The sequence below is a fragment of the Diadema antillarum genome, unplaced genomic scaffold (assembly GCF_040938485.1).
Source record: "Diadema antillarum isolate AM-2024a unplaced genomic scaffold, OU_Dant_1.0 seq00000244_RagTag, whole genome shotgun sequence".
Classification (NCBI taxonomy): Eukaryota; Metazoa; Echinodermata; class Echinoidea; order Diadematoida; family Diadematidae; genus Diadema; species Diadema antillarum.
The window spans coordinates 115,538-187,626 of record NW_027271288.1 but is presented as its reverse complement, the minus strand read 5'-3'; the positions used below and the strand labels follow the sequence as shown (position 1 = coordinate 187,626).

The 72,089-nt window shown below is 37.5% G+C and overlaps 5 protein-coding genes across 6 annotated transcripts in view; 2 read left to right on the top strand and 3 right to left on the bottom strand.

Annotated features, from left to right (window-relative positions):
• LOC139729501 (monocarboxylate transporter 13-like) overlaps positions 1-2,774 on the top strand; it is a 12,679-nt gene extending 9,905 nt beyond the window's left edge. The window contains exons 6-7 of the mRNA XM_071640427.1: positions 1,175-1,318; positions 2,494-2,774. Of these exons, the coding sequence (XP_071496528.1) occupies positions 1,175-1,318; positions 2,494-2,774 (425 nt within the window). The remainder of the gene's footprint in view (positions 1-1,174; positions 1,319-2,493) is intronic.
• Positions 2,775-13,127: 10,353 nt separating this feature from the next.
• On the bottom strand, positions 13,128-28,998 carry LOC139729541 (ADP-ribosylation factor 1-like). The gene is made up of 5 exons (XM_071640469.1): positions 28,877-28,998; positions 26,102-26,382; positions 22,406-22,516; positions 19,207-19,331; positions 13,128-16,593 (listed from the first exon to the last, which is right to left on the bottom strand). The coding sequence occupies exons 2-5, from the start codon at positions 26,247-26,249 to the stop codon at positions 16,432-16,434; spliced, it is 546 nt and encodes a 181-aa protein (XP_071496570.1). The 5' UTR covers positions 26,250-26,382; positions 28,877-28,998; the 3' UTR covers positions 13,128-16,431.
• A 3,275-nt stretch (positions 28,999-32,273) lies between these two features.
• LOC139729518 (uncharacterized) lies at positions 32,274-38,940 on the top strand. The gene is made up of 5 exons (XM_071640443.1): positions 32,274-32,642; positions 33,508-33,627; positions 34,592-34,739; positions 37,672-37,787; positions 38,204-38,940. The coding sequence occupies exons 1-5, from the start codon at positions 32,640-32,642 to the stop codon at positions 38,585-38,587; spliced, it is 771 nt and encodes a 256-aa protein (XP_071496544.1). The 5' UTR covers positions 32,274-32,639; the 3' UTR covers positions 38,588-38,940.
• Positions 38,941-41,988: 3,048 nt separating this feature from the next.
• On the bottom strand, positions 41,989-46,621 carry LOC139729500 (putative nuclease HARBI1). The gene is made up of 4 exons (XM_071640426.1): positions 46,256-46,621; positions 44,062-44,472; positions 43,439-43,575; positions 41,989-42,763 (listed from the first exon to the last, which is right to left on the bottom strand). The coding sequence occupies exons 1-4, from the start codon at positions 46,619-46,621 to the stop codon at positions 42,478-42,480; spliced, it is 1,200 nt and encodes a 399-aa protein (XP_071496527.1). The 3' UTR covers positions 41,989-42,477.
• An 8,108-nt stretch (positions 46,622-54,729) lies between these two features.
• Positions 54,730-70,494, bottom strand: LOC139729516 (formimidoyltransferase-cyclodeaminase-like). Of its 2 annotated transcripts, none has more exons than XM_071640442.1 (10): positions 70,426-70,494; positions 68,293-68,387; positions 66,222-66,405; positions 65,415-65,543; positions 64,328-64,416; positions 62,032-62,226; positions 61,531-61,668; positions 58,039-58,170; positions 56,863-56,924; positions 54,730-54,994 (listed from the first exon to the last, which is right to left on the bottom strand). In XM_071640442.1, exons 2-10 carry the CDS (start codon positions 68,362-68,364, stop codon positions 54,976-54,978), a joined length of 1,020 nt encoding a protein of 339 aa, XP_071496543.1. In that variant the 5' UTR covers positions 68,365-68,387; positions 70,426-70,494; the 3' UTR covers positions 54,730-54,975. The 2 variants fall into 2 exon arrangements, with proteins under 2 accessions (XP_071496543.1, XP_071496542.1); XM_071640441.1 differs by lacking the exon at positions 70,426-70,494 and adding an exon at positions 70,219-70,398.
• Between the last annotated feature and the right edge of the window lie 1,595 nt (positions 70,495-72,089).

Sequence of the window (72,089 nt, the reverse complement as noted above, 5' to 3'; positions counted from 1 at the left end):
TTGCACGAGTTGGTAGTTGTTTTCTGAGCCAGTTCATTATTCCGAAGGTTCGTTAATCCGAAAATGAAATAAGGTTCGTTATTCCGAAGGTTCGTTATATCGAGGGTTCGTTAATCCGAAAATGAAATAAGGTTTCCAATCCCTAAAGTTCACTACTACGCACCGTCTTTAGATTTTCGGATTAACAAATCTTATTCAATTTCAAATTAACGAACCTTCAGAATAACGAACATTCAGAATAACGTCGTGAATGTTGGGATAATAATTGATTATAACGAACCCTTTTTCATTTTCGGATTAACGTACCTCTTGGTAAAGGGAACTTGTGTGTTTCGAAATAACGAACCTTCGGAGTACCGAGCCTTAGTTCATTTTCGGATGTTAACGAACCTTGATCATCACCCGGTAGTTGTACCCTAATGTCGATGTCTGTGGGAGTATCGTGTATAATTTATGGTCTATACGCCTAGTGGACATGGCCAATAACTTCTACATGTAGACAAAGAACGGTTTGGGTTCGAATCCTGCCCGGCGCGTTCCTCCTTCTGGGCAAGATGTTTTACCTATAGTGTCCCTCTTGACCAAGATGTATAAATTGGTACCTGGCGATGCTGGGGTGATAATAATGGCAGGGCCCTCTGGGTAGAGCAGTGTTAACACTGAAGAGGCCTCCGGAGTCGATAGTTAACATCATGATCATTATTATAACCATGGCCCCTTCCTCAAGAAGGGTCCATGTATAATATTATCAGATGTGGCAAACGTGGGAGGGATGGGGGTGGGGAGGTAGCTTAGATTGTAGATGTTCCTGCCAGTCATCTTCCTTGGCGTTGTCCGGTCTAAACATCCATGTCCTGGACCAAAGGGAGGTACCATTTAATCCTCTCAATTCTATTGCCTGAAAATCTCGTTCAGCTGTTACACAATAGTCTGACTCTCGGGTATAACGTTATGATGAGAGTGAGCAGCTTGAACGACAGGGTACAGAAAATGCGGAAAAAAAAGTATAGAGACTAATGATTTTACATACAACTAGATAATTAGCTCATATTATTCACATTATAGTCAGCATCCAGTTATTGACCACGGTGATTATATAGTGCTCCCTCCGTTCATGTTGTCTCGCTTATGTTTTTTATCTATTTTATCATCATTATTTTCTTCTTTTTTTCAGCTGTGGGATTTCTCAGGGCCTTGTTCCTCTCTCTTGCCATGGGTATGGCTGTTGAACTCTTTGGAAGAGACTTTGCGGCGGAAGCTTACAACGGAGTCTTCTGTACATGGGGCATTGCAAGCATTTTGGCAGCAATAATCCCAGGTATGTGACTATATACGGCAAGTCAGTTGAGAGAAAACAAAAAGGTAGATAAAGCAGAACAAAGTGGTCCAATTAAAAAGGTGGGTCCCATCTTTTATCGCGATCTCTTTGTTTCTGTAGTTGTCACTGCCGTTCAAAAACCAATTTTCATCAAATAAACTTTGGATTCAAATTCATGGATTCAAATTCATGGATTTCTTCCGTCGAGACGTTTTCATTGCAACTGATTGACAAATTGCCCTACATCGACGTAAATAAGCACTGAATTGATCAGTGTTTTAGTAGTAGCCATGATAAAAAATCATGGGCGTATACTCGAGCAGGATTCGAACCTATGACTTCCTGATCACCGGACAGGCGTCATCTCCACTAGACCATCGAACTTTCGCCCGACAGCAAATGTTGGTTCTAATCCTTACAGCATGAACAAACGGGTATACGCCCATGGTTTTTTATCATGGCTACTACTAAAACACTGATCAATTCAGTGCTTATTTACGTCGATGTAGGGCAATTTGTCGAATCAGTTGCAATGAAAACATCTCGACGGAAGAATTTCATGAATTTGAATAATTAAGCAGTACCCGCTGCATGCTATAAGGATTAGAACCAACACTTGCTTTAGGGCGAAAGCTCGGTGGTCTAGTGGAGATGACGCCTGTCCGGTGATCAGGAGGTCGTAGGTTCGAATCCTGCTCGAGTATACGCCCATGATTTTTTATCATGGCTTCTACTAAAAAACTGATCATAGTGCTTATTTACGTTGATGTAGGGCAATTTGTCAATCAGTTGCAACTCTGGATCCCTTTTAAAATTGTACGCTCTTTGAAATGCCATATAAGTGGTTTTTAAGTACACCTGTATCTTGCAAAAAGCTAAAACCTGAATCTTTATCTCAACCAAAACTATACCACCCCTTTAAAGGATAACTTACAAGTACAGTGAACTCCCGTCATAACGAAGTCCTCTGGACCGGCCATTTTCTTTCTTTATATCGAAATTTCGTTATAACCGAACCCAAAAAAAAAATACATAGAGAGGAAAATGTTGCGGCCGTAATTTTTACTTCGTTGTAACCGAAGTTTCGTTATAACCGTGTTCGGAGACTGTTCGCTATAACGAGAACGCACTGTACAGCAAACGGAAAACAAATTCCTCTTTATACTCTGTTCTAGGGATCACGTACGACACCACTGGCTCCTATAGAGTATCTGTGCTCACCTGTGCCATCTTCTGGGGCTGCTCTGCGGTCTTCTACGGCATTACGTTCCTCGTTCATCGGCGGAGCACTAGACGGGTTGATGGAAGAGGGTCACTAAACAACGAGGACGTAGAGACGAAGTCGCTGACCAAACAAGACCTCCGTACCACCGCGAACACGGTTGGCGTTGACGATGAAAACGACGCGTCGACTAAGGAAGTGTTACTAGTGACAGATTGGCTGACAACTGTTTGAGAATGTTGAAAGTTTGACATACTAGGACGCCGACAAAAATAAATGTTCACAAAAACTAGACAAAATCCAAACACGTGCCAAACATGCCAAATAATGCTTCAAACAATCTCAATTCTTTGCTTCTGAATATCGTTTAGATGTAGAGGTTATGTTTTCGTTACCATTGGTTTGTGTGTTCGTTCGTTCGTTCGTTCGTTCGTTAGTTATATTTTGTTAGTTTGTCCGTGTGCGAAATACCTCAAAAAGTAGTAAACGAATTGGGATGAAACTTGCAGGAAAATTTGAGAATGACACAAGTAACAAGGAAAAGTAGAAATTACGCGGTGCGTAACATATGTCCCCGCCGGAAGTAGCATTTTGTAACAAAATGTGCAATATAGGTAAAAAATCAAGGTCAAAGGTCAAAGAAGTCAAAGGTCAAAATTCTGTGTAGAAGTTTTGAAGCCCTCACCTAGTGCCATCACATAAAGCAAATGGAATCGAAATTGGGTTAGAAATGGCGAAGGAGTAGCATTTTGTAGCCAATGTACAATATAGGTCAAAAATCAAGGTCAAAGGTCAAAGAAGACAAAGGTCAAAATTCTGTGTAGAAGTTTTGAAGCCCTCACCTAGTGCTATCACATAAAGCAAACGGAATCGAAATCGGGTTAGAAATGGCGCAGGAGTAGCATTCTGTAGCAAAATGCACAATATAGGTCAAAAATCAAGGTCAAAGGTCAAAGAAGTCAAAGGTCAAAATTCTGTGTAGAAGTTTTGAAGCCCTCAACTAGTGCCATCATATAAAGCAAACGGAATCGAAATCGGGTTAAAAATGGCGAAGGAGTAGCATTTCGTAGCAAAATGTACAATATAGGTCAAAAATCAAGGTCAAAGGTCGAAGAAGTCAAAGGTCAAAATTCTGTGTAGAAGTTTTGAAGCCCTCACCTAGTGCCATCACATAAAGCAAACGGAATCGAAATCGGGTTAGAAATGGCGAAGGAGTAGCATTTTGTAGCAAAATGTACAATATAGGTCAAAAAATCAAGGTCAAAGGTCAAAGAAGTCAAAGGTCAAAATTCTGTGTAGAAGTTTTGAAGCCCTCACCTAGTGCCATCACATAAAGCAAACGGAATCGAAATCGGGTTAGAAATGGCGAAGGAGTAGCATTTTGTAGCAAAATGTACAATATAGGTCAAAGGTCAAGGTCAAAGGTCACGACTGAAATTCTGTGTAGAAGTTTCAAAGCTCCCATGTAGTGCTATCATATAAAGCAAACAGAATCAAAATTGGCTCATAAATGACAGAGAAGTAGCAAATTGAAGATTTTGATCACACACGGACGCACACACGGACACACGGACACACGGACGGACAGACGGACGGACGGACACACGGACACACACACGTACGGAGCCCGTTTCATAGTCCCCTGCTCGAACTCGTTCGGCGGGGACAACAAACGATTAACTTTTGGTATTGATCCGAGAATTTTGGGGGAATTTATGAAGGATTTTTGATATTTTGGCAGGTAGGGTCAATGAACTTGGGAGTTCAGGCTGCGCGTACTGTATTTGAGGGTTGCCTGCGAGCACTCAAGTGCGTGCGTACGTGCCATAGTAGAGCGTCTTTGGTACGTGCTCTAGTTTCTGCCGGGGTGAGGCGCGCCGTGCAGCTGAGGGTTTATGACGTAACAAAGGCTTCTATATTGGGAAATCAGGCAACTTTCAGCACACAATGCTATAAGTATTGTCCGTATGGGTGGAAATCACTGATATCTCTATGGAAGAACAAGATCAGTGGTGAAAATGATTTGCGTGCTTGGCGGAGGTCTGCGCTCTCAGAGTGCTTCTCTAGTTTCATCATAGAATTAAGCAAAAAGGTCGGTGGTGAATTCAGTGATAATCTACATTCATGAAAGTGTTTAGAATGTGTTACTATGGGTACGATATTGCAAATCTACTTCTTTATGGTAACACCTCTAAGTAGAAGTGTGTCGGTAGTACGGGAACCCTACGAGTTTTACGTACAGTATCAACAGTGAATGCGGACAGTATTCCCCGATTTTCTCATCAACATGCAAATGACACTTTGGCGATAGATATGGGCCATACAAATACACATATTGTTAAGAACGCCAAATATAGTTCAAGATGGCCGTAGAACATGATAGAAAGTTAAAAAAAAAAAAATTCTGCCATAGATGACGGTCTTATCAAAAAGATCTATGTGCTTGTGTATGATTACCATGGTTACGTGACGTGCTGCGTGTTACGAGAAAGTTGAGGTATACTTGACCATGGCTCATCTCAATATTTCTCTCTTGGATCAAGAGTTTTCATTGCTTCTCTATATTAGTTACAGTAACAGCTGTAACTCCTCGCACATGCAACTATAGCTTAATAATATTGATTATAAAAAAAGAGGGTACTCCTGAGCAACCAATGTTAGTCTATATAAAATACGATCGAATTCGGAATTTTACGTATTTTCATAATTATTTTAAGTCAACTACGGACATGCTCTATTATCGTCAGTAGTGCTTGCTGTATACTGTATTCGAGGGTCTCGTGGTTTGAATCCTATGTGATGTTTACATGTGAATGACAGCGAGATGAACCTCAGGTGAAGGTCTTTGGCAAGATTATTCTATTCATCCATTCTTGACAGTGACGGGCACTCATGATTACCTTAGTAATGACTAATATCCTTCCTTTGAAATATGAATAAGGGATTTCCACTGTCAAGAAAGATAGATGCATATAGAGAGTATATATATATTTTGTATATGTACATATGTGTGTGTGTGTGTGTGTGTGTGTGTGAGAGAGAGAGAGAGAGAGAGAGAGAGAGAGAGAATGGAAGAAGGTTGCTAAAATGGAACATAACACGTGTCTTGAGATTTCTATTGATTTTATACAAGTGAGGTGACGGGTAGGGAGTAATGGCAGTGTGAATCTACTTCGTTCTGCCGTATTCCTATAACTTTATTATCATTATCGCAATAAAGGTAGTAGTGATAGATACATACTTTTATACATATTATCAGGTCTAAAAAGTTATGCGCATCAATTAAGGTATAAAATGCAGTGTTTCTATACATGTATAACGCATACACATTGAAATTGTAATGAGAAAGAGAGTCTCTAAAAAAAAAGTTTTGTAATTCCTATTTGCAATAAATGGGGATGTTCTTCGTGCAATTTGCAGTGGAACAATTGTGTTGAAATAAAGCAATTCACGTTTGATTACTAACAATATGCTCTCATGTAGATTACTATTCATCCAGCCGACGTGTAATTGGACTCCAAAATTCTTATGAATCACAAAAACTGGAATTGAAATTAACGTTGTGCGACGTTTTGCCGATTATCAATCAGCTTCTTCTAGGGTCCTTCCACTGGACTTGCTGAAAAAAAATGGATTTGAAAACGAGTGGAGAAATCCAGCCTCCATAGTCAATAGTCAAGGGGGGGGGGGGGGATTCCGTTTCAACCTGCTAAGTGTTGTGTGGTCATTTCGTGGAGTACTAAAATGACTTAATTTCGTTACGTAATGGCCATTTCGTCAACGAAGTGGTCATTTTGTTACGAAACGGCCATTTCGTCGACGAAATGACTGCATTTCGTAAGAAAAAGACTATACGATACTTGCATGGGACATAATGGGACCTGGCGATACAAGATATACCGAACCGTCTTTCACGCACTCGTGGGCGCATCAGTGCGTGAAATTCTTGCATTCCTGCTTCCCTCATGTATTAGGGTCATCCTCCCACTGGAAGGATGCCAGAAGAAGCTGATTTGGCGAAACGTCGCACGACGTAACTTTCCTTTCCAGTTTTGTGATTAGCATAAGAACTTTGGAGAATACGCTGTCAGTTCAAGCAGCGTTACATGTTTTGTTTGTTCTATAATTTGACTGGAGTAAAAAGATTACTGAATCATAAATCGATGTGAGGTTATGTGAGCGTGTGTTGCTGTGTGAAGAATTGGTATTTTTTCATCAGAGTCTTGGCTGCTGAATTCATATCAAAATCCATGTTGGATGAAATTGAAGAAAATAAAAGTAACGTCGAACAGTTAACATAGTTATTCTCGTCAAGAGAGTCGGGTCAAGAGCGAAATGGTTTGAGGAAGGAAAATATTCATTTGAACAGTTGTTGAAAACTACCGAGAGCAAAGTGGTGTTAAGAAGAATAACTGAAAGTAAGGAATCGGCATACAGATACAAAGACGATATCAAAACATTAGATGATTTCATGGAAAAATATTTTTGGGATTATGATGTGCGTTAGATAAAAATCCTTCTTTATGTAATTTTTTTGTATCAGTTGAAGAAAGAATTTTTTTTTGTAAAGGAAAAGAAATTAAAAAGATGAATGTTACAGAGTAAATGTGATAAATCTCCGGGGAATAATGGATTTCAATACGAAGTGAAGTTTTATAGCACTTTTTGATCAATTTGGGGGATATTTTTAGTGAAGACATCAAACCAGGCATACGATGGGGGGAGGGGTATAGTATCCATATCCAAAAAGCATGCATAGCAATTACATTGATATAGAGCAGGGTGGTAAAATTGGCATGTCGATTAAAGATTGTATAATTATGCGCTTTAGGCTCTTTTACAGAGTGGATTTGACGCGATATACATACTTCTACTAATAATAATCATCATCATTCACATAATAACATTTAGAATAATAACAATATTAATAATAATAATAATAGTAATTATGATAACAACAGTAATAACAATAATAATAATAATAATAATAATAATGATAATAATAATGATAATAATAATAATAACAATTATTATTATTATTATTATTATTATTATTATTATTATTATTATTATTATTATTATTATTATTATTTTGAAAAAGCATTTGATTCTGCATGGTGCGAGTTTCTTCACTTTGTCTCCCTCTACAAATTAAATTTGTTAAGATCGCAACTGCTGATCTGTAACAATTAACTAACATGTCGGAAAAGAGGAACCAATGGGACTCGAACTTGTCATCTACTGCTTTCCCGTCAGCGACACTCGCAACTGTGAAGTGAAGAAACTTGCGTGCACCTGAACCTTCACCCCTCTGAATAATTTCTTTCTGCATTTGATTCTGTCGTGCGCATGTCTTTTTGTTCAAAACATTAGCATTATTTGACTTCGGTAGTTCATTTTCGATCTTGGATTAAAAGTTTTGCTTATGAATGTAACTATAACTCCAACTGTGTTATGAATGGGGGTGGGGGGAGATGGGACTCAATATAACAGGATATTTTGATATCAATCAGTCTGGGTGTGAGGCAGGGTGGCACGTATACTTCTCCATATTTGTTTTTGTTTACCATTAAAACTTTATAAGGGGTTTTCGGAAAAGAAACAAACATTAATGGTGTTCGCAGTGTCGGCAAAATGAGGTGAAACACACCTTGTCAGCATTGTTATATTTTTCTGTTTGTAAGAGATCAGCATGTAATTGGTAGGTTGCAATACATTTTGGATGAATTTGGGTGAAATTTGAATTTGATTTTTTCTTTTTTTTTTTCTTCTTTTTTTGATGATCTTGCTTACAAATCAGCATTATAGGGATTTATTTTTCTTTGGATATTAAGGTTACAGTGAAAGAGATTTTGAATCAGAAAGATATTGAGTATAGGACAAAAAAAAAGAAAGAGTAAGGGTGGTTTGTTAAGAAAGATCTTAACACTTTAATGGGGGAAATTCATTTCATTAAATAAAAGCATTTGCTTTATCAAAATTAATAGGGCTCATCACACGAGCTTGACACCGAATAAAACAGGTCCATGAGATAGACACAATAAGTATAAAAGACTCACAAGCACGACCACTGTCGACACTCGGCAGATCAGGTCCACGAGCTCGACGTTAGGCAAATAAGGCCCATAAGTGCAACACTTTCTAGGCAAATAAGACTCACACGATGAACGGCGCCATTTTAGATACCAACGACAAGTATCTGTACAGGGTGTTGCAACAGTGGCATATATGAGGTTGAAAATAATGATGGGACGAGCAGTTAGTTTCGTCATGCTAATGGGAGCAAAAATGTATTGTTACCAATTACCAATTTGTTTTCTGATGACATTTTCCTCTTCATGGACCTCAAATGAAGTCGAAAGGCTTAAAGTTTTGATATTCGATGACACCAGACACGCTGCCTTTAGGTTTGGGAAATGACAGCTTCGGATGATCAAACCTTCCACCTCCTCAAAAATAATAATCATTATTTCTCCCTTATTCTACTATTGGGGCACACTGTACCCATACTAATTCATTGGTTCATAGCTGGCGCTGTTCATCCTTTGGAGCTCGTGGGGCTTTTGTTTCTGATGTCGATCTCGTTGGCCTAATTTGCCTATAGTGTCGAGATCGTGGGCGCCTACTGTCTAGCTCGTGGGTCTTTTTCACTTGATGTCGAGCTCCTAGGCCATGTCTATTTATTCTAGTGTCTAGCTCCGGGGTTGTAAACCTCGTGGATATCGAGCCAGTGACGTGCGTACCCAATTTATTCACATCGCATCACTTTTGTCCCTGAATAGGTATTCTTTTTCAGAAATGGAAAAAAAAAAATCTTTGAATTTCTGTGCAATGGAAAAGATTGCCTAAAGAGAAGCATCATCTCATATCAAGATTTTGAGTTTGGAAGTTCTAAATTACTGACACATTTTCAGGTACTTGCGAAGAGTCAACGTTCTATGTGGTTGATCTTCTTTTACACTACATACATGGAGAAAAAGATAGTGGCTGGAAATTGTACTTTGATTTCTATTTTCAAACAAAACAGTACGGAGTAGACTGATTTTTGTACGTGACTGGATGTGTGTATGGATTCACCAGTTATGACACGTAAAACACCATCTTTTTATTTAGAAATTGGTAAGGCTTGGTGAGATATTGAGAACTACAAACATTTTGAAAACGATGCTGTTAATCCAATAAGAATAAAAACAATAAAAGTAACATTCAAATTAAACCTGCATGATGTCCACTAAAAAGTTCATTGCTTGTACTGCGTTTTGAATTGAATGTTAAAAGCGCCCATCACATGTGGATCACACAATAATGCAAATAATTAGGGATGAAGATCGCAAAGCCGTATGATGATCATTATTGTAATACCGATGTCAAATGAAATTTATAAACACAACAAATTGCAATTTGTGATGATCTTAATGAAAACAAACTTTAAATTAGAGATAAAGAAAGCCATGTGATGGCATGACGAAATGAGGATTTTATATCAAAGTTTACGTGACGTGTTAAGAAAAAGAAAAAAAAATATGGCTGTTCAAATGAACAAATGCTGCTTATGATGATGGAATTTAAGATAAAAAGTAAAGAATCATTCAATGATTAGCTGGACATAATCACTCTTCCTTAATTGTTTGTGAGAATACGTGCATTACGAAATTGAATGCTCAATTGTAAAATTCGCTTGCTCAAAAACGAAGTTGAAAGTGATTTCAAGTGCTTATTGAGTCCATCGCGCGAATTTGAAAGTACATACTTCGAAATCCATGCCCAAACACGAAATTGAATGCTTATATCTGACTTGAATTTGTAACCACTAATCTGGGTGCCCAAAAATGAATCCGAAGGCATTGAACGTGAAATCGTTTGACCACAGTCAGTGCACCGCTTCAAACATACGAATTTGAAAGCACATTATATGAAATCGAATGACAGTTTTACGAAATTGGCCGGGAAAACCTGTATTATTATCATAATAATAATAATTATTATTATTATTATTATTATCATCATCATTACTATTATTATTATTATCTCTTAAGAGACAACCTCTGTTGTTTTTGCAGAAAACCTTAAAATCATCTGCATCTCTTCTTACATTGTGATAAGGTAAAATCGTTACGGGAATATGTAATTCACCATGCATTTTGGAATGAATATAAAATATCATTTTATATCCATGCATTTTGGAATGAATATAAAATTATCATGAATATAAAATTATCATTATTATGGATTAAGACTCAGGCCTATGGATTGGAGAGACGCCGTTGGTGGAATTCTGGGTGGTTCAAATAGACAGAAATGCTTTTAACAGTTTAATCAGTTCATGATATGTACAATTTTAAGATCTATAGGACAGAAAAAACAAATTGCCCACTAAAGAAAAGGCAAGAAAATTAGTGTTGATTTGAATGATACTAATAGATGAGGAAAAAGTCCAGCGATTACGACCGGAAAGTTGCATTACATTATTTTTACGGAAAAAAAAGAAAAAGAAGAAATTCTAAGTAATCTGTTGAATGAAACAATTTAAGCCTGCATAGTTACTAAGTAAGTGGAATCACAGTCAGTGATGTTCCTGGCAACCTACGGAAATATCTGCCGTAAACGGTGTGGGAAAAGTTACAGTACAACTAATATATTGCTTTTTCTCATTTTCTTGTACATGGTACAGGCGACTCCCGTTACAACGAAGTCCTAGGCACCGTCAATTTTCTTTCGTTACTTTAAACTTTTATTATATCCGAACAAATAGCGTACAAAGATGCATATAACGATAATTATGGGTCCTGAATTTTACTTCCTTATTGATGTATCCGTTATCTCGTTAACCGTGTTTGTCATAACGAAGTTGTTGTAGTTTTTATTTTGTATTCCTCTAAACTCCCCCCCCCCCCCTCTCTCTCTCTCTCTCTCTCTCTGTCTCAAGTAGCGTGATTTCAATTCTTTTTGTCTAATTGTCGGAATTATTTCTGTAGGATTTTATAAGAAAGAAGCACAAAGTACATGTACTTGTAAGGAGATTGAAAAATTCATTAAACTAAGCAGGGGCGGATCCAGGAATTCTGTAAAGGAGGGGGGGGGGGCGCAACTAATACTTCTTGGGCAACTTCCGGGTTTCATTTCATTTTTTTCTTTTTATTTCTTTTGTTTTTAACGATAAATAAGGGGGGGGCGTGCACCTCCTGCGCCCCCCTCTGGATCCGCCACAGCTAAGTGAACGTCGGACTGCCCGAGGAAGAGGTACATCAAAGCACTATCCCACACCTTTAATACATGTACCATACAAACGACAAACAATAAGTTACACCCGAGTGTTACCTTTACCGTGAAAAATCTTCCTTTATTGTCACTCCGATTACCTGGACGCATTGTACATTTTGTCTTTCTTTCTTCTTTTTTTTTTTCAAATGTCTGCCTTACACCATGCAGTACACTGAAGAATATGACGCGTCTGCAGTTGGCTCAGTTTTTAGGTAAATTCCCCAAAAGAAGTAAACCTATTTTTTTTTTTTTTATAGAATTACTGCCAACTAAAAAACAAAAACAAAAACAAATGAAAAAAAGAAAGAAAAGCACTCTAAGGTTAAGAACGCAGACCTCCGTCAAGCAGCTAATTCCAACCCATACACCAAAAATTAATACATGTTTCTTATGTCATTATCAACTTTTCCTGCAAGTTTCATCCACATCCCTCCACAACTTTGTGAGTTATTTTGCTCACAGACAAACGAACACACAAACTAACGCTGATGACAACATTTAACCTCCTTCATTGGCGGATGTACATAGAAAACCACCCTCCAGTCTTGTGGAGAATATCTCGTACACTCCATCATCCTATTCTACAACACTAGCTCCATGATCCTCCTACTATGTCTTTTCTTTTTTTCTTTTTTTTTCAGAATAACGACTTGTTACATGTACAATGTATATTGGTCTGCTTCGTATTACAGGGGAATGTGGCATTGCGCTTCATTTCACTTTCGATAAATTCCACGATCCATAAATCGCATCACAGTGAATGCAGAGGTCGCGAAGTTTTTGTCTGTTTATTTGTTTTGTTTTGTTAGTTTTTGTTTTGTTTTTCAGTGTGAGGGGATTGCGGGCCAATGGGCGGGGGTGTCAGGGGTCAATCGTAGCCGTGTTCCGCTTCCATAGGAACGATCTCCTGGACAAATCATGAGTATTTTTATGATTTGCTTTTTTCGATTTACCCCTTTTTACTTTTTGATTTGACAATCTACAAATTCAAAAATGGCAGTGGTCTATTTTTTTTTTTTTTTAATGAGTGATTACAGTTATGTACCAAAGTGAAACGTTTCTTTATCGTACATTTAAAGTGCTGCCTTTGGCTGCTGATTGGCAATGATTCCTCAAACCAGGAGTCATGAGCGTCATACATAAAAACTGAACATAGCTTGACCGAGAACAGCATGACAACGCCATTCTTGATGTCTTTTACATGATTATGTTTATTGTTGAAAAGAACTGTGACCTTAACAAGACTGGGGACCAAATTGGACATTATTACTGTTCTTTTTTTTTGGGGGGGGGGTGGATGGGGTGGATAAAGACCTTCGTTACTTCAAACAAGCCTAGTCTCACGTAAATTAAAATTTCGATACTCATTACTGACAACACAAGCATCTGAGGCAAAACTAGTGCAATTGTATTTACACTATTCAATTGCTGAGGGAATTTTTTATCAAAAAGAAATGCATACAACAATGAATGACCGACAACCATAACAAACAAAAGCAAAACTTCGTAGCCCACATTGTGTAAACTATACCTCTGGAAATTTTGCGGTTGCTTACTTCCGGAAACATGCACATCATATGCATACAGGCTTTTCATTGTTACGAAGCCAAGGGTAACAGCAGCACGTTACATCAGATACAGTAACACTAAACACTAAACACACACACCACACCCTCACAAGCACAAAGTACATGTACTTTGTACCTCTCGCACAAACACTCTCTCAGTCTTATCCCCAATCCTATCACCATGTTTTTCCTCGCAGTATTAATTCAGAACTGGACTCAAATGATGTGATGATTGTGAAATGATTGTAATTTGAAGCCAAACCTTAACGTGGTGAAACAAAGGATGACTTTTCTTTGTTCTCTTGTGTGTTCTTTTCTTTTTCATTCTCAAATAAGGGGGTCGAATACTGCAGTTGAGCTTAGTAAAAGAAAATCCACTTCATAATGATTGGTGTATTATACCTGTATCATCTACATTTTATTAATTTCTATATTCATGAAAATTTTAATATTGTATGCCCTATTTAATTAATGTACTAACCCTTCTGAAACATGTACACCGTATATATTTAAAAAAAAAATGAATTGTTGCTGTAACATTTTTCAACACATTTCTATGCATATTTCAGCAATCACTAACAACATGTGGTATCTGAAATTTTTACATATTTGAGGGGTATCTACAGAGAGGAGTTCTTATGCAACCTGAAGACATTGTTTACGTTTTGAAAAAGAAAATTCCTTTCATTCTCCAACAGTACACGCATATTATGAAAACGTGCAACTCTATCACACAAGATTGTTCCAAGTACATCTAAGCATTGTATCTTATAACATAATGCCTGGAATGGTCAATAAACACAATCACATAATCATACAAAAGATAAAGCTGTGTAAACTTACATATTACCATCCCATGTCTTAATCTGATATCTGGTTACTTAAATAGAGAGAAATATAACTACGTAAGTGTTAAGTTCATCCTGTAGGACATGTGAATTGCTCGTTCTTGTACTACATTGTTCAAGACACATTTTACAAGTAGTCTAGTTCCACAAAGCACATTCAGAGTTATGCTTGCATGTACATGTAAATGTACATGTACATGTACAAGTACATATACAGTGTACACATGCATACAGGCACACACCTAAACCTAGTACATACACATACATTTGTAGATCACACAAATAATGGGGGAAAAATGATATAGAATAATTAACAAGCTAAGAAAGATAGAAACATCACCAAAAATATTGGATATTCTCATTTTTCTAATTCTACATATGAATGTTATGTGTGCTATTATAACTACATTGTATAGTTCTATAACTGATAAAACAAATTGTGAAAACAATGAAAATTATACCTGTATGCAATTTCTATACATATAATTATAACAGAGCACATTTCCACGTCTAGTGGATATTTCCTGATTAATGTTCAAGCTGGGGGAAAAGAAAGGATGAGTAGTTCAAAGCAAACAACAGATTGTAGACTGATAACAATCAGAAACCTACCAACTAGTGTAGATATCCCCCCCCCCCCCCTCTCTCTCTCTCTCTTGTGATTTACCATGGGTTACCGCATAAAGCCCATTCACACTAGCCACAAATTATCATGATTTCAAGTCCAGTGTTCCAACACCTATAAGCGATTACCAGTGTGGAGACAAAAATATCAATCTATTTAACAAGAAATTACACCTACATATAACTACATCATCCTACAAAGTCATTAATTTTTATGTGAAATTAAATCCTACGGGGCACTGCCAAAATTTCAAAGGATTTAACTTGATCCTTACCGGTAAGATCAACTTAGAATTATGTTTAGTTCTATTCATGTTTTCAGAATCCCCTTCAACTTATCATAATTTACACACTAATTCCTTCATCTCTTATTTTATTTGTATGTTAATGACTGCATGTAAATGTCTCCACAGTTTTCATTGTCATTGGAAGCAAGACTATCACTGGAGACACACACAGCGTACCATAATTTCAAGTTGATCTTAACTTTTAAGATTGACTTAAACTCTTTGTGAAATACCACCCAGAAATTTTCTAAGTGCAACCTAAGATATTTTACAAGAGATAACAGTCGCACACATATACCCCTCCCCCCACCAAAAAAAAACAAACAAACAAACAAAAACAAAATACAAAAGAAAAAAAATACAAAGAGTACATAGACATCAATTAAATATAATGGTTGCCCCTTAATTCACCTCATGGTTTCTGTCTCATGTACAATTGTATGTATGAATGCAACCATACAAACAAGCATCATGTGTGTATGTACACATGTATGTATATATCATATCACTGAGAATTATCAGACATTTTTGGCGAATATTCCCTAGAAAACTAGAAACTTCATTGGCTAGGAAAGTCCAAACAGAAGATATCTTTACACATCACAGCAGCACAGGCATTAAGTTCATCATGAAATGATATCTTGATGCAAGTTATCAACAACCCCTTCTCAGAGAGCTATTAAATCTTCATTTTTATAATATGGTTTGGCCGATTTTCCACAGGATAGAAAAACTGAATAGATACAGACTTCAGCAGAGCATGACCTTAGTACTCCCAGGGGGACATATTTAATCTTTTTGTTCTCATCAGCAATTGCCCTAAATATACATGTACCATCTTTACAAGTAAACATCAGACAAAATCTGTGTCTTGAGCAAGAAAGCAGTCCAGTCAAATGTGTCTAACAGACCAGTACAGCCTACTGCATACTGGGTTCTTTATCACAGTGCTGCTGACACATCTGGATACTGTACATGGACATGTACAAATGACGGGAAAGAGACTTGGAAAGCAGGGTAGGACAAAGTATTTTGCACATAATATTATGTGGGGACACATACAACTCGTAGATTTTTCAGTAACTGGCAGGGGAAGGGGGAGTGGGTGGGGGCATTCCATCGCCTTGACATAGACATATTGGGAAGGGGGCAGTGAGATCTGGTACGAGGAAAAAAAAATAAAAAAATTCTGCTCCGAGACCTGCAAGTAACGGTCGATGGGAGGGTTTAACTATGACATTGGACTACTGTAGCTGGAAAGTCTTGTTTGGACACGAGTGTGGGAGAATGTGGTGGGCGGGGATTAAGAAGAAGATTTGAGCGAATTTGACAGCCAATCAAGACCTTCGTAGAGGCCATCTCCAGATGTGGCACAGGTGTTCTGGACGTACCACTTTCTGTCCCGCATGCTGTGCAAGTCCAGTCTCTCTGTGATTTCACCTACGCCCAGGGCATTAGGTAGATCCTGAAAAGGCAATCAAAGCAACAAGGCACAACACTATGACTCATGCCATTACTGTACATTTTATTACATTTCTCTCTTTCTGGAGAGAGCAATTACCACATATCATTAGGGAGCTTTAGACTTGCAACGTGGACATTTACGACAATTGCACTGGCCATTCTCCTCTTTCCTTGCATCGTGATGCAAAGTAGCTTTCGATTACATGAGGATGCAACCCTGTAAAAAGTAAAATGGTGGCCCCATATGATCACTCAATCAAGCAGCTCTCTGCATTGTGAACTGAGCAGATGTAAAAATGGCCCCAAACTCGTATTGAAAACTCAGACTGCACAAGCTATAAAAAGATTGATTTTGATAAGTGATTTTGCGCATGTGCAGAACTTTTTTTTTTCCTCTGAACGTCCACGTCGCAGAAATCCAAAGAATGTGACACTGATTACAGCTTCTTGGCCTTAATGCCCTTGATGTTGGACCTCTAATTCAGTTTTCTGGGGATTTAGTTTGATAGCTGCCCTTTAATATTCTACCCTTCTCCAAAACTGACCACAAACATTCTGCCAAATTTCTTCATGAGGTTAGTGTGCCAACAGAATGAACCAAATCTAAGTAGGACAAACAGATTAAAAGAAGCGTTACTAAAATTCATCGTTTACTCTGTAAAAGGCAACTCCCTCACAAGCATATTTAAGGAAAGAAAAAGTCAGTACATTAACATAAATACGTGGGGAGCATACCCATGACAATTTCAGAAATCTCTTGCATTCTATTGTAAACTTTTTGCAAACCCCAACAATTAGATGTGGGGGCCTACTCCAGTAAAGTTACACATTATGTGACGGTTTCTACTCTACGGGGTCTCTGAAACCAGTAAATGATAAAAAAAAGATCTAGTTTCTAGTTATGTTGGTGAGGCAAGCATTATAGTTTTGTAAAAAAGAAATGGCTTATTTCAGGTGCTGAAATGGGTCTTGACACAAACCAACGCCCTGTTGCTACAGTAGAAACCCGACTTGCGATAAAACACAACTTAATATCAAACGCAAGTATCACCTGCAAATTGTGTTTGATCCTTGCGTTCCGTTGCGAGAAAAGTCTTGCGTTTGATTGCAATCTGAATTTGATTCTCCTTTAACATTTAGATTGAAGTCATTGTGGATGAGGATAGTCTGAAATTAGCCTAAATAAATCCCTGCAAATAGCAAGCTCATCCTCTGCACATCGCAGCGAGTGATGGCAGTAAGTACAATGCATTAAAAAAGTACACTAAAACATGAAAAAATGTGCCAATTACATGTACCTTCAGTAATGAAGTTTTAGAGAAGACTACTTTAGGATTAAAATAGCTAGGAAACCTGGATATGCCTAGAATTTGCTTGTGCAAAAAATACACTCAATTTCTGGCTGACTTCAGTCCCTGAATAAACACATTCTGCGATATGATTTTGAAATGAATAAGTGGGACTATGGGATGATCTAAAGCTGTGGCAAGTTCGGTGGCAAGGACTTTCTATGATCGCAGCTTGTAGTTTACACTTTGAATAATTTCTAACATGTGCAAATTCCGAGAACTACTATAGAAAGTGTAAGATTTCACAGGGTTGTCAATACAAGGTTGTCTACATAGAGCATTACACATATCATAACATCTCTACGAACACTTTGCTGTAGCTAGATACGCATACGTACATACGTGCAATGCTATCTTCATTAGACAATGATCAAGGGGGGGGGGGTGGTCGTTCCTTTCTGGACTGTTTCAGACAGCGTATTATACTTATCAACGGACTACATCTTTGTAGTTGATGAAAACTGACCTTCATATGAATTTCTGCATTGTATCAGCGACTGATTTTACTTTACACAATTCAATAAAGCTTTGCTGAACAAAATATCACCGAAGAATGTGACACTGGTGGTGACAATGCTCCTTTTTTGCTACAATATCTGCAGTTTTATTGACCATTATGAATCAAACACAACTTTGCGTTTGATCAGAATCAAACGCAAAGCTGCATTTGATGGTGTTGCATATATGACATCAAGCACGAGTCCTTTCAGTAATGGACTGGCATTTAAATGCAAAGTTGCGTACAATTTGGGGGGATTAGCGTTTTATTTTCTGAGTTGCGCTTATGTGCGAAGTTTCTAGCAATGGGGCCCAGAACTTAATATGTACCGTTAAATGTGACATTTTCAGTTGCCTTACGGAAGGCAGGTAAAATATCTTTTCTTGAAAATTGCACTACAGGCAACTCCTATCATAACAAAGTCCTTTGGAACAGGGCAAATTTCTTTCATTATACCAATCAAACCTTTGTTGCTGCTGATCATATTAAGTATATACAAAATGTACATTGTAAATATAAATAATTTGGGGACCTGAATTTTTACTCTGTTGTGACAGGAGTGCACTTTATTCTGAATATGGGTGAGATGCTGTGAAAAGCATACCCAAAGAGCCTTCACTCAAAGTTACAACCAGCAAATCTGAGACTGGTTCTTGCGACAACCCCCCCCCCCCCCCCCCCCACACACACACACACACAAACACCCGTCACACGAGTGCTATCACCTTCAGGTCTGTACACTGTCCTGCTGGTTTACACTACATACCTGTTTGTTTGCGAACACAAGAAGGACGGCACCTCGTAGTTCATCCTCATTCAGCATCCGTTTGAGCTCCTCTTTTGCCTCACCAATACGCTCCCGATCGTTGCTGTCCACCACAAATATGAGACCTACGACATTGTATCAATCAAACATTGGGTAGATAACATGCGGTGATTACTGTTAAAATTGGACGGCATCAAGTAACACTCAGTGACAGGCATACAAATACTTTATTACCAACACATTGATGATGAACATCACACAACAGATGTCTTGCATAGTGTACCTAACATGAAAATAATACAAAAAGCATGTGAGACTTTAATAGAGGTAATACAGAAACTATACAATCAGTATAGTTTCTATTAACTATACACAGCCCAGTCACTGTAAAAATGCACGGCGTCTGGTCAGGCAAAGTTTCCATGTCACACAGTTAAGGTACTCAAATTCAGAGCTGCATAATGTCCCAATATATACATGTAAAATGTACATTCTCACTAATCACTATCTTTCACTCATTTCTTCATAATAATCTTACTTGACTTTGCTGCATTCTAATCGTATCATCTTCTCTAATTCTCAAGGGGCACAATAGTTGTTGCCCCATTTACAAAACCATTAGAAATACATGTAACTTAAAAAGGCAGACTCTGGATTGTAAACAATGTGAATGGAGTATCAGAAAAATAAAAATGTGTAAAATGATAACAATCGGCTTATTTTCCTGTGTTCCTGTACCTCGTACAATATTGCACCACAATTGAAAAACAAACATGCCTCAACTTTGCCAGTTACTACATCCATGCATGCAATTTTAATGAGAACTTTTGGCAAAAACACAAGTTGCAACACTAAACAGTGACTACAATTATTCAATTGTTCTTTCTGACGATTGTGACATTTTTGGTACTTCCTTCCCAACCTCAAAGAGCTTACCAGGAATGACCGCTCGATTCTTTTTTTTTATATTGTTGTACATGTGTGACATTGCAAACTGTATTAGTTTTCTCATTCAGCAATGGCAGCACTGAAACTTTTGAAATTTATAACTTTTGAACAGATTGTCTGATTTTCCTCAAACTTCACTGATAAGTTCTACTACTATCGCACTAATTATTGCTGCATAATTCCCATTCTATCCTTAATAATTACATGTCTATACTTCATGCTGATTTACACTGCATATTTCACCACCCCCTCCCTATGTCAAAGAAGATTATATGACATATTGAAATGTCACATATTTTCAGAAATCATTTCTTGAGTAGTCCATATGAATATTCAAATGAGCACAATTTTTTATTCATTTCTATACAGAAATGACAAAAATCTCATATTTCAGTTGTAAAAATATAAAACTTGCCTTAAAACCACCCAAAATATAAAAGAACAAATGTTAACTCTGATATGTCTTGGTATGGGAACATGCTTATACTTGTATTAGCTAAAAATATATATATTTTTTTCAATTTCATACATAACACACATGAAAATTTGTGAGGGTATGACATCAACTCACTCATTTAACCATCAAATACTGTATACGCTATATATTTCGCGGGGGTTTTATTTTCGCGAATTTCGCGAGTCGGGAGCTATTCGCGAAATTAACAACACGCGAAAATATTACCTTCCAAAATGAATCCCTTGCCTTGATGATACGAACATTTCAGTACTAGTACACCATGTCATGGCTTACCGAACAGACCAACACATACTGGCTAAACTTGTTTACGTACATATAACACGTCCACGTTTACTTACGAATACTGTAGAGAGCCAATCCATTATCGCAAGGGGACCACTCGTCAGAAATCTAGCGCGATGGACTTAACCACTTCAAAAATTGTTGAATTCTAACTAATATAGTTCGCAGAGTTTGGTAAGTTTTTTTCATGCAGTGTATAACTAGTATCATTCTTATTTGCTAGTAAGTTGAGAAATTCACACTTTCTTTGCCACTTCATATTTTCTCTGGTCCCCCAATCGCGAATTTAACCACTCGCGAAAATGTGTGACAGCGGCAATTCGCAAAAATTTATGTACGCGAAAATTATAGCGTATACAGTACAAAATCAAATATTAAGTGAATGAATATGATTTTTTACAATTGTTCCATACGTAACACCATATCTTACATTTAAGCAAGAGAAGTCCTTAAAATTTGAATGAATTTGCATTACATACATGTAATTTTCTTTTACTTCATTGAATTTCAAATTTCAACTCATAAGCTTCAAAATGATACCAAACACTTCAATATTGACCAAAGATGAAATTTTGCCTGCTCAGAAGACCCATAAGCTTCAAAATGAGACCAATACTGACCAAAGAAGAAATTTTGCCTTCTCAAGGGACCAATAAGCTTTAAAATGATACCAAACACTTCAATACTGACCAAAGACAAAATTTTGCCTTCTCAAGGGACCCATAAGCTTCAAAATGATACCAAACCCTTCAATACTGACCAAAAATGAAATTTTGCCTTCTCAGGGGACCCATTAGCTTCAAAATGATACCAAACACTTCAATATTGGCTACCAGTCGCACAGCGCATTGCTTTCAAGCTCTTGGCAATTGTGTACATGTGTCTTCAAGGAAAAGCTCCTACTTACTGTTTTGTATCTCAAATCTCTTATCATCCCATACTATTCTGCCGAATCTGGACTATGTTCAAGTACAGATAGCACCTTACTCCACATACCAAAACCAACAGTAGAGGTGGGGACAATGCTTTTGTGACGGCTGGACTGCGATTGTGAAGCGATCTACCACGGTTCATCCACATTTCCCCATCCCTTCATGTCTTCAAGAAGAATCTTAAGACTTTTCTTCTCAATGCCAATCTGTGACTGAATTTTGTTGTAAAGTGCTGTGAAACCAGTCATTAGGGAGCTTTAGATTTTAGACGCGCGGACGTTCAAAGCGAAAAAAACATGGTCTGAGCATGCGCAGTAGCTTGACGTGCGCTTCGCGCAAGCTCAGACCATGTTTTTTTCCCTTTGAACATCCGCGTGTCTAAAATCTAAAGCTACCTATTGACTGTGTAAGAGCGTTGTATAAAATAGATCCGATTGTATTGTATTGTACTGAATACATTGGCCAAAGCCCAAATTTTGTCTTTTCAGGGGCCCTTATCTTGGACTTGCCCACGGGACAGCATTTATCAAAGCACCTTGACTTTTACACTAGAACTCACCTTGTGTGTTCTGGAAGTAATGCCTCCACAGCGGTCTGATTTTATCCTGGCCGCCCACGTCCCACACTGTGAAGCTGATGTTCTTGTATTCCACTGTCTCGACATTGAATCCTGGAATAGAAATGCGCCATAGCAGGGCAAATATACAAAGGAAACTTCAGGTCTACTTGACAGAAGGGTAAAGAGAACAGTTCTCTGATTTGTGAGTGTGTGTGTGTGTGTGTGTGGGTGTGCATGTGTGTGAAAATACGCCATGTACTTTGTAGCCATACTGTATGCATCCATGAATTAGGGGTAGTTTTGTCTATCTTGTGAATTGTACCTTTTTATAGATGTATTTGTTATTACATGTATATGTGTATTATTGTTATGACATATTTGTTATGTTAATTTTGTAAACTGCACTTTAAATTTTTAGCTGTAATACTGCTGATCAGTACTTTGCATACTTATCAATTTCTAATGAAATGCATTAATATAATACACTCACTACAGTATTCACTGAAAAAAAAATGTCGCTACGGCGACTGGTGTATGCCTCCGCCATAATGCATGGTTCTCCTAATAGGTCTATAGTACAATGTCTTGACAATGTGTGATGACAGTTTCACACAATTGGCAAAATATCAAAATGACAGGTTTGCCACAAATGTGCTGAATGTTCACTTTCCTAGAACTAGGTTCAATTGGATGAATGATTAAAATGTCAGAGTGCAGGTATTTGGGGGAAATGATGATTTTTACTTGACTTTTGACCCTTTTATAAGTTTATGCATTGAGTAATTTTCAAGGTATTGAGAAAAAGTATAATTTCAGTATCAAATGGTAAAATAGTATTATCTAAACCTGGCCTTTGACCTTTGACCTCACAGTTCCAAAGAGAATCACTGTTAGGTAGAACATGCATAAATATGTAAGTTTCATGATAATACCTTGAGTTACTTTTGAGATATGGAGGAAGAAGTGCAATTCAGCACTTTCACTTGACCTTTGACCTTTTGACCTTTGACCTTTTGGCAAGAAACTTCCCACAGAATATATATTGGGTTATACGGTACATGCATACATCAAGTTTTAAAAAAATCCTTCAGGCATTGCATAAATATAAGGAAAGTAGTGATATTTTGAGGAGTTGACCTTGACCTTTGACCCCTGACCTTTGACCCATGACCCCCAACTTCCCTAGATAATCACTGCCCATCGGTACATGCATATATACTAAGTTCCATGAAGATACCTTGAACCATTTGCCAGATATGGAGAAAAACATGAAATTTCAACCTTTTTTCACAAAATAACCTGTGACCTTTGACCTTTGAACCCGTGACCCTAAAATTCAAATAAAGTATCATCCCCCCAGGATATACCCTCATACCAAGTTTGATGCAAAACCACCTCACGGTTCTTGAGATATCCACAAAAACAAAACGGGACAGACGTACAGACATACGTACGGACGTACGGAAGTACGGACGACCCGAAAACATAATGCCTCCGGCCACTTCGTTGGCAGAGGCATAAAAACTTGTCTGTTGTATCCAAAAGTGCATCACTTTTCTCAGTGTTTGTGGGTTTTTTAAATAAGAAGCCTCATTATTTCTGTATGTTCTAGTGTGTTTCCTCACAATAATTTGTGTTTGTTTTAATATCTTCAGTAAGTTTTGCCAAATGATGCAAGGTGCCTGTTAAAGGACAAGTTCACCTTCATAAACATAAGGATTGAGAAAATGCAACAATATTAGTAGAACACATCAGTGAAAGTTTGAGGAAAATTGCACAATCGATGCAAAAGTTATGAATTTTTTAAATTTTTGTGTTGGAACCGCTGGATGAGGAGACTACTACAGCTTGTGAGTCATATGCGTACAACAGTATAAAGAAAATGTAAAAGAAAATTCAACATATTTTCACTTTTTTTGGCATAATAAAAGTGCACTTGACTTGCCTCTTTCTAAAGGCAGGGGGAATAATATTACCCATAACATTTGTCGGTAACGAGTCAGGGGAATGTGTACTTTTTTCAAAAGATGGAATTTTGTGAAATTCTCTTTATATTTTCCTTGTATTGTTGTACGCATGTGACATCTAAGTTATTCATACACTGCAGTAGTCTTCTCATCCAGCGGGTACTGCACAAAAACTTCAAAAATTCATAACTTTTGAACGGATTGTCTGATTTTCCTCAAACTTTCAATGATGTGTTCTACTAATATTGCTACATTCTCTCAATCCTTATGTTTATGAAGGTGAACTTGTCCTTTAAGATTTTGAATGATATTTCAGCGTGTAGGACCCTACTGTGAAGAATGACTGAGCATGTGTGCAATATAAACCTATTACATGTGAGAAAAAGTGTGCATGTTTGTGTCTTCATTCACACACACCATTCAACAGGGCTCCAAGTATTGCATGAAATACAATGTAGTGCTATTGTGTGATGTGTGCATGGCCGGCCACACTATTGCAGGATTGCAATTGCTGCTGGGGCTACACTGTATGCACACCGACTTGATTGTGCTATGCTTTCTTTCGGAGACTTTCTTGAATGTTCTCAGAATTGGCACAGAAACAACAGTGATAAGTACCCTGATATTAGTAATGACAGAAACAAAAACAAAAACATAGTTGTCCCTGGATAGCAGAATATGTCATTGTCTGTAAGACTGATTAATTCAGTGGCAGATGATGCTCCATTGCTTACTGACACATTGCATCTAGACTCGCACATGATCATATGTGTGTTGGTTTGCGAGGCAGGTGATTCTCTGAGTTCAAAAGACAATAATTTGCTTGTGCTGGCATGTAGTGTACGCTGTAAGCCTCACCCCAAATTTACTGCTTATTTCTATCAAACTTTAAAAAATAGTGTGGCCTTGTTGCCGTCCAATATGGTAAATACTGTATATGCACCAACTGTAGTTGCCTTGCAGTAAACCAAAATATTGAATATTCACATGTAACAGGTACAAGAATTTCACATTTATGGGGCTGAATTCCTCCCAATGCGTGCTTGACAGGGGAGAAAATGGAGCCTACATGACACCCATGAAGCCTCTCAGAAAATCTTGCCAAAATCTATTGGCTTCAACATGTAGTATGCCTTCTGCAAACACTACTGTAGCTGCAGCTGATACCGGTATGTCTAACAGATTTATGCAATGCCAAAATTTAGCAAATACTGTATTACCACATACATACATGTATACATATACTTGTACAAATGTGTGCATGGGGGAATATACGTCTGAAAAGAAGCTATCTCCAGCGGTGGGTATCTTACGGGGAATTTGTTCCAAAGGGGAAATTTTTTATTCCCCTTAAGGTTTTGACAATGTTTTTCAAAGCCTTATCATTGATCTGGGGCCTCGGGACTACCTAGAAAGAGAGAGAGAAAGAGAGAGATAATATTTATATATTTATATTTACACATGCACTTACTTCTGAATTCTTAAAATGTACTATCACTGAAGAGCACTCTCTTCTTATCATTATTATTATTATTTTTTTTTTATTTATTTATTTTTTTTTTTGGGGGGGGTCATTTTCCATCTAGGCATTCCTCTTCTCTTCAAGTCAATAAACCTTGGCAAAGTTTTACATTCAAGAATTGCAACAGCAACAATAAATGTCAGCAAGTGGCTTCACAGCTTTTCATCAGAATTTGACCGCTTGGTTAACATGGAAAGTCCATCCTACCTATTGTTGGGATAGTTGTAACGATTTCACCAAGCTTGAGTTTGTAGAGGATTGTTGTCTTTCCAGCAGCATCAAGTCCAACCATCAATATCCTCATCTCCTTCTTCCCTACGAGAGCCTGAAGGACCTTTGCGAAAATACCACCCATCGTATTCACAGGTACAGTGTATCTGCCTCCCAAGAAATGGGTTCAAATCCGTAGCCTGATTGCACCTTTCACAAGTGGTGAGGCTGCTGAGCAAGCCGTGGCTGGTGTTGCCTACAATGCTATGAGGAAAAGGCTGAAAACAAACATAACAGGTACATTGTATTGGTCAGCAAGAATGCAAGGTGGACAGATTATTTATAGCTTAGCTTTATCCGTGCACACCCACTTTCTGAAGTCACATGCATGTACAGTAAAATACTGAGATCATCTGGCCTAATGTGCAGTACAGGTGGCATCACTTTATCCCTATACTGACATACTGTAAGATGCCCGAACGAATACGGAACTTTAAATTTCGCACAAAACGGCCGGTTAACGATCGCCCCGTCACTGTACAGGCATGCTAACCTGGAAACATTGAACTGCACATTACTTGAATACGAGACCATTCTGAAGCAAATAATTTTCACACAACAATAGATCTACCATACTGTACTTTAAAATGAATCCATAAGGATTGGAACAATCATCCCCCAGTATTCCCACTGAACACGTACTAGCCATCCCCTTAATACCAAGAGTAGGAGAAGCTGAGAGAACTTGGCCTCTGTGGTTGTTTACTTTTTGTAAATGCCAGGTCAATAAGATTGTGCTCAAGTTTAACCCGTTGAGGACGGTTTGATTTTGCTACAACACGCATTTCCCATAGACACTTGCCCGAGTATACTCGGGACTCGTCCTTAACGGGTTAAGGATAGACTAACAGAACAAGAATTTGCAGTCATTTTACGAGGTCTTAGGGTTCTTTTCTTAACTTCCCTGCTTTTAATATTACAATTTTCTTCTTTCACTAATAAAGGATGTAGCATCACTCACCTTCGCATTTCACGCCATCCTCTACACTTACTCAAAACAAATTGGTGAAGTCTTTGATAGCATCTACCAATTATTGTTGCTTTGTTCATTCTCTGGTGGTCAAAGTGGACAGTCATTCGTATTACTGAATGACCGTCCTTGTGTGATTAGAACTCCATAGAATGTCAGTGATGTACTGTAGTGTGTACCAAATATGCAAAAAAAAACTTTGGCGATGTGCGGGACACTGACGTATAAAGTAAAAAAAAAAATGCACCAAGGTGTGACCTCCCATGCCAAAATTAGACTACACATGAAAGCATCTTCTTGTACACTGTACAGCGCGTAGGTTTTACATGTAGCCGGTGGTCAAATTTCGGACACCGTTATTGTTGAATTATGACTGAGTGGCTTGCTTAATGATGTGATATATAGGCGGTGTATGAGTGAAGGGCGTTCTGGCTTGGGTAAACCATGGACCTACGTTGTACTTCTACTTAGCCTTAAACGTCTTTGAATCTGACCCGACCCTTCCCTGTTGTGTATTGTCTTTGTGTAAATACGAGACGCTGTGCAAAGCATCCACCCGCTACTTCTCTGTACGGCGACGGGGCTGTGTATTTAACACAGAAATTCATACTGTCGATTACTGAATGTAAAAGGGGAGTCATGCACTATATACAGGTGTAGCTCTCCAGGAAGTTCATGCTGAGAAAGACCTTGGTTTTTTTTTAGAAGATTCTAAATTGTGTTGGAAGATCAAGTTTCACATGCAACTTTGAAAGCTACGTAGAGTTGCAGGCCCCTTAATAATAGCGCACATTTCTGATATCGATCAGTGACCTTGTAAGTTATGGTTCTATTGGAATCTTCAGCATTTTTCCCGTATGCGAGTGGGATTTCATAGAATTTCCGTGATCAACGAACTGTAATTTAAACATGTATAAACATTAACGACGGGAAGGGATGCGGGTCACTCACCTATACAAAATATACATAACATGGGACTCTTGATCTTGCCAATTACTAAAATTTACCTAGGTAACACGTTAGTGGTTTAGTAGACTAGTACAGCTGTAGTACTGATCTGGGCCTTACAAACTTGTCATGCTTGTAGTAGACTAGGATAAGATACTGTAGAATCATACATTTCATTAGCAATATATTGTTAGCATTGTCCTGCTTCGAATGCTTGTCTATCCGCCAGTCGGCTCTGGTCAGACTGGTGGTGTGTAGTCTGGTTGGGGCTCTGCAGTGGAGTGGAGACTGGAATAACAATGTAAATGGTATCGTATGTCATGTGCAGTGCCAGTCAGTAGTACACAGGCACAGCACACTCAGGGCACAGCCGCGCCACATCACACTAAGGAGAGAAAAGCTAAAAGGGGTAATTTTACTACTCGCATATCATGCGTTCTTGTTCATGATAGAAGTTGCATCGATCATCGTCAGCAATGCGACGCATTCTGTTTACAAACAAACCAAAAAAACCTTGCCGGTTCGATGGCAAGACACGAGACAACCATTAAAACTACCGGCTAACCTAACGTTAGATCCTGTGACATCAGAGTCAAGTTGTGTGGCGAACTGTATGTACGTTGCCGCAGTCAGCGAGAACGAGAAGACTGCGGGTGGTGTGTACGTGTATGCATCATTGCGATCTGCAGAGTGCAGTGAAGTTGGCTAGACTACTTGTCCAACTGACATCTTTTTAGACGTTATAAGTGAAAAATCAACTGAGAGATAATTAGGTATACTACGTATTTACGTACCGTCAATTAGAGTAATCACAGTCGACAGCGAATGAAAGAGCTGGGTGCAGATAGTTCGTTACAAACAACTCTACTTTAGTGCACAATCATGTCACGTTCTGACAGAAATGGGTGGATCGACTACTAGTATGCGCAACGCATGTATTGCCCATTTACATTGCACGCATACGTAGTCGCTATAGTCGTCACTCAACTTCCCGGTGTGTAGGGCGAAATTAAATGTTACAGCGAAATTAGGTAACGGTGACGTCGACGCGTCCGTAAACTTGATGATCACAAGCTTTCATCGCATCGTGGCATATCACAAATCAAAATATGGATGGCAAATTTACAATGTACCAGACTCGTGTACAGCCGTAGTTGACTTGAGAGCATGTAGTTACACTATAACCAGTACCTAATTTCTTTCTTTTTTCAGTGATAGCATCGGAAGTTTCATAGTAACTGACAAATTTCTGCCAACACTTCTAACATGTTAGAACTTTTGTTATTGTAAATCGAATCTATCAACGGAAGATCACACATAGCCTAAAGTAGGAAAGAATTACAGAGGTCGGATATTGCAGCTTTCCATGGCATAGGCCTACTTGTTATGAACAGATTCTAGCGTCTGTAGAAGAGCATTGATTATTCCTTATTGATACAACCAAAATCTGAATAATACCGCGGTACTCATCAGTATGACACGTTTTTACGGGTAAAAACCCAACTCGAATAACTAAATTCCGCAGAAGCCTAGTTTCGCCTATAAAGCGGCTGCGCCACCTCGCATCACTACTTTAGCGCACCAACCGTAAACTTCTCTGACATTTGCAAATGCATGACCAGATTGGAATTTTCGGAGGCAGCGAAATGACTGCTCCTCGCGCGCGTGCATGTGGGTGTACTTGTGTGTTCTGGGCCCCGTTGCAAGAAACTCAAATTGCGTTTAAACGCAACTCACATCCTACGCAAGTATCTCACGCAACTTGCGTAGGATACTTGCGCGCCGTTGCTAGAAAAGACTTGCGTTTGATTGCAACTTGCGTTTGATTGATAAACGCGCAATCGGAACGAATTGTCATGGACGAGCCTAATTTCCGGTATTTCCCCGAAAAAACGGAACGCGCGTCTAGTCAGCGTAGCTCTCAGTCGTCTGCTCCCTGCCTGTTGCTGCTCCACCGGTGAGTATTGGTAAAAATGAAGTCGACTAATACGTGCTATTTTGTCCGTTGAAATGATGGTATTTTGCGTGAATTATTAACAGCTTCGATTAATTAACGTACATTGAAAGCATAGATAAGTTCTTTTCGTTCTATAAGCATTTCACGGGCTATAGTTTCCTGTAGTAGGCTGTAGTTACGTGCTCACGATCGTACGGTCGTGCGGGTGAAGATGCTGATGTATAGTGCTATATAGAACTGGCTCACTGCTCAGTGGCTGTAGTTTCGAATATGCGTGAATATCCGCTGAACGCTGTGAAGTATGCTGTATTTCCGTTCCACATAAGGTCTAAATCGTCTGACGCTACTTGTGCTTGTGGTAGAAGTTATTAAAAGAAAATATTATAGGGTCAACACTGCAGAAACCCTTGTTTCAGGCCTAACAGCGTTAGAAAAACTGTTAGCCCTAGCCTACAGGGCTAGTTTTGTTTCAGTGTTTGCCTGTTCATTTGCTTTAGTTTTGGGTTGGTTGTAGCACTTGTATAGCATTAATAGCAATGCGAACTAATGTGTATTAAACGTACGTTTAATGATAGTCTTAACCTGTTTTATTATGATTAGAAATATAGCCTGAGGCTGAGCCAATCTTATGAAACATTGTTACTGAGTAAAAAAAAAAGAATCCTTGGGACAGACATTTATGGCAGGGAGTGGTGAGAACTGCTTAAGACCAAGGACATTTCTTCTTCTTCTTCTTCCAGTAAAGTACAGACCGCCGTTGGCGTATTATCGTACTTGTGCTTGTCAAGTGCCATTTAGCGTACACAAGCCCATGATTGGTACAGCCTAGCCCTACTAGTGTGTAGTAGCGTAGGCCTAGACATATTCTTTTTCTTCTGGTTGTTTACTGTCCAACACCCCTTATTTGGGACCAACCGGACAGGGTTTCAAGGGACATTCTTTGTGACACTGAAGCTGATTTAAATCATACAAGTAATAAATAATTCACAAAGCAGTCTTGTATAGAACTACTAGTACTAGACTCTAGTACATGTAGCTACAAGCTAAATCTAACGTTAGACCTATAACTGTTACATGTTTGAAGTCTTGATACAGCCTGCTAGGCTGCTACCTCATAAAATTCATAGTAAACAGGGCAGCAAAGACCTGAAGCTTCCCAAAAAAGTTTTTGATCTTTATGACCTCTTGCCAAACTTGATTTCAAGTTGGAAATTAGCAGGCGAGTTTAGAGGCGGTTCTTGTTTTGGACCGCTGTTCACCAGTTGTTGCTCACTGAATCGTGATTGAATAGTCGTCTTGTGCAAGTGAAGTTGGTTGTCATATTTAGTAAACAGTAGCCAGATTACAAATGACTAGTGAGCTCACAGAGATATTTACATTTAATGCTAGTCAGCCTCGCCTCCAGACAGCACTGTGCCATGATTGGTACAGCTACATGATTTTTATTGGTGATAATGTTTAAGCGTGCCAATTAATGTAGTTGTATTACAGTGCATAGAAATTGTGACATTTGTGTGTGTGTGTGTGTACGAATCAAGGACCTTTGTGCCTAGCATGGCACAAGATAAGGTATCATAAATTCCATTAGTTTTTTGCAAAATTTTTATATAATTTTCATATCTCGAATATGCATTTAGAATGTCATTATATTGACAAACAATCTTCCGAAAGATACACTCAGGACTTCATCTATAGCATGAAAATCATGAAGCGTACCAAACTTGAGCATGTTACTCTACATAGCACTTAGAACCTATTCCTAATCAAATGCACAGTTTTTCTTATGCTGGTCCAGCTTATTAAAAGCATTAGCAGAGCATGCTGAGACCACATCTTCTGAGAATTCTACATATGGACCAATGTTGGCAAAAAAAAGAAGAGAAAAAATACTTGCTCACATCCAATTTAATGACATACAATTTTCCAAGCTTCATTGAGTGAACACGAGTTCTTCCAACACTGTTAGGACTCAACATGTCAAACTTAGTGTGACAATGACTATGCAAATATTTGTACACATCTATCCTGTCCCCTCTTTTTGCCTGTATATTACTGAGAGGTGGTAGGGATAGATGACACAGACTAGAAGAGTATGACAAATGTCTCATTCCTGGAATCATTTCAGTGGGCCTTCTTTGAATACTTTCAGGTAGTCTACTTTGCTCCCCTAGTTTGATTGTTACATGGAAAAATTGATGAGTGAAGAATAATTTGTTGATGATTGTACTGTCCATTAACAGCCTGTACTTTTTTATGACATTGTTATACCTCCGTTATCTTGTAGGGTAACGTTATTCTGTGATTTATGCACTGACCTGTGGATATGGTATTTTATTTCCAGATTATTTCATAATGGATTGCTCACACAATGAAGTGGACTAAAATTCAGTACCAATACAGATGCTTTCATAGTGACTATACAAGTCTGCAAAGTCAGCTGTCATAGTCCTAATGTCGTGTTAACTGATGTTAACTAAATGATGTTAACTGATTTGAAATTAATCACTTACTGAATTTTTCTGTTGCAATGGTTCTGAAATTTATCTTAAGCACACATTTTCTCTGTGTTATTTTTCAGGTTGCTAGCTCATATCATCAAGATGGTAAGTCATTTTCAGAATCTGTGTTTTATTGTCATTGCCAAATTGAAGTTAATAATTGTGTAATATACTCTGCATGTCTGTGTTGCCAATACAAATGAGAAGTTTGAATGAACAATTCTGGCTGTAATTTGGCATTCTTCACTTAAAGTAAATTATAACTGATTTTCCAATGCTGGATCTGTTATTTCATGTTTTCTGTAGAAAATAAAACAACAGCAAACACAAACTAACAAACAACTCTTAGATATCCATCCAAAATAAGCAGGGCATGAAAATACAAAGGATACTATATTCCCAACATGAATGTGGACTGAGTGACAGCAGCAGTAGTACTAATGCATATCCATTAAAGCTTGACATAACTTTGTCATAAAAGGTTGCAAATCTTTCAGTTTTGGTGGAATCATATCTGGATAGGAACTCTGTACACCATATGATGTATTGATCAATATCAGGAAATTATGAAGAATATTTAGAATGTTTCACATTACATATTAATAATAAAGCATTCAGTTAACCTTTTTCAGAAAGCAAGGTGACTGATATTACCCTAAAAATTATGTTAGTGACAAGTTCCATTACTTTTTTTGTATCACTTGCACACCAAAAAAAAATAATAAATAAAATCCTTCAAGATGTTGCAATTGTACTTCTAAGCATTTTCCATGTCCGCAAATGAGAGTATCAGCAGTTTTTGCCAAACTTCATTTTGTATTAGGTTTTTCAGTAAAGTGTTAGCATACATCGCTATTGGAGGTAGCAATATATTCATAATTTATAGTTTTCATGAAGAAAAATAAATTATGTAAACGGACATTAAACTATACATTTAGTGAAATCTGCATTTTTCCCTCTTAAATTTCAGGAAGATCTGTCAAGAAGAAGAAGAAGAAACTGGACAGACAGAGAGGCTATGGCTTTGTGCCAATTTGTGGGCAGACATAAGTCTGCCCTGTTTGGCAAGGCAGGCCATGCCAGCGTTCCGGTAAGTTAGCCTGTACTGAAAGCTTTTACACAAACTTATATTAACACTTGCTTCATGAGAACTTCACTATTCATTCTGATTGTTTTGGTGCAATACTGCCTGTATTTTTAGCTATTTTAGTGAGCTATTGCGATCGCTTTTCATCCGGCGTACGTCGTGCGTAAACTTTTACATTTTCATCTTCTTCTTGAGGACCCCTTGACCGATTTTCAACAAACTTGGCAGGTAGCATCCCAAGGGGGATAGGATCTCAATTTGTTCAAGTGGGCACCAAACCTCCAAATCCCCCAAAATTAAGGAATCTTAAAAAATCTTCTTCTGTAGAACCAGTAGTGATAGACCTAAGTTTATACTATGAATTAGTGCATTGATGACTGTAGTTTTCAAGTTTGTTCATAGCAGAATCAGGGGTGCCCCCCCCCCCCCTTGGGACCCAGGGGAGGGGGTGGGGAGGGGTCCTAATGGGGCCCAAATTGTACATTTTCATCTTTTCTTGAAAATGCCATTAAGAATTTTCACCAAAGTTGGCAGGTAGCATCCCTAGGGGGAAAGAATCTCATTCCCATCAAATGGGCACTATGCCCCACCTGGGGGCCTAGGGGGGCTAAATTTGGACGGACATTGTAAATTTTCATCTTTTTATTGAAAACCCTATCACTAATTTCCACCAAACTTGGCAGGAAGCATCCCTAGGGGAATAGAATCTCAATTACATCAAAATGGCAACATACCCCACCTGGGGGGGGGGGGGGGGGGGGGGGGGGGGGGGGGGGGCAGGGGTGCCCCCCCCCCCAATTCCTGTAAGGAATCTTTACAAATTTCCTCTAGAACTGGAAATGATTGAGATAAATAGTGGTGAAAGATGTGAAGGTGTAGTCCAGAATATTATAAATCAATAATACATGTCTCTGCTCATATTGTATGTAGTCATAATTACTTTCTTCATTTTCATTTATGTTTTCAGGTGGAAAAGCGGAAAAAGAGGTATTGGAGGAAGGCAACCATACATTTGAAAGCAGTGGGGTTTTCCAGGGAGGAGGAGGAAGTGAGAAGAAAGTGGCAGGACCTCAAGCAGAGGGCGCTGAAATACAAGACAGCAAGAAATGCAACGGGTAACGTTACATACCGATGCATGTCTTTTCTGTTCACAGTCGCCGTATTCTTGTAATGTTTCACCATGCATTTATAGCATTTTTCATGCAAACATTACTGAAAAGAAATGAAGTATGATTTGAATGGGAAATGCATTGTCATGATTCTGTAAACACCCATACACCTAAACACACCAATCCATGCCTTAACAGAGCAATATGACATTTATCATATTTTATTGAAGCTGAAGAATTCAATGTTGCAATTTACACTGAAATTATTGGTTACAGCTCGTTATTCCGAAGGTTCGTTATTCCGAAGGCTCTTTATTCCTAAGATTCGTTATTCCGAAGGTTCATTGTTCCGAATTTCCTTTTCGGATAAACCAATCTTCGAAATAACAAACCTTCGGCATAACGCCACAAATTTTCAGATTAACAAACCCTTTTTCATTTTCGGATTAACGAACCTCTAGGAATAGGGAATTTGCGTATTAACGACCCTTCGGAATAACGAACCTTCGGAATAGCGAACCTTCGGAATAACGAACAGCACCCGAAATTATCGTCAGACTACATATTGCATTGATTTTAAGTGAGAAGTTAAATAAACCTGTCTGGCACCATTTCGTATTTGCTTGCAATATATTGAAAGAGTATACCAAGAAACTTACTTCGATGACACAATTTGATGGGATGATGAGTTTCATATTATTTTGAGATAAAGACTAAAAGTTGGTTTATACCAACTTTTAGTGCAAAAGGATATAGGTTAACTCGGTATGAAGGACAACTCAGCCCACTTTATTTCAGACAATTTATACGCAGTTAGTGATCGCCATACATAGGCACGTATGTTCATTTTTTAGACGCGCCAAAGGGGTTCTTTGATGTTTGCGTTGTATCAACTCGGCCCAAAACTGCGACCAGCCAGAACATGATGCGCTCCCATACACGCTTTACAGTCCAGAGGGACAACTCAGCCCTGCCATCCAAGTGGGCCGAGTTGTCCCCTGAGTCCGAGTTAGCTGACCCGCTCAGATAAGTTCAGATATGCAAACATTTATTGTTGATATTTTGCATTTTTCATCGTTATCCAACGAATATCTTGTTATTAAAGCATTATTCATTACATTCTTTTAGGCATACATGCACATTTTTGACCGAAAATTTATTGACAGATTTGCAGGCACACCATAACTATGTTTTGCCTCAAACTTAAGTCCATTTATTCTTTTGAAGCCTCTGCTGTTTTTTATAATGTTTGTACAAATCTGTATCCGATTTCAGTGTAATTCGTTACAATGATTGCAATGAACAAATATCTAAACCCAAATGACACGAAACATCAACATCGTACAAAAATAACAAAAAAATCACACAGCTTAGTGTTGAATCAATGCATTTATTACAGTTGGGCAAACAGCCTCTGTCAAAATAAACATATTTCTTTAATATCTTGGTGCTGTGTCATTAGTCATTGTAATGGCTTTTTCTAAATAGAATTAAGCTTTGGTGAGTTGAATTAATCACCAAAACAAGCACACTAAAGATACATATACATGTAATCTACACAACTCTTCAATTTCCAGATGTTGTATTGGTGCAATTGATAGTTGTATGTACAGCCTCTGCAATTTTTTCCAGTCATATCCTAGCCCGGTGTCAACAGTGATCATAATGATTGCTATGAACAACCAATTAGTCCCAGATGAATTGAAGCAAACAGCATTTCTTTCAAACAACACATTGATAGTATGCAATTGATACACCTTAATCCCTCACTAGATCATATAAGTCCTCATATACGGATTCATAATTCAAATTACTTTTGCAATTTTTTCCAGTCATAACCTAGCCCGACCGTCAAAAGTGATCTTAATGATTGCTATGAACAACTGATTAGTCCCAAATGAATGAAGCAAACAGCATTTCTACCGAAACAAACACATTTAAAGCATGCAATTGATACATATTTAATCCCTCACTAGGTCATTTAAGTCCTCATACATGGATTCATAATTCAAATTACCTTTGCATGTTTTTTTTTTTCAGTCATATCCTAGCCCGGTGTCAAAAGTGATCATAATGCTTGCAATGATCAACAGATTAGTCCCAAATGAATTGAAGCAAACTGCTGTAATTTACACAACTCTTTGATTTTCAGATAATATTGTATTATTGTATTGGTGCAATTGATAGTTGTACGTACAGCCTCTGCAATTTTTTCCAGTCATATCCTAACCCAGTGTCAACAGTGATCACAATGATTGCTTATGAACAACCAATAGTCCCAGATGAATCGAAGCAAACAGCATTTATAATGAAACAAACACTTGATAGTATGTGATTTTGATAAACTTAAATCCCTCACTAGATCATTTATGGATTGATAATTCAAATTAGTTTTGTGTCATATATGATACCTCTCATCTTATACAAAACTTCTAACATGCAGCTGATTGACTGAGTTTATTATTGATTGTAGGGAAACAGCAAATTGCTTTTCCTATTGAATGTAGGGCAACCAGAAAACATGCACAAATTGGCAAATGTATTGGAAGGAGGGATCCTTTTACCATTGTGATTGCTACAGATAACTGAAATAAGCAGTATATTACATATGAGGCAAGACATGGCCTCTAAGCTCTATCGACCAGAGGGTTCAACCACACGTCACTCAGAGATCACAATGTGTTACAGAAGCAGGTGTTCCCTTTGTAGGTAGTATCAGTGTATGAGCAGACAGTCACAGTGTACTGGGTATTGGAATTTTATTCCAAGTTCTGGCCAAACATAGTCATCTATTAAAGTCTATCTCTCTCAACTATAAGTGTATTGTTCCCTGTGTGATATGTACGCATTGCATGTCAGTTCAAGTATGTTGACTGATGTTACAATGTTACAATCAACATACTAGTTACCGACTGTTGACACGTTATGTTACATGCAGGTGGAGGAAGCCTTGAAATCAAACCCTTGATGGAGGCGGTGCTTGAAGTGTTGGCCAAGGAAGCTGTTGTAGGTGTAAAGGGACAGGAGACTGAAGCGGGGTTCAGTTCATCTCAGGTTGGTAAAGTGTTTTGTGGCCATTTATCATGTTTTTTTAATGGGCCTTTTAATGTTTATTGTTCAATTTCACCAAAATGAAGTTTCCAACAAAACATTCAAATTCCTGTCATTTTCTAATCAAGAAGTAGGCCTTTGTGTTCATTTTTTTTATTGTAGGAATAAACCATTGTAAAAGGAATTACATTTTGATTAAAAGACTTGAATAATGAATTACTTTAATGCATCACTATTTCGTTCAAAGGTTTATTTCTGTTTCAAGTTATATGTCATAAAATTGATAGCTAATAAGGAAAGATGCATGAAGTAAATCCCAAAAGATCTTTTAATTGATGATTGTGTAAGAATAGTCATCTTCAATACATAACATTAGCTATTACCAATTTGATTGTGTTTACCGTTTGTCCCTTTAATAGAGCACCAACGAAAGCGAAAATGACACTGCCTCAAATCTTTTGAGGCAGCTGCTCGAAGGGACGGCATCCTCCCCAGTGCTCCCGATTTCCACTCCAGTTCAACAACCAACTCCCATAACTCCAGATCGTCCAGCTTCCCTCCCCCCTGCAACTGATTCCCCTGCAACCCACCCGACAGCATCTCTTCCTTCTGCAACATGCCCCTTTGAAATTCCTTTCCCTACTCCACATCCCCCCACGACCCATCCACCTGCTAGTCAGCAGCTCGTTGCGTTGGAAAGGGAGCGTCTTATTATTTTGAGGCAGCAAAATTCCCACCTTGAGAGAATAGCAAACTCTCTTGATGTTATTGCTGCTGCAATGTCAACACCTAACTTGTGTTAATTCTATAATGTTCTTTTTTATACCATGAATGTAATTGTATGTGTTGAGATGGGACTGCAGTTTGCCATATTTTCTGTGAGATGATGACAAACCTGTTATGAATTATGAAACCGAAAAATGACATTTTAAAAGAATTTACATTTTATTGGATGTTAATTGGTTTTGAAAAGGCTTAGATATCCAGAAACAAAGAAATCCTAGTGACAGTTTTATTCTCATAATAGGACCATTTACTTCATTATTTGTTTGGATATCTGTGCCACTTACTGGACAAGTTAACTTTCATTCATACATGTGGATTTAGTAAATGCAAGAATAAAAAGGAGATCATATCAGTGAGAGTTTTAGGAAAATCAGACAATCCATTAAAAATTTACAGATTTTTAAGGTTTTTGCACAATCACTGCTGAATGAGAAGACTACTACAGTGTGTAAAGTCACATGCAAACAACGATATAAAAAATATAAAAAGAATTTCACTTTTTTTGAAAAAAAGTTGACATTTCCTCGACTCATCATTGTCATAAGTTAAGGGTAATTTTATTCCCCCTTCCCTTTTGAAAGAAGGAAGTCAAGTGTTCTTTGACTATGCGAGAAAAGTGTGAATATCTTGATTTTTCTTCTTATTTTCTTTACATTGTTCTACACAAATGGCATCACAAGCTGTACTAGTCTTCTCAACTAACAATGAAGAAGCAGAAACTTCAAAAGTTGATGACTTTTAAAATGATTGTCTGATTTCAATCAAACTCTTGCTGATGTATTCTTCTATTGTATATTGCTGCATTCACTCAATCCACACATTTATGAAGGTGAACTTGTCCTTTAAAATTGGACTTCTATATTTCTAACTTTGACATGCCGTCAATCCCTCGTTTGAGGCGAGACCCCACTTTAACGAAGCTGATGGGGTGCTATACCCCCCTAACGCTGATGCTTAGATTAGGCAAGGGTCAAGAAACAGGTGTTTTATATCTTTGGTTTTTAAGTCATTGATTGCCAAGATATACACTGACATTATTTACGGGGGTGTAGCCTCTTCAAACGAGAGATTTGCGTCATGAATACCTCTTCAAGCAGTATGATCTTTATCAATCTTTGCAAATGGTTTGTGATTATCTCACAGAAAGTTTCAATCTGCATACCCCAAATCACCTCAATCTATTCCATCTCTTTACAAATAATGTTAACTGCTTATCCATCACAACATGCATAATCTGCATCTTCATATTAGTTCATGGGGCATTAAAAACAAATATAAACTAGAGTTGGAATTTGTCAGCACTGACAAATTAGGTGATCCGATCTATTTGGAAATCAATAATTTGAGTCCTGATCCCAATAGGCATGACCATACAGGTTTCATATGTGTTTAGGGGACATTGGCCGTGTGATGTTTGGATTCTCATTTAAAAGGGAGTCAGACTTGCCATCTTTGGTACCGAATTCCGTATACACTAATGAAGATACAGAATGAAGTATATTTGACCTTTGACCCCACTTTGCACTGCCAAGATGGCATCTGAGCAAAAAGTGGTTATTTTGTGAAATGATCCTTGTAACATGGTCTTTTGCGTGTGCAAAATATGGGAAAGCTTGGACATGTATTCACCAAGATACAGGATGAAACATTTCTGACCTTTGACCCTAATTTACCTACACAAGATGGTGTCCGATCAAGTAGTTGCTCATTTATGAAATATGTATGTGACATGAACTAAACATATGCAAAATATGGGGGTGATAGGGGCTGTTTTTCTTGAGTTATTGCAAGGACAGTTGCAGAAAGAAAGAAATACCTCAATACATCGAAGATAAGCTTTAAATTCAACCAAGTTTTTCGATGTGGTATGAAATAATGGAGGGTACAGCTACAACGTATGAAATTCTGGGAGAAATTCACCAAAGCATAAGTGAGCTAGTGCTCGATAAAGATAGTCATGTCAATTTTCATTTCCAGAGAAACTGCACTCCCATAGAGATAACACGTAAACTGGTCAAATTTGACAAGATTACTTTCAATCCATTTTTACGAGGTGATGCCGTCTTCCAATTAAATTTTTGCTAGAATATCGATGAGAGCATTTAATAAGCTACAACATACTAAAATCTGGGTGAAAATCTGCAAATTTGTGGACATTACGTCACATATTATACAATATACAAGAGGAAGTATTCTTGACCTATGACGCTCCCTTGCACAGACACGATGGCTTCTGAGGATAAAGTCATTATTTCATGAAATGATTCAGGTAACATTGTTTGATATATGTGTACAATCTCCCTTCTGTAAGGCCTATTCTAACCGAGATACAATATAAAGAACTTTTGACCTTCATGCCTCATTTCCGCAGCCATGTCTATGGAAAATATGGGGGCAATATGCTATGTATCTGCTACGATAAAGAAAAAGATGCTTTCGATCCTTGTCCCTAACATGTACATAGACAAGATGGCTCCTAATTAGAAAGTTGTTATTTCATGAAACCTTCCATATGGCTTCGGCTAAATGTGTGCACAATATGGGAGTAATATGACATGTATACAAAGGTACAGTACAAATTCTAGTCTTGACTCTTCCTTTGCTCCAGCCAACATGTCGTCTGATTAAAAAAGTCGACATTCTATGAAATGATCATGATAACTTGGTCTACGTATGTGCACAATCTGGCCCCCGTAAGGGACTGTATAATAACCAAGATACAGAAGAAAGAATTTTTGAACTTGTTATTACAGCCATGATGGCAGATGACCAAAGAGTTATTTTATCAATGTATCGTGGTCCATGTGTGCAAAGTACGGGGGTGATACCACATACAATCACAAAGCTACTGAATGAAGTATATTTGACCTTCAACCTCCTTTGCACGGACAAGATTGGGTCTAAGCAAGAAGTTGTTATTTTGTGAAATGATTGTTGTATCATGCTCTTTAAGTCTGTAAAATATGGGAAAGATACAACATGTATTCATGAATACACAGTATTAAACATTTATGACCAATGACCCAAATTTACCTACCCAAGATGGTGTCAGATGAAGTAATTATTTAATGAAGTGATGTACATGACATGTACTAAGCAAGTGCAAAATAGTGGGGTGATATTGAATTTTCTTCATTTGCTATTGCTAAGAAAATCACAGAAAGAAGAAATATCTCCATACATCGAAGCAAAGATTCATTTTCAGATAAGTTTTTTGATGTGATCCCAACATATGATGAAAAATGGATAGCCCCAGGTCTCGGCTAATACATGTACATATTCATCGAAGGATAGTGAGCTAGTACTCTCAGAAGACAGTCGTGTCAACTTTCATTTCAAGAAAAAATTCACTCCCATAGAGATAACTGGTCCAATTTGACAAGTTTAATTTCAATCCATTTTTTTCGAGGTGGTGAAGTTATCCAATAAAAATTCTGAGGTATGGTTCCAACGAGCTGAAATGGACTGAAGATCAATGGATTTTACTTATTCATTTTGTTATTAAGAGAGCATAGCTGCTAGTGTGGACATTTTAGCAATTCAGCTGGCCCTTTGACCATTGCCCTTTGAAATCTTGGCCCAAAACTTTCCCCAGCGAATTTATCTGAAAATGCATGTACATGTATGTACGCTATATGTTGCAATGAAGTACTTTCAGGCAATGCATGTATATAGGAGTTATTGTGATGTTTTTAAGAATTTGACTTTAACCTTTAATCTTATTGAGCATGTGCAACCAGGAGTTGATAGGCACAGCTCTGTTCACTATTTTTTTTTCTAATTGACACTCTTCACAAGATAGATTTTGGAACAACTTGACATACGGATAACCCCCGAACCCCAAAAGTAACACTTCATGGCTGAGGCATAAAAGCACATGTATGCTGTACTTATGGTCCAAAGAAACCTAGGCATCAAATGCACGGACTATCTCTGCTCGCACAGCTGCGGCTGCTGGGTCCACATTTCTGTTGACGAACTCCATTGCAGCATCTTCGTTGGCAGGTGCGAAGTCGTCATCCATGTCGTGTCCACCCAGATCCTTTGAGATGTTAAACAGGACACACGCTGCTGTGATGATATTGCAGGCTCGCTGGGGGGAAATTTGCAGTCCATGGCCGATTAAACAACGAAATTTGTTTTTGATCTGGCCGTTGAGTTGCTCAATGATGGACCTGGTGTGAACATGTGCACTGTAGATTTGTAGATGAAATTAGAAAAAAACAAAGAAAAAATGTCAACATTAATGTTGTCTTACCCTCCTACAAATTGAAAATGAAGACATTTTTTGCCCAGACATCAAAATATAAAGTGAGGCATTTTCACAGTGAAAGGGTACATTACATTTATATGCATAACCTCCTGTACAATGATGTATTATACAACACTGTTATAAGAGGTAATTGTGTCAAATGCCACAGAATTGCTTGAAAGAAGCTGTCTATCAGAATTTTGCCAAAATAAATAATTTTGGAGTAACTGTATTCAACTGTAAACAGATATCTACCAATATATATTAGTGTTGTAATGAACAGATCTTTTTTTTTTTCCTAGATAGAGTTACAGTACAGTGAAGGTTGTATATACCGGTAAGCCTTCTTCATTTTTAGTTTGGTCTGAGGGTGTAGTACCACAGTGTGTAATCATTCAGAGAAGAAAAGATTGAATACATTTGTTGATGTAAAAGAAATACAAAGTAAATGATAGCAATGCAATACACAAAGATAAGATATCTGTGAAATAACTGCAGTGTTCACCATTTTCTAAAAAAAAAGGAAGATGTTATTCAATGAACACTATGTCATGTTATGTTTTGAAAACATGTACCATAATATTTACTGTAGAATTTGACATACTTGGTTACTTACTGGTTGTATGCATGTTCTGCTCTCGTTTGAGGATTCAGTATTGGGGTCATGAGGTATGGAAGCAAGGGATACCCAGAATCTCCGAGCAGTATGCCTTGAAGTTGGCCACTTTCAAACTTCTGGAAGAGTCTGCTGTTCTGTGATAACAGTTTGTGATACAATACAAACTTGTAAGAATATAAAGTAATGCTTTTGGTTTTTTGTATTCAGTCAACCAACAATTATTTATATTTTTATATATAAGTGTGACTTCAATTATGACATGTTTTTCTCTTTTTTTTTGAGTGAAGGTAATATCAATTTTCTCACATTGACTTTTCAAATTTTATTGCATTTAGTTTCTTATTTTGTTTCATAGTATCATTGACTCATTGCCTAAGGAAATATACATTGATGGCCTTGTGCTGCAGTACTATTTCTTGTTTTAACATCATCAAGACTTTTAAAGCAATGTAAATTCTGAAAGGTGCTATTTCATAACAGCTAGTGTCAAACTCATTTAAATTGTAATTTGTCATGAAACTGTATCAACTCTTTCGATACATATGGTCAAGTTTGTGAGATTTAAAGCAAAAAAAAATGGTGCATTTTCAAATTGTATTATCATTATCGAGAGAACTTACCTGAAATATGCGGCTATCATGTGTGCTGCCTGGCCATCGCGCAACACAGTTGGTTATCCTGAACTTGGCATCGCATGCCAGCTGAACATTTACTGTACACCTTCCCTTACGATTTATGTAAACATATTCGTCTTCCCCGAGGTGGCATCCGTGGAGACTGACATGCGTGCAGTCTATCACGCTTACGACTCTTGGGAATCCCGCAATGTTGTGAAACTGCTCCACAGTTGAGGCCACAACTTCTGGGGCATGGGGGAATTTGATGACCTGAAATTTGTTGACAAGACAAATTGTTCTACATGTAATTGAACATTTTAAATAACATCGCAAAAGGTCTAGAATACAATACTCACAGTATGTGGTACTTACATCTACGTACGTGACGTTTGTATTATTGTTGTCAGTTTTTTTCTATACCGTGTATATTCATGTACTTTTTCATTACAATGATAAGTTAAATGAAAAGTTATTATGATGTTGAATAAATTATTTCTTCACATCATTGACACCTAATAACTTCATATTATTTCATTTTCTCTTGTACAGTATACTATGTGTAATTGTGTGGTTACATATTTACAGATCTATATCTATATCTATATCTCTCTCTATGTATGTACATGCAATGAATTTTTTCATTTCTTTGTGTGGGATGTATGTGGTGCATTCAGTATATGTGTGTGTATCATGATTCACTGCTTTAACTTTGCACATCTTATAAGTAGTAACGCTTTCAATGGAGTGCGTACACATTTGACACATGTTATTGACTTGTACATCAATGTATGAGAGTGGAAATGTTTTTTGTTTTGTTGTGCTGTTAAGTATTTGTGTGGTGCTTTGTTAATTTCTTCTTTATGGGGGCGGGTGCTACAGTTTGGTGTGTAGACTTATGTGTTCTATATGTATATATGTGTGTATATACATACATACATATATACATGTAGAACATATGACGAATTTGTTCGCAAAAACCAATAGGTCCATTTTTGAAGATTTTGAAGTACTGTCTCTGTCATAAAGTACAAAATAATACCTTTTTAAATGATATATTGGTCACTACACATACAGGTACATTTTTGAACTTATGGTCAAAAGAAGCGAACATTTCCTTATTATTCTCTTTATTTTTCTTGACCTTTAATCGTAAATATCTCAATTTGGCTAATATGGACTTATCGGTTTTTGCAAACAAACTCTTCATAATTAATACAGATTACAGGGTATTGTTTTCAATTGTCTAGAGGTATTTCACATACATTGTAGAATGGGTAATAAGGTAAATGATTGTGGTCATATTATGAAAGTTATTAAGAGACATTGATGTCTCTAGCAAGTTATTGGAGGCAGATTTTTCATTTAAAAAAGTTATTAAGGATTTTGAAATATTTCATTTAAAAGATGTCATATTGCACTTTAAAAAGTGTGCTTTAACTGTACATTAAAAAAGTATAGCTGCGTGCTTTAAGTTTACACTTGTATTCTGATGTGTATGAGTGTGTGAATATGATGCTAATAATGACATTCAAACATTTTGCCCTAAACAGTGTTTGCAGGGAAAAAAACTTTTTTTTTAAATTCTAAATACAGTAATAATAATAATAATAATAAAAAGTTGCTGGATTAATTGCTGCCCTCTCAGGCCACGTAAACGTAGACGACGATTCGATGATCACAGGAGATCGGATACTGTTCGATGCGTACACCACCACTGAACTGTAGCAGAAGTTCAGAAAGGCTCGATTTGAAGGCTGACAAATTATCATAATCAAACTGAGTTAGTGTTCTACATCTTCCTGAACTGAGCTAAACTGACTATCTGGAAATTCTGCAAGTGTACTAGTTCACTACTGGACATTAGACAAGGCTAGGACTGCTGAGTTACAATTGAATGTTCGCTTCAAACAACGTGGGAAAAATGTAGTCAAGGCAAGGCAAGGCAAGCAAGCTGAGTGTCAGCTGCAGCGTAATGACTATTATACTGTGTAGTAACTACGGTAAACATTCGTACAGGTACTCTTAGTCCCAGCCATGGTTGTTCATGGTGGCGACTGCCACGGTGGCCTTCATAATAAAGTTTAGTTCAGAACATTGCTAAAATGAATGTGGTGATATCAATAGCGACTTTATTGAAAGTCGGTATCTAGTTCTAGAATACAAAATAAATTTTACAAAGGCAAATAAATGTACTAACGTTGTTCTTCTGCTGGCACAAGGCCTCGGCAACAGCATGCACGCACCGGGAGACTGTGCTGCGGTGTACACCGTGAATACTCGCAACAGAGTCAAATAATGAGCCGGTAGCCATGAAATTCAGGGCAATTAGAACTTGAAGTTCAGTAGGGATGGCATGGCTCCTTGCTGTAGCGCGCTGTAGATGGTTGTCCAGCATGTTGACAATGTGCATGATACCATCCCTACTGAAACGATATTTCTTTCTGAGTTCCTCGTCAGTGAGGGAGTCCAAGGCAGAGAACCTTTGTTTGAAAGTACGATGAGGCCGAGGAGCTTGATGGAGTGCCTCCTCCTCCTCCTCAAGTTCTACCACATAGGCAGCCATTTTGATTGTGCTGTGACTGATTGCTTGCATTTGATCTACATCAAACGCAAAGTTGCGTTTGATCGCAAGGGACTTGCGTTTAAACGCAACTTTGCGTTTAAACGCAAGTCCTTTCAGCAACAGACTTGCGTTTAAACGCAAAGTTGCGTGGGATTTCCAGGACTTGCGTTTGATTTTTGGAGTTGCGTTTAAACGCAAAGTTTCTAGCAACGGGGCCCTGTACTGTAACAATGTACCATATAGCTCGCTCGGTGGAGGACACTCACTGGACGCCCGTGATTCCACATAACAGTGGTGTGTGCACTGAACCTACGCTGATGATTGAAAGAGACTGGGATTTTGTTGTTGATGTTTTTACCTATCATTAGTTACGTCACATTGGCCACGCTGGAACCTGAATCATAGCTCTTTTACGCTGGAGTTACCAACTTTTTCCCCTTTCATGTTTCACTCCCAGATGCTAGCTATAGCGCATACAAAAACTTAATGAGCAGAAACACTGATTGTATACGGGTGTGTTTGTGTGTTTTCTTTCTCTGTATGAACAGGCCTCGTCTGCCGGGTCTGACTTGATATTAGCAACTATACAAGTATTGTATGACGGGATAGACAGCGATTTCGATAAATATGACGAATTACTAATTATATCAGTTATGAATAAGAAAGAATCAACAAATCGTGTATTTATTCATTTACTTTTTCATTTTCAAGAAGTGACAAACGATTTCCTAGCTTTTCACATTGCATGCATCTGAGTGGATTTCTCACCTTTTAAACTTGAAAAATTGCAAATATTAACCCTATAAAGCCCAAGCTATTTTGACCCCTTCCGGGCCCAAGAAGGGGGGGGGGGGGGGGGGGGGGGGCTCATTTCATTTCATTTCATATTTCATTTATTTTTTTCCATCTCCAACAGAGAATAGCTTGAGATGTGTTGTGCTCTTTGCGGAATCCGAATTGAGAGTTTGAAAATGATATTATGCAAATCAAAAATTTTGAGGAGTCTAGAATGTACAAGCTTTTTTCTAACAATTTAGAAATCGGAGACAGCAAAGAAATTGGTCTATAATTACAAATATCTTCTTTATTACCTTTCTTATAAATAGGAATTACTTTCGCGATTTTCATGTCCAATGAAACAACACCATTACTTAATGATAAATTGAAAATAAGAGTTAATGGTTCAACGATACTCTCACTAATATTCTTTAAGATGATATCATCAATACCATCAGGTCCAGAGCTTTATTTTTGTTTTGTTTTCCAAATTCATAGTAATATCTTTGATTCCTAAACTAGTGGCAGGATCAAAGAAAAGTGAGTTGGAATTGGGTAATGCAAGAAATTAATGGAAATTCTTTTGAGATATGGGAATATTTTTAGTGAGGTCATATCCAACCTGGGAAAATGATAATTAAATGTATCAGCTATCAACACAGGGTCTGTTGTTTCAACATCATCCCATTTAATTCTTGTTACTCACGGTTTGTCATTATTTTTATGAATAGCGCTGTTTATTAATTTCCAGGTCGTATTCACATCATGTTTGAAAAGGGATATCTGATCCATATGATACTTCTTTTTTTTTTTCATTACGCAATAATCTATTGAGAATGTTTTTATACATAGTGTATTTACGACGAGATTGTTCAGTGCGTTTGATTCTGTCCGCGTAATACATTATATTTTTCGATTTATGGATCGCAAAAGAGATTTTGTTATCCATGGAAGTCTGGGATGTTTTTTATAACCAGACTGTTTGAGTTTCACCATTGGAACATGTTTATCTAAATGAGATTTCAATATTGTCATAAATACATCAAACGATAAATAAGTATCTTGAGAGTTACTTCAGTCCAATTTCCTTCTTATAAACTATTCTTCAAATTTTGTAAATTTTCAGGTGTTGTTTTCCTAAATGTTTCTTTGATGGAACTAATGATGGGTTTACAGGTAATCGGGACAACTGTGAAAATTGGGAAATGATCTGATATAATCAGACAAAATAATATTCGATTTAGGAGTGGGCATAATATTACAAAATATATTATCAATTAAAGAAGCTGTGTTGTAACCTGGGTTGGTTTGGCTATAAGTGGCAAAAAAGAGGCAGAGAGCATAAAATCAAAAAATTCCTGCGGGGCATTTAACGTATGACATTTGGAGATGTCTTTGCTAAAGTCCCAATAATAAAACAATCTTTATTAACAAAAATTGGATTATGAGTTAAATCCTGCAAATGCTCTAAAAACAAATTACTGTTGGAAATAGGAGGTTTGTACATAATCGCAATCAAAATATTTCTGGAATCTGGGATGTTTATTTCAATGATAAGAGATTCAATGATACTAGATCATTCATATAGTTTTGCAAATTCATTATGAACAAAATAATCCAGGCTGGGTTTAATATAAAGAGCGACCCCTCCTCCTACCTTATTGATTCTATTATTAGTGATAAAATCATAGCCAGGAAGCGTAAAAGAATTCGCAGAACTTTGAGTAAGCCATGTCTCAGTAAGCCCGACAACAGAAAATGAAGACTGGGTAGAATTATCTAATAAAAGCTTTAAATTATCAAAATTACTATTCAAACTTCTGATATTCAAAATGTTATGGTCGTGAATTATTCTGAAATGGTCTTCTTATTATTTCCTTTTTTGTATGACGTAAGCATCAAACAATAGATATAATAGAAATAATCGAAAATACAGCACTCACTGAGTTATGATAACCGTGCGGCAGATATCATATCAAAACTCTTTTTTCAATAGTTTGAATACAAATGAAGATATTGTACCTTATCAAAGTTCTGATTATGTAAAAATGAATCAATTTCAGTCATTAGAGAGTTTGAACAATAATTTCGCATTGATGCATTTGTCGCAGGAATAAACGTCGTGATTTACCAAACAGATTTACTTGTGACGCTGCTGTTATAGAAAGGAAGGAGCCAAAAAATGCAGAAAGACAAGCCAGTGCTTCAGATTTTTTCGTATAAACCGACTTCTATAAGTCTCGCCAGTCTACAGAAAAGAGGATCCGTGAAGCAGAGGAGATTCAGTTTTATTATTCGCAATCTTTTATCTGAACACTTTTTTGAGAAAAAAAAATACCCTGACAATGCGCTGTTCATCGCGGTAACACAATGATGATTCCGATGAGCGGAGAAGGTTGATTTTTGTGCGTGCGCACCCTGTCCTGTTGCGTAAAAGTTATGTTTGAAATGAACTTATCTCATTATAGCAAAACAAGATACGAATGAAAATAAAAGGCCTTATTCTTGATTCTAAATGGATCAAACCATAACATAAGTTATTGATGAATAATTTCATTGATCTTTTTTATTGAACTACTGTATTTTGATATTATGTTCAACTGATTTAGATATTTTGTCCCGTCTTTTATGGCGTGCGGTATTTCAATAAACAAGCTCTGCACAGCGCAAAGTGAATACGTCTGTGCTATCATCCATGTGCTTCATAAATTGAAGTTTATAATTATAGTATTAAAAATATTGATTTGAAAGAATTGAATTGAGAAGGAGGGTCTAATTCTCAGTACAATGACATACCTTTGGGATTTCTCCAATACTATACATCATTATTATTTTGCATATGCTTTTCCTTGCATTATGCATGAGCAAATTTTCATTGTTACCGCAAAAAAAATGTGAAAATCGAAAACTAGCGTTAATGTTGCTTTCACACACACACACACACACACAAACACACACATACAATAGTATTATATATATATATATATATATATATATATATATATATATATGTATGTATATATATCATATATATCTCATAACATAATATCCACTACGGTTTTTTACATAAGTAAATATGTCATAATGTAATTCCGTTACATACTAGTACTTCTGTATTATCACACAACAGGAAGTTTTCAGAAGACACCCACGAGTCATACAGCCCACGAGTTCGACACTAGGCAAATAAGAGTTCGCCAATAGGTAAAAGCAGCCCACGAGTTCGACAGATCACACGGGCTTAAGTCCGTCTCGTGGGCCTTGTTAGCTTAGTGTCGAACTAATAGTCTGCATGACTCGTTAGCTGTACAACTCGTGGACTGTATGACTTGTAGACTGTTGACTCGTGGGCTGTATGACTCGTGGGTGTCGGTCTCGTGCCGTCTCGTGATGTGCACCCGTTGAAACACCCACGTCATCAAGAACAATATTGAAGCATGTATAGTACGGATGTTTAATGAGAAATCTTAAATACGTCACAATGCTTCTACAACTTTAGCATCTTTTGAAAAACTTTGTAGAATAATGTTAAACACACAAAATACTATTTTCACCGAAAATGCACGCTATGCAAATCTATGATATTGCACCGGCACTATAAAATAAGGAACATCTGTGATTATGGAACTTTAAACACATCATAGATAGATCGGAAAGCAATACTCCTCAATAGACCTAACCACGTTTAAAAGCGCAACAACAATATTATAACAAACATCACAATAACAATTTTTCTATTACATTTGTTATGTACATCAGCATACATCTTCAACTCCATGCCCATAGTTATTATGCACCTTATACCTGTTTATATAGTATGTAGATTCTTAGAATATATTAGATTTCAATAATTTATGTTAGGTTGAAAACATTGCAACAAAAGGAGTTAAGTAACTCGAAGAGGTAAGACAAGTCGCCGTACTGCACTAATCTGTAAAATCAGTAAAATATACTCTATCATAATGTCACGCCGTAATTAACCAGTGCCAGTTGCGCGCTAAAACAGTAAAATGCAGATATCCATATAAATTCATATAATTATACAAGTGGCATATAAAGCTTTTGTTATATTAATAGCAAGTTAAAGCACTTCAAAGTACAGACTGTGCTTTACATTTACACAAGAAATAGAAATAAAGCTACACTATATTGACACTATATTGACACTATATATTGACACTATATTTGCACAATTTACACTATATTTGCACAATTACCCCCCACTCAGTGAGTGGCAAGATTTTCTTTATGTATCTCTTTACCTGGGGCCATCTTCCTCGTCAAGCTTAGCTTATGATGATGGTCCCCTGCATTTCATTTTTATCATTTCCTATTGCTTCCTTTCATATATGATATTCGTTCTTGAAAAAAAAGAAAATGTATGTAAGATCCAAACGTTACGAATATTAGCTGTGTAAATGACTATGTAAGTATTTTGTTGATTTGTTGATTTGTATTGATTTTGAAATGCAGAAATAAAAACTGAACTGAACTGAACTGAACTGAACTGAACATTAATATTGTATTGACAATACCAACGGTTTTTTTATATAACATGCAAGTTTATGGTCTCATGCTTCAGTGTAATTCTTATATCATAATATTGCAAAACACCTAACAAACGTAGCAGAAGAAAGACAAGATAAAACATAAAATTTGATCACTCTGAACGACTAACACCTGCACACTATACCACACGGTTTAATATTGCAAATATTTTCGAGTGTTCCATTTACGTTACAATGAAAGAAGGTCAAAAAAATTTCAAGCTTTCCGAATCATAGATTCCATTATAAGTAATACTATTCATGTCCGTAAGAATTTTTCAGGATGAACCCTTGCTTTGAAAATTCATAAATCTACGTGTTTAGTTTCTCACCAGAAACAGTTCTTTGTGAGAGTCTTTAGTAAGTGAGGCAAGGGGAATGTTATTAATACATGTACTCACCTCAAGATCCGTATTCTGGAGTCAGATTTAGTCAGACACAGCACTAATCTAATTGCACAACTATACCACAACACATTTCTGCGTGGTGAATCTAAGCAGGGAGGTCACCTCCCTGATCTAAGATATTGAGTATTTTGTTGAGTCTGTAACATGGTATGGAATCATAATGTCGTTATTTTTAGGTGTCAAGAAAAACAAATACTCATTCACTTCCTTGCAAACCACCATTCAACTTGATGGCACATGGAGACTTTAACAGTCTTCACTTTGACGTTAAAAAAGTGTCCATTATTACTTTGAAGTGAATCTCTCTAAACACGTGATGTTTCTTGTATATTCCTTACGGCTACATTCTTTGAAGCAGGTGGGTTATTATTCTGATTTTTAGCTTTTTTTTCGTAATTGGGAACTAATTATCAAATGGTATCATGTTTTATTGAGTAATAGGTTTCCAAATCAAAGTACTTCCATTTTTTAACATTGTTTTCCGATTTCCTTCGATCTAACCATGAACCTGTGAATCACAGCGTTGTTTCGGGGGAGTTTACATACGGTGCAAAACAGGAAAGCAAACATCATGATTATAAGAAGAAGGAAATCCAGGCTGGAAATCAAACTATAAGCTACATCATCATCATTTGAGGATTTGTAACTATGTCGTGAAGATCGATGGAACGAGATTCGTTTATCTCATAACAAACAATTTTATGACAGCAGAAGGCATTTGGAAGCCAATAGGTTCATATCGACATTCAAATCTATGCAGTGTGTAGCGCGGCAATGAAATCGGTTGCTAATAATGCATTTTAACATAGGCTTACTTTTATTCGATACGTACTCAGACATCATACAGTCATATCCGCTTTATGAAGGCTGCAGGAAATGCCACCATTAACAACTTTCTACCAGGTCATGCAAAGTCACATGTAATGCTTTGATGTTCTAAAATCGAAAAAGCTATGAAAACTCGCGTGTATGTGTGTGTGTGTGGGGGGGGGGGGGATAACCCCTCAATCAATTATCCTCCCCCCCCCCCCCCCTCTCGTTCCACCTAAATAAACTTAGTATAATACACAGTGAAAAGACGTACATGCGGAAGTATACCACGATTAACCCATTCACATCGTCATAAATATTTGTTTGTCCATTTTTCTTTGATAGATAATTTTCTTAACATTGCCACAAAATTAGTGTGCACCAGATCATTGAATTTCACTTCTAAAAATACAAATGTTCCCTCGTGTGGGAGAGGGGATACCCCTCTACACACCCTCCGCTCGCTCGGTCCTTCTCCACAGAAATGTAGTTCACAGTGAAAACGCATGATCATGCGGAAAAAGAGATGACATATGCCATAGAAATTTTAGATACTAATATTTTCCTTAAAGGGGATGGCTAGTAACCGATCAGTGGGGATCAGTGGGAATGCTGAGGGATGATTGTTCCAATCATTGTGGGATTTATTTAAGAGTACATTATATATCTACTGTTATGTGAAAATGATTTGCTTCAGAACGGTCTCATATTCAAGTAATGTGCAGATTAATGCCCCGTCACTGACCAGGCACGCTAACCTGGAAACAGCAAACTGCACATTACTTGAATATGAGACCATTCTGAAGCAAATGATTTTCACACAACAATGGATATATAATGTACTCTTAAATGAATCCCACAAGGATTGGAACAATCACCCTCCAGCATTCCCACTGATTCCCACTGATCAGTTACTAGCCATCCCCTTTAAGTATTGATTTCTCTCGTTTTTTGGACCGAACATATTATTTCAAAATATTCCCCCAAAAGAGTGCACGTCGCTTAATTTCAGCCCTAATAATGCAAAACTCCCTTATCTGGAAGGGGGATCCCCCTATCGCTCACTCCGTCCCCCCAACTCAACAGACTTAATAGTACACAGTGAAGACGCAGAGGCGACAGACTAAATAATTTGTTTATTATCCATTCAGATCTTCCTAAAAATTTTATATTTTTTTTACTCTTAGTTGAGAATTTCTAAAAAAGATACCCCTAAAGGTACATATCAAATCGTTGCATTTCGGTTCTTTAAGATGCATAAAAACTCTCTCGTGATATCCCCCAACATCTCCCACACCTTGTCCCTTTTGTTCATCTCCACAGACTAGATTTACAAGTCCACGCAAAAGAGGGTATAGATAACACACTCTAGCCATTCACATGGATTATCCTTAAGTAATCCATTTTTTTACTTTTTGATAGACAATTTCCAAATGTATTCCACCAAACATGCCAAAGAGCAGTTGAAGAGTGTGCACCAGATCGTTGAATTTCAGTTCTAAATACTAGTAAGTAAAGCTCATTCGGGATACCTCCTCCCACATCCCCCCCCCCCCCTTCGGTTCTTATTATCCACTAACTTAGTTCACTGTGAAGACGCAGATGCAAAAGAGGGGATATCATTGAATGTTTTCTTTTCAGTTTGTATGACCTGGTAGAACTACCTCTCACTCGGGTGATCGCACCATTTCAAGTCATCATACCATGCAGAATCATCATACAGGACCAACAATTAATTCTTAAATTCTAGAACCTGCTCTGTCTTCGATCGTCCAAATCACGGGAAATCGTTTCCGGCATTTCCGCGAACAGGTTAATCCTTGATCGCATACCTGGAATGGAAAACATGATACCGCATACTGAATGTTTTAAAATGGAATGTATTTCAATTTAGAGCATGATTCAGATTAATGAGTAGGCCTAAACGCATAGATAACTAGAAATGTCGCTGTGGCGACTGGTATGCCTCCGCCATAATGCATGATTCTCCTAATAGGTCTAAATAGTACATGTGGACAATGTGTGATTACATTTTCACATAATTGGCAAAATATTAAAATGACAAGTTTGTCACAAATGTGTTGAATGTTCACCTGCCTTGTCCTGGTTTAATTGGATGAATAGGAGAGCATGTATTTGGGATTTAAGGACTTTAACTTGACTTTGACCCATTCATACATTCATGCATTGAGTAATTTTCAAGGTATGGAGAAAAAGTGCAATTTCTGTATTGAATAGTAAATTGTTACCATTTTCATCTGGCCTTTGACCCTGAAATTGATAAGATAATCACTGTCAAGCAGAACATGCATACATATGTAGTAAGTTTCAAGATAACTTGAGCCACTTCCGAAATATGGAGGAAAAACTTAGTTCAGCACTTTCACTTGATCTTTGACCTTTGAGGCAAAAACAAAAGAAAAAAAAAGACTTTCCAGAGAATTTCTATGAGGTTATACATGTATACACCAAGTGTAAAAAAAAAAAATCCTGCTGGCATTGCATAAACATGAGGGAAATAGTAAAAGTTTGAAGTGTTGCCCTTGACCTTTGACCCCTGACCTTTGACCCCATGAACCCATAACTCTAAATAATTACTGCCAGTCAGTACATGTATACCATACTATGTTCCATGAAGATACCTTGAACAATTTCCAAGGTACAGAGAAAAAAGGTGAAGTTTTGATATATTTACTTGACCTTTTGACCTTTGACCTTTGACCTCATGACTCAAACTTTCCCCAGAGAATTTTAATTGGGTAATACATATATACACTAAGTTTCAAGAAAATATCTTCAGGCATTGCATAGATATGGTGGAAATAGTGAAATTCTATGTATTTGACCTTGACCTTTTGACCTTTGACCTTCAGCATGTGCACCCAAAAGTTGATAGGCACAACTTCACCCCCTAATACACATACATGCCAAGTTTCATTAAGATACCTCAAAAGGTTTTGATAGTTACCCTGTCCACAAAATTCATTACGGACGGACGGAAGGACGGACGGACGGACGGAAGGACGGAAGGACGGACGGACGGACAACCCGAAAACATAATGCCTCCGGCACCACTTCGTGGCGGAGGCATAAAAACACGAATGACTGAATTAAATGTAAAAATATAAATTCATCTGTTCATGATGATTATCTAAGATGAATATACAATGCGCTATGTAATTCACCTTTATTAAATATTCCTGTTACCAGAAAGGAGTCAAAACTCTAACCATCTAAGATACATTAAATGTTTCTTAGTTTACATGATTGATGTAACGCAGAATACAAAGGCTGTCTTCATTCACATGAGCGGATCCAGGAATTCTGTAAAGGAAGCGGGGGGGGGGGGGCGCAAAGCATTTCCGGTGGCACTTCCGAGTTTCATCAGCAGACAACATCTTTTAAAAAAGAACGGAAAAATTAAAGGGGCGCCCCTTTCATTTTATTCCTTTTTATTTCTTTACTTAAGATATAAGAAAACAACATTTAAGGTGGAGGGGGCCCTAGCTGTGCGCCCTCTCCTAGATTCGCCAAGCACATCCAGAAATTAATTCAGATAACGATGTTATGCTGCACTAAGGTAATACATTGCAAGCGGTCATTATACGAATATTAATGCATTCGCGCGAGCACATTATAGATTCAAATAACTAGATAAACTACCATTGATGATTGAAGCTGTAAAAATGTATCTACTTACTCCAGGATTCGTGTCTCGGGATCGAAGGGTCGCAACTTGTCGAGTCCCAGACGCTCGATTACCTGAATTTCGGATCAACGAGTGGGAACATTTGTCATGAAATAGATATCATTATAATGTCTTGTTTACATTTTCCATGCGTGATTAATTTGCATGACATTCTCTCGGTTTGTTATACAACTTCCGAAAATGGAAAAGGGCTCGTTAATTTGGAAAAAATGGAAAAAAAAATCCTTATTCTGAAAATGAAAAAGGATACGTCAATTTGAAATGGTAGTATAGGGTTCGTAACTCCCAAAATGAAGTGCCATGTAGTAATTCAATATCATAGTTACGACTTATCATATTTTTCTTATGATCTCATGTGATCTCTTATGATGTTCATTTTTCGGCTATACATAATTATAATTCTTATTTGCCTTAAGTATAGTGGCGAAGATGTGTTCCTGATTCACAAGAGTTGCGTTGACTTAGAAAATGGAATGGTATAGGGATTATAGGGGCTGTCCGTGTTATATTGCCGCATATAATAACGATAATGATGACAGAAATACATGTAGTAGCAGTATAAATAACGACAGTATTGTTAATAATAATGATAATGGTAGCAATGACCACACCGTAATAATATACTATAGCTGGGTTATATAGCAATGCCCTATATGTTGAATATGATCATTAATTTCATGAAAATGTGGTGTCATGGAAAATCATGTTTATGCCTCCATCAAAGTTAGACTTAATTAACTTCACTAGTATCGCCTTCATGGCATTTGAAGCCCCTTCACATAACCTGCCAATATTCGCATAAGTAGGATATCAAGTTGTAAAATCATGTTGATGTTTCAGTATATCATACCATGTTCTGTTTTTCCCCTACTTTTTTACTTCTTATTCAAAGTATAATGTGGTATTTGACCCATTTTGTCATACCTCCAAATTTTAACGTAATAATGGATTGTTGTACACGTTTAACGTTGAAGTATTGCATTTTTATAATTCTGGGGGCCACCAGAGTTCACCGTCGGGCCACCAAAAATGTATTTTGATGGATTTGGTGGGCAGAACGAGTCAATCAAAAAAAAAAAAAGTGAGAGTGTGTTAATGTATGTGTATGCGTGTGACGACTTACACACAGACACAAACGATAGCCTTCGAGCGTATATTAATGCTTACAGTCTTAATCTTCTTTTCCTCTGATGCCTCGTCGAACTCCTCCCTGCTCATACAGGAGGAAGCTGCTGCCAGCATCACCTTCAGGGGTATCATACCGACCACTTCCGAGCTGACGACGTCAGTTTTTAGTTCCTGCGCGAAAGATAAAAGCGAAAACAAAAGAAAGAAAAACGAAATGACGGCAAAAATGGCTGCAGAACCATTGAAGGGAAATTATCTTCAATTCAATCGGACTATGAGATGAAGAAACATTATAGATCGAACAAACGGAAGAGTGACAGGGAGGGGGGATGTGACAATTCTTACTCCAAATGGGCTGACAAGCAAATACAAAACAAAAAACAAAAACAAAACAAAAAACTCTTCATATATCATAATTATGAAGACTTTTTTTTTTTTTTTGCATGTCAGCCGCTTGGGAACAGAAGTGGCATAAAAAAGTGAAAACTTTTTTGTTTTGTCTCTGTCTTGCAGGCTAATCCAACGTTGCCAGAGAGCAATAATAGGGAGCTTTAGATTTTGCCGTGCGGACGCTTGAGACGACGCTTGAGCTTGACGTTCTCCTCTCCCCTGCGTCGTGCTGAAAAGTAGCTTTAGATTACTAGTACGCTGGGACGCAACGTACACAAAATAAAATGGTGCCCCCATATGCTCGGTGTATGAAGTAGCTCCGAGTAGCTCTCTCTACAGGCCACCGCACACTACACGATCCGACTGGTCTTAAAGTCTTAAGCCCGCCGCACACTACACGATTTTGCCCCGATTCACCGGTCTTAAGACCTTAAGACTAGAAGTAAGACGTCACAGTCTTGCCATTTTCTAGTCGTACGACTGGGTCTTAGCGCCAGTCGTAGAGATTTGACATGTTGAATTTCTACGACTGGTCGTAGGCTTTCAGCCATTCACAATGCAGTAAGAAGCGCACGCAGTGCACACTGCGCGCGCTTTACAGTCGGGTCGTATAGTGTGCGGTGTCCGGTCGTACGACTGGTCTAAAGACCATAGAGATGTATACTAATAATATACTAGAGCGCGGACTGCGTGTGGCGCGTACGCAGTGCTCGTGTGCCGAGATGAAGAGGCCGCGCGCCATCTTTGTCCGGGCAAAAACAAGCATCGGTCCGGGCAGCGCAGTAGTGGTGGACACGTGAACACGTATACAACAAGCGCTCAAACACGTATTGCCTTTCAGCAAAAAGATGAGGGGGTCGGAGATGAGAGAAGGAAACAACTCAAAAATTTAAGTTGCTAGCAATCTCTTATTGTGAGTGGTAAAGAAAATGAAAATATAAAAAAATTACTTTATTCTCAACGAGGTAATACTTTCAAGCCGACCAACACGACCATGGTCCATGCAATACAAAGGTTCTCTTGGTCTCTAGACTGCCGGATGCCCCTTGTGATACAGTATACTGCGTCAATTTTTGTATTTTTTTTTTTTTTGCAGTTATATTTTTTTTTTCTGTATGAGGGGACTGCATTCTATAGTCCTATCTGTGTATACGAGTGTTTCATTGTATTTCTTTTTTTTTTTTCTGGTGGTGGTGGAAATGAAATAAATCATTTTTATAAGTACGTGTAGGCATATTGGTTCCATGACATATTGATGTTCAAGCTCGAAATGCTAATGTTGAAGCTTACATAAACCCTAACCCAAATCATAACACCCACGGTGACCCTAATCCTAATCCTCACCCTGCCTTTCTTACAAGAACCAAAAGCCCAATCAGACCCATGATGGTAATTCTACTTTCAGAAAGATATCAATGCCGGAGCATATGTCCTGTCACCAGGCATATATTACGTATTCTGAGCTTTTCTCACACTATCTTAGTGAAATTAACTGCTGGTATAGCAAAGGGTGGAGGAACGATTTTTTTTTTTTTTTTTTTTTTTTTTTTGGGGGGGGGGGGCTCAATGGCCAAATAGGGCACTTAGAAATGAGCACTTTTTTAACTTAAAAAGGGGAGTTGTTTTTTTTTTTTGAAATGGGGCAAATGCCCCCTCCCCCGTTCCGCCGACCTTAATACTTGCATATAGTTATGTACTGTATTAGCTATGTATATTATAGTAGCAATAGATCGAGAATAGCTGAGGGAGGGCGGAGTGCCCCTGACGAATTTTGCAAGACCTTTTCTTTTCTTTTTCCTTTTTTTTGCCTTGAATCAATCTGTTTAACACACACTATAAATGTAATTTTAGTTACTTGTGAAAGGAATCTCCGCTCCCCTTCTTTTCTCCTGTTTCTACATCCAAAAGCAGCACATGAACCAGGCATTTTGCAACATAGATCTATGCTACTTTAAGTAGAATTTGCGAATTTAAGAACATTTTTCGATTTCCAAACTCCGATGGAGACCTTGGCATAGATGCCAGCCTACTGCCGTTGCATCCCGTCGTCGATCTCCCTGAATGCTCCGTTGCGCTACACGTTATCGGTACGGTCGCTAGTCGAAATTTGCCCGGACCAAAATGGCGAACGCCTCCTTCTATCGGTCACAGGGATTTTACGGAGTCCGCCCTCTAGTGTTCTTAGTATACATCTCTATGTCTAAAGACCCAGCTTGGCTTAAGACTTTAAGACCAGTCGGATCGTGTAGTGTGCGGCGGGCTTTACAGTCGGGTCGTATAGTGTGCGGTGTCCGGTCGTACGACCCAGCTTGGCTTAAGACTTTAAGACCAGTCTGATCGTGTAGTGTGCGGTGGCCTTTGTCGCAAATTGTGCGGACGTAGAAATAGCCCAGAACGCGTAGTGAAAAACTCAGACGACGCGAGCTAAAAATAGATCGACTTGACGGGCGCTTCTGCGCATGCTCAGGACATGTTTTTTTTTTTTTTTTTTTTTTTTTTTTTTTTTTTTTTGTGTGTGTGTGTGTGTGTGTGTTTTCCTCTGAACGTCCCCGTCGCGAAAATAGGGAGCTTTAGATTTTAGACGCGCGGATGTTCAAAGGGAAAAAAAAACATGGTCTGAGCGTGTCTGCGGTCTGCGCACGTCAAGTTGACGTGCGCTCCTGCGCACGCTCAAACCATGTTTTTTTTTTTCCCTTTGAACGTCCGCGCGTCTAAAATCTAAAGCTCCTTTGCAACGTTGGATTAAGCCTGCAAGACAGAGTGCTAGGATCATAATGTGTGGGTCTTAACAAGTGAGGGCGCTTTTCTATTCATATCACATTATTTTTACTTGGCAGCAAAGTGTGTGTGTGTGTGTGTGTGTGGGGGGGGGGGGGGGTTAAACCCCCTGCCCTATTTACAGATGCGTGAAGTTCCATGGCTGCTTTTATTGCTGTGAACAATGTCCTTTATTGCGGCGATTTGGCGATAACTTGTGTGCGGAATAGGCCACAAGCAAAATTTTGCCAATGTGTAACTGGGTGGTAACCATCTGTAACATATCTGTACACTAGGTCATTGACACTTTCTGTTTTTTCGGTGGGGGGGGGGGGGGGGGGGGCAATCTCTGAGAGGGTGGAGATGATCGTAACTTTTAAATACCTGGCTCCGTCTTCGACAAGCTTCGTATGCCCGGTGCAAACCAGTCACGTCAGTGTTGAGCAGAAACATGGCTACCTGTCCAACTGGAGCGATCTGGGAAATCCATGCTATCGCCTTTACAGCCGGAAGATCTCCATGCTAGACAGCCAATGGATAATGAAGAATGCCATACCCTCATTCACTCAGTCAAAAAAAGAAGAAGATAAATAACAGTAAATAAAAAATAAAAAAGTAAAAATAAAGAAAAAAAAATGCGTAATATGCTTCACTGATTGCCTCACCTCAAAATCAAAGGCTGACGATCCCCGGAGACGAGGAACGTCTCCCCTCGATTCCCATGTCAGTTTTTGTTTGTTTGTTTGTTTTTTTTCCGGGGTCTTTGAAATTATGTATAAGCAAGATTTCAGTTCCAGTTCCAAATCAATTACATGTACTTTTGTTTCATTTTCTAGGATTCGCAATTTTGTACTCGTTCGACCATCTTGCACAGTAAATGCTCACTTGTTCGTTTTGTTTGGGTCGTCCAGACGTACGCACAAGGTAGCAGACTTCCTGGACAACCTTCAGATCAGTCGTTTTCAAGTTGACGTTGTAGACAGGTGTGAATTTTTGTGCTCCAATCAGAGTGGCGCACCATTTCTGGTTGAAAGTGGCTGTTCCGAAGTCTGGGGCGTTCCAAGGAGCATCATGCTGGATCTGTTATTAAGAATAAGTACTTGCTTGAATGATGGATTTTCTTCATTTAAGCAATTAAAGTGCTGAATACTGAGGAAAATTCAAACAGCTGCAACTGCTCGTGTTGCGTACTTATCTAGAACTGATGTGACACTCAGTAATCGAAGTTACTTACTACATTTTCGTTGTAACCTGTGATATTCTTCGTATATACATCAGAATATATAGGCTTATACTGCAGATCAAAACATCATTTTATAGTACCGTTACGAGAATTGATATTAGGCCCTGTTTGATGATACGTAAGGAAGCGCGTAAAGGGAATAAGCGAAACAAGACTTTATTAGGTACAATCCTCGTGCTGTGCACAGCTTGTAGGCCAAATTTCGTTCGTTTCGAAGATTAACAAAATATGTTCTTTTTTATTTTGATTCTCAATCCATTAAAAATGCATTTTTTTTTTCATAATGAGGTTTATTTGCATTTTAAAATCCTCTTTTATGTACTTAATGTGAAATAGGTAGAGCTAAACGTAAAAGAATTGTTAAACAACGACTGCTTCGCAGAAACGTCAAACAACCAGCAAACTGCGGCGACGTCTTTAAAAAAAAAAAAATTATTAGAATGGTCGCATTAGAATCAGTCGCGTGTAGGAATGGACATAATAATAATACAAGATCAGAGGATTAAGCGTGTTTTTTCTCTTGTATAAAGTAATTGTATTTCATCAATTGGTTTCACCAAATGTAAGGAAATATTAGGCTTATATTTTCAAGGGTTACAAAATATAATTTGAGACAAACACGTCATGATAGCGTATAGCGATGGTAATTGAACTGAAGAGATTATTGTTACAGAGGTTGTCAAACAGTATAAGGATTGACTGATTTATAACGGTATTTTGTATTTATATATTTATAATGAAATATATGATTGACTGCGTTATAAGAGTATATGGAATAAGTGACCATGGGGAGGAGTCAGGGGAATTTTGTGCAATATAACCGACTGAAAATATAGTGTCTTACTAATAATCTTTGTGTGTAACTTTATACAAATGTACTTATTATCTTATTTATTATTATTTTAAGGAAGGAGTCAGGGGAATTTGTGCAATATAATTGACTGAAAATATAGTGTCTTACTAATAATCTTTGTGTATAACTTTATACAAATGTACTTATTATCTTATTTATTATCATTTTAAGGAAGGAGTCAGGGGAATTTGTGCAATATAATTGACTGAAAATATAGTGTCTTACTAATAATCTTTGTGTATACCTTTATACAAATGTACTTATTATGTTATTTGTCATCATTTTAAGGAATACTTTATATATATTTATGAACTAATTTTAATTCTTAGAAATGTACCATACTGCAATGGCATTATAATTATGCTGACTGATTTTGTTCTAATTTATTAATAACTATTATTATGTATTTTAGGAATATTTGTGAACCTTTTGATTACCAGCAGTTTTATGTTTTGTATCGTGCATCCATGTTGAGATTTTATGGCACGCACATGTTAAAAAAAAAAAAGTATCTGTTAGTTTCGTGAACAGGTAAATCTAATTGAATTGATTTGAACGGTATGGAATTGAATTGGATTGGATTGGATTGAATTGAATTGAGATGAATTGAAGTGAAACGGTTGCCGACAGATATCCAAATTTACCCACTCCATGCATTTTAATTTTATCGAATTTTCTACCTTTTGAAAAAAAAAAACCACCACACATCGTATATTATACAAGTGCAGTTCCGAGGGATATACACAAAGTCATTAAAAGCAGTTCAAGTGAATAACAGTCATGTAGTGAACAACAGTCAAGTACATTCAAGTGAATAACAGTCATGCTGTGAGTTTCATTCTCCTTTTTTTAAAAAAAAGGGAGAGAGTTTGTTTTTGCCTTCTTTTCTCTCACTCTATTTCCCTGCACAACGCCCTCCTTTCTTGCGTGTGAAAGCGTGTAATATGCTCCTGTTCATGTGTCTAAACATGTGCATTTGCACCTGTGTATATTATGTGCGTGTATTCATGTGAGAATGCGTGAGCATGTGTGTTTGTTGCGTGAATAAGTACGTATAATGCACACATTATGTCAATAAAACTTACTCTTTCACTGAATCCGGCAACTCTGCGAAACTTTATGAGTGGCAAACTACGCAGGTCTTCTCGAGTGGCAGACTCCCAGAGCAGATGGACTTATGCAGAACAGAACAGTGCAGAAAAATGCGACAGACTGTGAATCAGAAGACTCATTAGTTATGGTCAGACGGTGAGGATAAGCTAACTTCGAGGATAAGCTCGTAGTTAAGTATGGGGCGTCAAGACTAGTGTCACATGGTCTCTTTCGTCATGAAATTAGAATTCCGTGACGAAATTGTTATTTCGTTGACATAATTGCCATATCGTGCTGAAATTGACGTTATCACGTATCAACGAAAAAAAACACACACAAACAATTTCGTTACGAAATTGTCATTTCGTGACGAAAGAGATCATGCGACACTTTGCGCCCCATAGAATTACGAGCTTTAATTATCCTCTGAGTAAGCTTACCTCGAAAGTAAGCACCACCGTCTGAACGTGACTCATATCACGACTTTCAAAAAATTCATGATCATAGGAACATATTTTCCTCCTATCATTTACACACGTAAGTTGAATCTTACATTTCATGAATGACATACGCTATGTAAATGCAAGGTATGAGGTGCCGTGACGGATGTTAAAAAAAAATTAATTAAAAAAAATACACAGCATCAACAGCTGAGGTTACTGTTTACAACCACTGACAGAAATGTTCGTGTTAGACACATGAGACCAAAAAGTATAAAGAGAGTGAGAGAAGTCAAATCAGTGGAAGGAGAGAGAAGGAAGGGAACAATGAGTGCTTAACTGAAGAAAGAATTGGTATAGGAGCTAAAATGAACTATGTATATTAGATTTTACTAAATATACCAAGAAACACGTATACATGTACTTTGACATGATTGTTCGGCGACACGTCATGCGCATCACCTTTTCGGGAGCTCAGCAGACCACCAAGAAAGTAATTTAGAATGTTCACGCATGCAGGTTAACTTCTCTGTAAGATTGCAGTGGGCAATGATGCAGCTGGGTTACTTTTTTTTCATCTCTGACACTTTCATCTATTATCAGATTCAAAAGACAATGAAAGAGAAGACAAGATCATCACCTGGAATGTCAAACTCCTTTGCAAGCTTTTCACCCAAAGTCTGGGACAATTTGACACAGTCGTCCATGGTCGAGTCTCCGTATGGAGAAATGGCGCAAAGGTCGAGTACCCCAAGCCCAATCTTTTTATCTAAAAAGATGAAATAAATGCATTGGTAAATTGATTGATTAATTCATCAATTGAATAATTAATTGATAAAGAATTGAAAAATCTACGAGTGACTTCAGGGGTCATTGCATTTTAACTCCCCCCTCTCTCGCCCTCTCTTTATTTTTCATCCTTCTTCTCTGTCTTTGTCTTACCATCTTTACATTCATTATACAAGGTACTGATAAAGATGATATAAAACGGACACACACACATACATAAATAAACAAATGTATATATATATATATATATATATATATATGAGTGGGTCACCCACTGTGTCACATCTAAAGCTAGAGCTAGAGGCTCTTAAGGTACAACCGCAAACACTGTTACTAGGATCGAGCAGCAACACACAAATATGTACAGAAAAACTAGCAATAATAATAATCAGTTTTTAGAACGCATAATACCATAAGATAGTCTCTATACGTGTACATAATCCCTCATGTAAACAAAATGTCTCAAATATTTCTCTATTCTCATATTATTAACAATCATCAAAAAGATGAGTCTTTAAAAAACAAGATGACCACACATCCACGCAGACTCATCAATGTAAACGTAACAACAGACAGACAGCCAGACGGGCAGAAACACACTGCGAGAGAAAAAAAAAAAGTTGGATAAGATCCTTAAAGAAGAACAGAACGTATTCACCTGTTCTCTGGCTTACGTCGATAGACTCCGCAGCGCGCTTTGACATCGCCATGAGAGCTTCAGAAATCGGCTGTTCCCTGCCAGCCAGAGTGTAGATCGTGTTGTCTGGCACTTTGTCCGCTCCCACGTATAAAAGTTTACATCCTTGTATGCTGCCACCAACCTCGGCAATGGCATCGATGATCTGAAAAATAGATAATGATTACAAAACAGATAAACGGGGGTCTTTAGATAAGGAACCTCCAACTTAAGCATTCAAGTTGACCTAAATTTAAACTCCACTCCGTAAAATACCAGTCGATTGTTGCAAGCAATCCCAACAACTGAAATTAAAGCTAAATGCATCATTACATTCCGCAAATATAAAAACAGGGTTAGTTTAGGCTATTCAAATTAGATGCAAAGACGAAAGAGAGCCATGTTTGTTTTTTCTTTCTTTTTCCATTTTTTTTTTTTGACATGACGATGGAATTCTCTCCGCCACGAACATTCATGACTGTGTGACAGGGTGGCGAGCGCATCAACGCATTAACATGTCATTTACTTTACATAGTGATAACACGTCAGCTCGCAATGCTGTATGAATATCAAGACTTCATTCTCTGTACTCGCGTGCATAATATATAAAGAATGAACAACTGAAAGAATATAAAGGAATTTTTCTGGATCTGTTTTGTTTTGTCATATTTTTATGTGCACGTTCAAACTGCAGCATTCCGTATATTCTCTGGCTCTTTGCGTACATTTTGTATTTGTTCGTTAAATGAGTTTTTAGGACCCAGTTATGTTTCATGAGAGACGAGTAAAATCGATAACAAAAATATAAACGTGAAATATCGTTATTGACGATTCATGTTGATTATTTACATCACTGCAATGATTTCGTCTTTACAAAGATTTGAATGGTACAGTTTGTAATTTAAAGTGTTTCAGCCCGCAGGGTCCTCTCGTAAGACATGTTTACAATTAGCGCCATCTGTTGAATCTTCCACAACGACTCAGATAGTTATCGAAATACCGAAGATGTTTAGAGCAACAGCTGTATATCATTCTGTAGACGTATATATATATAGTTTTATTTTCCCCTGTCTGAAGTATAGCTGTTCCTTCTAGCATAAGTTTTGAACATCTGGCTTTTTAACAATGCCCTGTCATGGTTTTAGCACTGAATGACAATATGCATTTTTGAAAGATCAACTATGAGTTACTATTATAGCAAGTGACTTCTATTCATTTCCTACTTCCCACCTTCGATCGTAACCGATACGCATGGTTTCATTCTCTTTCATTCATTTCTACATAAAACAAAATATTTATATGTAAAACACATGAAGTAAACGCCTTGCGAGAGTCCAGCTGGATTGACTAAGGCTTACATCATGTGGTCACTTCAAATCAAGTTAGAACTGGTGTGGCAAAAAGCATAAAGAAGACACCCTGCACTTGTATTCTACATATTAGTGAGTTTTACAGGTTGGACAAGTCTCAAAAGAAGTACAAGACTGAGAGGAACAGATATTGGAAAATGGTGTAGATAAGACATCATATTTTGCACATTCTTGTGTCTACTGTAGCTCAGGTCAAGTGTGAAGATGATATCACAACTGGAATAGTAATAAAGATAATCTGGAGGATTTTTTTTAAAGGTGGGTTTAACAAATGCAGAAAATGAGGAAAAATGTCTAAAATTTATCATGCCCAGTTTCATGAAGTATTTAGTGATTTGGTTATGTACAGACCAACAAGCATATAAGTAAGGTCAAAATACATTTTGATTGCAGGGACCATTTAAGCAGTGTGATGTGTTTGGGTAGTATAGGCTGTAATATGGTATAGCATGTCAAAAAAAAGAAAAAAAAAAGAAAACGCAGAGGAATTAAAAGAAGAGGACTTACCTTTGGTAAAAAGAAAAAGAGTGAAACTGGAGGTGGGCACAAACCTGCTGCAGCCTTGTGTTTTACATTTCACAGTAGTTTGTGGAATAGACTAATGTTGTTTTCCTGGCAGCTTGTCTTTATAAAATGAAACATCGGAAGGCCATATGGGAGGGGGGGGGGGTGCAAATATTTACCTCTTGCTTGGTACCTTCCAAGAAGGTGGCCACTACTACGAAAATCTTCCCAGACATCCCGGATGTTGCCATGTTCTTGGTGTCACTATGCAGATCTGAAGAAGATTAAACCGACCGTCATTTGCGACAAGAATAGTGACTGAAAAAAAAAATTCTTGATTTGGAAAAAAAAATATAGGCGTTATAGTTTAGTATTAGCAGAGGATGTAACACGACAGAGGCATCACAATGAACACTTTCGATATGTTCGAAGGGCAAGGAAGATATAAACATTCGAATGTCAGCCAAGAGTAATAAATCATGTCCACTCATCACATGATTACTTCTCTTTCAATCTCTCCCTCTCGCACCTCTCTCTCTCTCTCTCTCTCTCTCAGGATTTTTTTTTTCTTAAAGTCGTTTTTGCAAAAGACATTGTTTTCTTGCCATTCCTCAACGTTGCCCAGAAAAACTTTGTTCTTTCCCTGTTCCCAGGGGAGCCTTTGTAACATCTCAGGGAAACACATTTCGGGGAAAATGGGTACTAATTATTGTGAACATGAGAATGTTAACCAAAGCAGTGAAAAACGTAAACAAAACAGTAATTAATTCCGTCAACACATTATAGACTCTATGAGAAAAATAGGTTCAACTTTGCCCCTTTTAATATTTGTGACACGATTGTAGCATTTTTACGTGTGTAATTTTGAACCTTACAGACGAGAAAGGTGCAATCAAGGTGCCCACTGATGGTCTGACGGGTGCATAGTTGCGCCCGTTAAAGGGATGGTACAGTTTCAGTTAAGATAGGGCTACATGTCTCAAACGTTTTTTGATGATGATGATTTTTTTTTTTTTTTAGGTAATGAGAATCTTCTTACGAAATATGAAAAAATATAATTTTGAGAGGAATTTAAAGTTTATTCGATGAAAATTTGTTTTGAAATTGTTGAGATTTTCAAAACAAGGCGATTCTTAATAAAAAGTGAGACTCACCTTTCATAAGGATCGCCTTGCTTTACTTGTTTTTATATATCTAAGCCATTTCAAAACCAATTTTCATCAAATGAACTCTGAATTCTTAGAATTGTAAGCTCTATTTCATAAACTGGTTTCCAAGTATCTCGCAAAAAGCTAAAGGCTGCATGAATCCTCACCTCAACCAATACTATACCATCCCTTCAAGGTGCTATATGCAATAATTCTGCCACACGTGAAGGTACTACGACTTTTTCTCTGAGTGTAATATCGATAGAGATCTACGTTGGATGTAAATGTGATCTGCATGACCGACACTCTAACGACTGCACTCTTCCCTTTGCTCAAAATATAGTCCATAATCGGTGACTTTTCTGTTTCTGCTTGCGTCAACAAAGAATAATCTTCTCTTTCATGGAAAAGATATGAATACATGATAGATAATGATAATAATAATAATAATTCTTGAATAAATCATCATTTCAGAGAAAGAATCTGTCCTTGCAGACAAACACAGAGCTAGCCTATATTGCTTGTTTACATATAAAAAAGACCATGTTGATGATAGTTATGCCTCTAGTTCTGTGCATTAAAAAGTACAATATATCATGTAAAAACAATAATGTAAATTTCAGTAAAATGTCTAATCGCCTGGCATTATCAATACCCAAAACAAGGCAGTGAACACTGCGAGCACACCGTAGTATTAGCTCTATGAGCGAATGCATTTTAATCCATATTAATCAAGCCAAGAGCCCATTTTAGGATCAACTTTAGTCACTATGATGAAATGATTGAAGAAATTTTAGCAAGTGGCCACGTTCTCTGGAACCTTCGAATCAAAGGATCCTTGCAAATTATTATTTCGGTCACTTTTGTAATGACTTGTACATCTGCACATCGACAGTCAACAGTCAGACATTGTCAGAAGGGCATTGATATTGTTTTATGACTATAAAATTAACTCACGTAATAAACCTGGATCTTGCGCTTCACCGTTTGAATTATTGTCCCTTCTCCATCACGATGCACTAGCATGGAGGTAAATGGAAAAAAAACCAACAACCCACATCTAATGTGAAGAAAGCTGCTTGATCCTGGTGCAACTATTACAAGCGAATGCCGTGTCGCTTCCTTACTTTGTTACAACAAAATAATTATGATATGCTAACTCACCAATACATCAACGTCAGGCGATCGTATCGAAAGCAAAACTCTTCAATATGTCAAGGAAGGGCAACCAGCTGTGCGGGAAATGTGAGAACGGAGTTGAACGTGTTGCTTAAATACAGAAATTATGATATGGATGTAAGTCGTCAGGTCCCTGGATGGGGAATACTACACTTTTGAATATTCATACACATTGAACTGCAAAATATAAGTCAATTCGCAGTTGCACTTTGCGCATGAGCAGGAAGAAAATGTTATTCTTACGAACAGGCATGTTAAGTGGGACATTTGTGACGTAATGATTATTCATGACATCCTTGTAAATGCTGCTTGCCAGCACAGCCACCTGACAGCAAAAGTAGTATTTGGCAATATAAATAGAAAGAGATTGTTAAAATTCGATGTAAAATAATGAAATGGATGCTTTCCCAAGTGTTAATTGACGGATCATTTAATCATCTGGTCTACGCAAGTTCATTCTTTGTTTGAAGAGGATTGATGAATCCCATAAATTGTTACGTAAAACTTAAAAATCATATCGGTTTGACAACGGGTGAAGTTACTGAAGTACTACTAGGATAAACCGACTGAGAAAAAAGAAGGGTCATTGTTGGTCACTATCATGGTCATTTTCAATGTGCCCATGAGCTAACTCCAAACTGGCCTATGACATAACAACAATAAAAGCTATACATTGCGGCAAGTCTACTTCGACACCAAAGCAACATATACATCGTAAGGGATGAGGAATGGCCAGCATTTCAATAATGATTTTAAGTCTTAGCTGATGTCATCTTTTTAACATGACATGTTCTATTATTGGGGACAAACGTAACAGTAATTGGTCAGTATAGTATGGGGGGGGGGGAGGTGCATACAAAAATGATCCACTTTTGCGTTCATCACATCCGTTCAGCGCTAAATGTTATAACTTTATTTAATATAGTGAAGTCTCTCTACATATCTTATAATGTTTATCATTATCTATCTTCATGTGCAGATGTTAGCATGGAGAAATAAAACAAAAAAAAGCTTCCCCTCTTTACTTCAGAATAAAAGCGCAGCACAATTTTCTTCACTTTAACTTATACAATATTATTGAAATTGGTTGACTTCTTAACTTAAATTCACTCTTTGGCTATTTCAAAGAATGGTATGATCTTTTTTATCTATCATTCCAGTTTGTGTAAATTTCAATTCAATTTACACTTTCTTATTGTTATTCTCGTTATTTTGGCTTGTCCTTAAATTTGCATATACAAATGTATACCAAAATCTAAATTGTACAGGCATCTCTCACTAAATAATTCTATTTCCCTCGCTATTTATTCCAAAGTCCTCCCTGCATTACAAGCTTGTCTTTATTTTACTTCAACAGTTGTTTCTAAATAACAAGAATTCCTACTTTTCTTCACAATGCACAAAGTTTGTTGAGATGATCACGTGAACGTTCGATGCTCTCGTAGAGTAAAGACGTATGTCTTAGCCAGCTCTTGGACTACACAGTTATGCGTGGAATACACACTTGACCCTAAGTGAAATTTTCAAGTCATGAGTTTTGGAAAAAGTGGCTACAACCTCCGATATCAACCTGACACCAGAAAACTCAACAGGAAACCTTCAAACTCGAGTACAATGTCACTGAATTCTGCATCGACTTCAAGTGGAAA

Coding starts and splice junctions, on each gene's coding strand:
- LOC139729518 (XM_071640443.1), top strand. Junction 33,628..34,591: donor CAGGCCATGCCAGCGTTCCG/GTAAGTTAGCCT, acceptor TTATGTTTTCAG/GTGGAAAAGCGGAAAAAGAG. Junction 37,788..38,203: donor CGGGGTTCAGTTCATCTCAG/GTTGGTAAAGTG, acceptor TCCCTTTAATAG/AGCACCAACGAAAGCGAAAA.
- LOC139729541 (XM_071640469.1), bottom strand. CDS start 26,249: ATGGGTGGTATTTTCGCAAAGGTCCTTCAGGCTCTCGTAGGGAAGAAG. Junction 19,332..22,405: donor TTACTTCCAGAACACACAAG/GTGAGTTCTAGT, acceptor ACAATGTCGTAG/GTCTCATATTTGTGGTGGAC. Junction 16,594..19,206: donor TTGTGTTCGCAAACAAACAG/GTATGTAGTGTA, acceptor TTGCCTTTTCAG/GATCTACCTAATGCCCTGGG.
- LOC139729516 (XM_071640442.1), bottom strand. CDS start 68,364: ATGGCAACATCCGGGATGTCTGGGAAGATTTTCGTAGTAGTGGCCACC. Junction 64,417..65,414: donor AAAGGAGTTTGACATTCCAG/GTGATGATCTTG, acceptor GTTCTGCATAAG/TCCATCTGCTCTGGGAGTCT. Junction 58,171..61,530: donor CTTGTCGAAGACGGAGCCAG/GTATTTAAAAGT, acceptor TCTTTCGCGCAG/GAACTAAAAACTGACGTCGT.
- LOC139729500 (XM_071640426.1), bottom strand. CDS start 46,621: ATGGCTGCCTATGTGGTAGAACTTGAGGAGGAGGAGGAGGCACTCCAT. Junction 44,473..46,255: donor TGTGCCAGCAGAAGAACAAC/GTTAGTACATTT, acceptor TACACGGTATAG/AAAAAAACTGACAACAATAA. Junction 43,576..44,061: donor ATGATAGCCGCATATTTCAG/GTAAGTTCTCTC, acceptor CTGTTATCACAG/AACAGCAGACTCTTCCAGAA.